This window comes from Triticum urartu, chromosome 2 (assembly GCF_003073215.2).
Source record: "Triticum urartu cultivar G1812 chromosome 2, Tu2.1, whole genome shotgun sequence".
NCBI lineage: Eukaryota > Viridiplantae > Streptophyta > Magnoliopsida > Poales > Poaceae > Triticum > Triticum urartu.
In genome coordinates, this window is record NC_053023.1 from 455,387,510 (window position 1) to 455,459,598 (window position 72,089).

General features: G+C 49.7%; 1 protein-coding gene across 4 annotated transcripts; it reads right to left on the bottom strand.

Moving 5' to 3' along the window:
• Positions 1–34,849: 34,849 nt before the first annotated feature.
• On the bottom strand, positions 34,850–47,425 carry LOC125537852 (myosin-binding protein 7-like). Of its 4 annotated transcripts, none has more exons than XR_007296127.1 (4): positions 45,911–47,424; positions 45,069–45,340; positions 43,011–43,099; positions 34,850–35,238 (listed from the first exon to the last, which is right to left on the bottom strand). XR_007296127.1 is itself a non-coding variant. In XM_048701171.1 (3 exons), exons 1-2 carry the CDS (start codon positions 47,094–47,096, stop codon positions 45,069–45,071), a joined length of 1,458 nt encoding a protein of 485 aa, XP_048557128.1. In that variant the 5' UTR covers positions 47,097–47,425; the 3' UTR covers positions 42,913–43,094. The 4 variants fall into 4 exon arrangements, 2 of the variants coding, with proteins under 2 accessions (XP_048557128.1, XP_048557127.1); XR_007296128.1 differs by lacking the exon at positions 34,850–35,238 and adding an exon at positions 42,906–42,924; XM_048701171.1 differs by lacking the exon at positions 34,850–35,238 and having other exon boundaries at positions 42,913–43,094; positions 45,911–47,425.
• Positions 47,426–72,089: the final 24,664 nt, after the last annotated feature.

Here is a 72,089-nt window from a genome sequence, read left to right on the forward strand (position 1 = left end):
CTTATAGTCCAAAGCCAGGCCAAGTAATTAAACATTGGATATTTTCTTATCATATACTGATGACTTATAGTCGAAAGCCAGGCCGGGTTATTAGACACCAGATATTTTCTTATCATATACTGGAGACTTATAGTCGAAAGCCAGGCCGGGTTATTAAACACCGATGAATTGTAATTAGAAAGTATTATAAGCCTCATTGGATAAACCTCAAAAAATATGTTGAAGAAAAACAAACGAAAAAACAAGGCTTTTCATAGGCTGCCAGGCCTAAAAAAATCAAGGGCCGCACAACCACTGAGTTAAACCTTCATGCAAACCTTATAAGCCGGACCTCACATAACCAATTGTCGTTTTAACTTTGACAAGTTCAGGGTCTGCATAAGATAGACTTGTCAAAAGTACGGCGGGTCATTCCAGGATTACCTGGGCGGAGTGGCAGACTTAAAATGGCAGGATAACCCGGGTTTTTAGGTGAATACACCTGGCTTCCAAGCCTGGCTTTTAAGCCTATTACAAGGGTCATAAAAACTCTTGTCCTTTAGAACAAAGAGCCCCCAAGCAATATTTTTGAGTTGTGCTCAATGGGTACCTATGTTTGAGTTGTGCTTTTGCAATAGACTCTCTTTGGTCCCTTTAACCTGGGTAGCAAGCCCCCAAGTCTTTTTTTATTGGTGTTTAAGCCAGTTCAAAGGATAATCATAGCTTCGCCCACAAGTCGGAAGCCCCCAAGTAACAAAAGACTCATTATTTAAAAAGAAAATGACAGGGGCCCTGCTTTAGCAGGGATGCTAGCTTTATTACTTTTATCATAATATATACATTGTCAAAATATGTACATCAGAAGAGCCAGTGGCTCAGGTGTAGTAAGGCCGAAGATGAGCGATATTCCACGGCCGGCGGGTCTCTTCCTTCGACGTGCGTGAATCCTTGTGGTCTCAAACATCGATAAGGTAGTATGACCCATCGTTCAGATTCTTGCTAACCACAAAGGGTCCCTCCCAAGGTGGGGATAGCTTGTGCATATCAGTCTGATCCTGGATAAGTCGTAGCACTAGGTTGCCTTCTTGAAAAGTTCTAGTTTTAACCCGGCGGCTGTGGTTACGATGCAGATCTTGATGGTAAATTGCCGAATGAGCCGCCGCGATGTCACGCTCCTCATCTAACAGGTCATGTGCTTCCTGATGTGCTCTTTCGTTGTCAGCTTCAACATAAGCCGCCACACGAGGTGAGTCATGACGGATGTCACTAGGAAGAACCGCCTCTGCTCCGTAAACCATGAACAAAGGTGTGTAACCAGTAGATCTGTTGGGGTGGTATTAATGCTCCATAAAAAGGAAGTTAACTCCTCCACCCAACAACCCGGCGTCCTCTGTAGGGGAACCATAAGCCGGGGCTTGATGCCTCTCAGGATCTCTTGATTGGCCCTCTCGGCTTGACCATTGGACTGGGGATGAGCCACTGATGATACATCAAGCCGGATATGCTCATGTTGACAAAATTCTTTCATAGCACCCTTGGATAGATTAGTGCCATTATCAGTTATGATACTGTGGGGAAAACCAAAATGGAAAATCATCTTTTTAATGAATTGAACCGCCGTCGCCGCCTCGCATTTACTGACCGGCTCTACCTCAACCACTTTGTAAATTTGCCAACTGCCACCAGGAGGTGTGTTTTCTTATCCTTGGACCTTTTGAAAGGTCCAACCATATCAAGCCCCCATACCGCAAACGGCCAGGTAATTGGAACCATCCTCAATTCTTGAGCCGGCACATGGGTTCATCATGAAAATTTCTGACATCCGTCACATTTACTGAACAGATCCTCAGCATCAGCGTGAGCCGTCAGCCAATAAAATCCATGACGAAAAGCTTTGGCCATAAGAGACTTAGAGCCAACATGATGTCCACAATCTCCTTCATGAATTTCGTGCAGAATCTCACAACCTTCTTCGGGTGAAACACAATGTTGAAATGCCCATGTGACACTGCGATGATGTAGCTCTCCATTGACAATAGTCATTGACTTGGACCGCCGGGTTATTTGCCTGGCCAAAGTTTCATCCTCGGGTAACTCGCCCCGGGTCATATAAGCCAAATATGGAACTGTACAATCAGGAATTACATGAAGAGCTGCCACCAACTATGCTTCCGGGTCAGGAATAACCAAATCCTCCTCTGTAGGTAATTTGACCGACGGGTTATGCAAGACGTCAAGAAAGACATTAGGCAGCACCGGTTTACGTTGAGAACCCAACCGGCTTAAGGCATCAGCCACTTCATTTTCTCTCCGATCAACATGCTCAAGTTGATAACCCTTGAAGTGGCCAGCAATAATATCCACCTCTCGTCGATAAGCCACCATGAGTGGATCCTTAGAATCCCAAGTACCAGAGACTTGTTGAGCTACCAAATCTGAGTCACCAAAGCACCTTACCCGGCTTAAGTTCATCTCCTTAGCCATCCAAAGACCATGGAGCAAGGCCTCATATTCAGCTGCATTGTTAGTGCAAGGGAACATCAAACGGAGAACATAACAAAATTATCACCTCGAGGGGAAGATAGCACAACTCCAGCACCCGAGCCCTCCAATTGCCTGGACCCATCAAAGTGAATAGTCCAATACGTGTTATCTGGCTTTTCCTCAGGCATCTGCAGCTCTATCCAGTCATTGATGAAATCCACCAGTGCTTGAGACTTGATGGCCGTGTGAGGCATATATTTCAAACCATGAGGTCCAAGTTCAATGGCCCACTTGGCTATTCGACCTGTGGCTTCTCTGTTCTGGATAATATCCCCTAACAGAGCAGAACTAACCACAGTGATGGGATGACCCAAAAAATATTGCTTAAGCTTTCGACTGGCCATGAACACCCCATACACAAGTTTCTGCCAGTGCGGATACCTCTGCTTAGACTCAATAAGCACATCACTGATGTAGTAAACCGGCCTTTGAACCGGATATTCCTTGCCTGCCTCTTTCCGTTCCACCATGATAGCTACACTGACAGTCCGGGCATTAGCAGCCACATATAACAACAATGGCTCCTTATCAATAGGAGCGGCAAGAACAGGCGGCTCAGCCAGCTGCTTCTTCAAGTCCTCAAGTGCTGCATTAGCGGCATCACTCCAAACAAAATTAATTGTCTTTTTCATCATCTGATACATAGGGATAGCCTTCTCTCCCAACCGGCTTATGAACCTACTTAAGGCCGCAATGTGACCCGCCAAATGCTGAACGTCATTGACACACACCAACTTAGCCAGGGAAGTGATAGCTTTGATCTTCTCCGGGTTAGCTTCAATGCCTCTGTTGGAAACCAGAAAACCCAAGAGCTTGCCTGTTGGCACACCAAAAACACACTTGGCCGGATTAAGCATCATCTTGTAGCCGCAGAGATTATCAAAGGTCTCCCTTAAGTCGTCTATCAAGGTCTCTTTCTTTCTGGAATTCACCATAATATCATCCACATAAGCATGAACATTGTGCCCAATCTGATTATGAAGGCAATTCTGCACACATCGCTGGTAAGTCGCCTGAGCACTCTTAAGCCCAAAAGGCATAGATACATAGCAGAAGGCTCCAAAGGGAGTAATGAAAGATGTCTTCTCCTGGTCCTTAACTGCCATCTTGATCTGATGATAACTAGAATAGGCATCCAAAAAACTCAAACACTCACAACCCGTCGTAGCATCAATAATTTCATCAATACGAGGGAGAGCAAAAGGATCAGCCGGACAAGCCTTGTTTAAATCCGTGTAATCCACACACATGCGCCAAGTGTCGTTCTTCTTAAGTACCAGCACTGGGTTAGCCAACCACTCAGGGTGAAAACTTCAACAATAAAACCAGCCGCCAAGAGCCGGGCCACCTCTTCACCAATGGCCTTGCGCCTTTCTTCATTAAAACGACGAAGAAACTGCTTGACCGGTTTAAACTTGGGATCAATATTAAGAGTGTGCTCAACGAGTTCCCTCGGTACACCTGGCATGTCAGAAGGTTTCCATGCAAAGATGTCCTGGTTCTCACGGAAGAACTCGATGAGCGCGCCTTCCTATTTTGGGTCCAGATTAGCACTAATACTAAACTGCTTGGATGAATCGCCAGGAACGAAATCAACTAGCTTGGTATCATCTGCCGACTTAAACTTCAAGATCGGATCATGCTCTGTAGTTGGCTTCTTCAAAGATGTCATATCCGCCGGATCAACATTGTCCTTATAAAATTTTAACTCCTCCATTGCACAAACCGACTCAGCATAAGCTGCATCACCTTCTTCGCACTCCAAAGCTATCTTTCGGCTCCCATGCACTAGGATGGTCCTCTTGTAACCCGGCATCTTGAGCAGGCACCACGCCGTGAGAAACAGTGTTCGATGGTTTAACATTTTTATCTGTCAACCCCATGTGACAGAAGGTTTCATAATAAAGGATATTGATGTTGCTCCCTCCGTCCATGAGTACCTTGGTAAACTTATATCCTCCGACCTGAGGCGCGACCACCAAAGCCAAGTGACCCGGATTATCAACCCGAGGCGGGTGATCTTCCCGACTCCACACAATGGGCTTCTCAGACCAGCGCAAGTAATGGGGAACTGCCGGCTCAATGGCGTTCACCGCCCTTTTATGGAGCTTCTGATCCCGTTTCCATAACTTTTGGTGAAGACGTGGTATTGCCCGATGTTCAACTACTTTGGGTTACTCTGATACCCAGATTGTTGTTGTTGATTCCCCTGACCTGACTGCTGATGATAACTACCCTGGTTGCCTTGATTGCCTTGATTACCTTGGAATCCAGAGCTAGAACCGCCAACGCCACAACCCGGTCCATGAGAGCCAGATCCTGAGCCACCACCCGGCCCATGATTGTCTTGAAAAAGACTAGAATTTTTGTACTCCTTCATAATGAAGCAATCCTTCCAGAGGTGGCCAGACGGTCTTTCTCGTGTACCATGCCTTGGGCAGGGCTGATTTAGCAGCTGCTCAAGATTGAATCCTGACCCTCCAACCCATGGGGGCGGTTTACCCTTACGACGCTGACCATTATTATGTGCACAAAGTCCAAACTTTCTCAGCTTTGCGCTTACCGTTGCTTCCATGGCATGCCGGGTTATGTTGTTGCCCTCTGGTGCTGCTACTCTTCTTTCCCTTTCCCGGCTTTTCATCATCAGACTCGGGGTCCTTGGTACCATCATAGTCAGCATACTTAACCAGAGCCGCCATCAGTTCCCCCATGTCACTTCAGTGGCGCTTGAGCCGTCCTAACTTCTGCTTAAGAGGCATAAAACGATAATTCTTCTCCAACATTATGACTTCTGAACCGGCATTGATGCGATCCGATGAATGTAAGATGGTCGAGACACGGCGCACCCAATGGGTTGTTGACTCACGCTCTTCTTGGACACGGGCATCCAGATCCACAATTGACATAAGCTGCTTACACGTATCTTTGAAATTCTAGATAAGCCGGGCCTTTAACTCGGCCCATGACCCAATGGAGTTGGCAGGGAGCCCCTTCCACCAAGTGCGGGCCGTTCCATCTAACATCAGGGGGGAATATTTAGCACACGCAGCATCGCTAACATCTAGCAATTCCATGGCCATCTCATAACTCTTGACCCATGCTTCAGGGGGTAAGTCGGTTGTATAGTTAGGCACCTTGCGAGGACCCTTGATATCCTTGGGCAGACGCTCATTACGTAAAGCCGGCACTAAACACGGCACACCCAAATTCCTAAAGGTTGCACCTGGCTCCATCGAAGTTGTCAGGCGAACTGGAGAAGGTTGACGGGCCGCATACTGAGTCACCAGCTCGGCCTCCCGACGTGCCCTACCTTGATCCACTACATTCTGTGCATCAGCTCCATCACCCGCCAGGTTATGTCCATGGGGCAGATTGCGGTGTCGCCCGCTGCTTGACACAGCCGGCTCATCGATATGCATGTTGTAACTCCGGCTCGGGCAAGGGGTGGAATGAATCCTGTCACGACTGTAAGAATAAGCCTGCTGCTGAACCAATGCTGTCTGAAGGAGCTCTCTAGCCCTCCGTGTTTCAACCGTCGTCGGAGACTCCCCTTCGACTGGGAGAGCTGCCAATCGTGACGCTGCAGCAATCATGTTATCAAAAGGGTTAGAGTAATGACCCGGTGGTGTCGGTATATGCTACGGCGGGATATTGTTCTGATGAGGCGGGTCCGTTGTGCACGGCTAAACCGGTGTTCCCGTCCCAGGCGCTTCAACCCGGTCTACCACTGGCGGGTTACTGGATCCCGCTCCTGGCGTGTTAAAAAGATTTCTTGCCTCGTAGACCGAAGGCAGACGAGTTTGATGCCTCCTCCTCATGACTTCGTTTGAAGCGCTGATCTAGCATGAGCCGGTAAGCCTCCGACTGAATCCGATGCGCCTGAGCATCCAATGTAACCCGCTCCGCATCCATCCTGGCGTCTTCAGCCGCCAGGTCTTCCTTAGCTTGGGCTATTTGATCTCGCAATTTTGCGACCTCCGCGTTATGCTGATCTCGGTTATCCGGGTTAACCTCCATCGTCAGTGGTGTTGCCAAGGTGTCTAGTAAGTCGGACAAGACTTGAGCCGGCGGGCGCGCAGGGCCTCCTGCCCCGGCTGCCGTCGCCGCTGCTGACCCGGAGATTAGTGCCGCTGCAGTTGAAGAATGTTGTACCGGCTGCGTACCGGCCATGAAGATTGCGACCCGGTTCGGCGGCTCCTAGGGGTCCGGAATACTGTCGCCATCGGAACAACCCCCAAGCCAGCCGTCCTATAGTTGATACAATGACTCGGTCTCACCGGTGGATGACTCACCATCAGAGTAAACAACTGTCTCACAACCACATACTGATCTATCCTCAGATTCCGCTCCATGGATGAATCCCACGAAGGCACGATTCATGGCGGGCTGAACTCGGGCGGATCTCGCACGTTGAGCCTTCTCGATGATGTCGGTGCAGATGTCCGGCTCAGGGCCCGGTTCGTCGATCTTGCCGATGAAGACGTGAATTCCATCGAAGGGGACCCGGTACTCGTACTCAGTTGAGCCGGCCTCGGGGCCCCATCCTGCATCGTCGATGTAGAGCTTGCCGCGACGACTCTTGGTCATCCGACCCACGGCATATCCCTTGATCCCTTCGAAGTTGCCCTTCAAGAACTCAAAACCACCGTGCGCTGGCCCCACGGTGGGCGCCAACTGTCGTAGGTTAGTCACGGCAGATGTCCTAGTGTGAGGACTTAGTCGTGGAGCCATCGCACTAGGTTAGCTTAAAGGGGTTAAACGGGACAAAGGAGACGGAGGTTTTATACTGGTTCGGCCCCTCGCGGTGAAGGTAAAGGCCTAATCCAGTTGGAAGTGGTATTGCTAGATCTCGATTACCAGGGAGCAAATACGCTTGACCTAGTTCTCGGCTTGTTGTCTGTTGTCCTTAACTTGCCGCCGGGTCGTCCCTTTATATAAACAGGTTGACGCCCGGTGGCCTACAGAGTCACGGCCGGCTTACAAACGTATCTGGCTCGGTGACCTAATTACAGCTACCTTATAGCACAAGTCACATACATATGGCGGTTTACACCTACGAGCCTTAAGCCGCATGTGGGTCTTTGGGCTCTTCATAAGTCATCATCATGAACCGCCATCTTCAACTCCTTCCTGGGCCTTGTCCTATGAATCTCCAGGTGTATAACCCGGCCCCTCCTGGGCGGGTTAACTCAGTAGCTATATCCCCAACAAGGTCCGAGTAGGACAGACCCAACTATGAGACGCAGCGATATGTCATCTGTGAGCCTCTAGTACAACATACATACTATGTCCTAGGACCTGAGTTGGCGCATGAACTCAGGATGGTAACATACCTGCTTTGGGCTGACGAAACGCTACTTCATAACTGGGTGGTTATAAATGTAGGTTTCGGGCTTGTCCGGGCCCATGCCATGAGACATGGTCGAGCAAGATGGTATTTGCCCCTCCGATCAAGAGAGATATAATCTGGGCCCCTCGTGTGATTTGACCAAGATAAGCATGGCCATGCGACAAGGATTATGAGATAATCTGGTTTGTGGTCGGCATCACTGAAATGGGAAAGAGGCCGGGCTAGCATAAGGATGACATACTCACCTTGAGCCCAACAACATATATCGTGTGGAAAGGGGAACAGAAGTGTGGCATGTTGTACAAGTTCGCCAACCGGTTTCATTGTCTACTTGGTGGTTGGCACGCCTTGCTAGTGGCCACTACCAGCCCAGTAGGTCGGAGGTGATCTGACGTGCGACCAAGACGACTTGAACCTAAGGGGTCGTGCACTTAAGGGAAGGAACCTGTGAGGTTGGATACGACTCCACAAGTTAGATTTGATCCTACTCGGAGTTGGATCCAGGTCAAACGGACTTTGGGCTTTAGGGTCCATTCGGGGCCCAAGTGTTGAGCCTGTGATGGATGCCTATAAATAGTGGAGGTGCGGCACACTAATTCAGTTGATCGCTTGGGCGCCCTCACTAGGGTTTTGCATTGCAACTAGCCACCTCCACTCGCCGTTGGTTGTGTGATCGGACCTAACAGTCCGCTGCACGATGTTCCTCCTGCACGCGTGGATACAGTTAGAAGCGGTGCACTTGCGCCGCTCCGCCGAACCTGTTCATGGGATCCGACTACTGGCTATTTGAGGGAGATCGAGCGAGGAGGAGACGAACCCCACGGACGCGCTGCCCTAACTCTACTTCCGCTGCACGGCACTGCGCGTCTACTAGTAATGATCTATGATCCATCTCTGCTAGCATGTTCCTAGATGTTCTACGGGGAGGAAAATTTTAATTTGCAATCGACGCACCCAACTGTAGAGCCGAAGAGCGGTATCAGAGCATGTGCTATAGGATTTGGATTTAGATTGGATGCATATTGGATATGTGGAGGTAGTAGATGAAATCTATTGTCGATTATGAGATTGGCTATGTGCATGGTTGATGAGATCAATTGGACATGGGGATCGTTGTAGCTATGTTTTCTGTCAATCAGAGTCGATGACGTCCTGACACAACCTCCCCTACCGGTCGGTTTCCACCACCAAGGTTAACAATGAAACGTAAATCCAAATTGGATTCACGGTGATCGATGAGATCGGTCAGATCAGGAAATTCGGCGTGATTGGAGTACAGATTCCATCTGTGATTTCTAAAAACATCGGGTGTTGCCCTCACCCATGAGGGCCTTCGAACCCCGCCTGCTAACCAGCTAGCGGTACCGCCGTGTGAGTAGCATCGTATATTTGGTACATGATCATTCAATCCAGTAGAATGCGATTATATGCATAACTTTGTTTTGCAGGTTTGATGTGAATAGTATGGTTCATATGTATGTGATGCATGTGTGTAAATTATAAATGGCCAACGGGTCATGATTTGTCAGCCGACAAGAGCCAAAGTGTTGTCATTATAATGTATAATGACATGCGTGTTGACTTGTTATTCTCTGTAAAATTCATTGCTAGTTGTAGTACTTCGAGGACAGATATCAAGTTCGAGGCTTTGGCATCCCGGCGTGACAAACAATATGGAGTGCCGACCTGGTCATCAGAGCTGGAGCCGCCATGGAAGGACGTCCATGAAGGAGCCATACTATTTCACAATATATGTTTATTTGTGATTGTTGCCCTTCTTGGTTTCTATGCATGTTAAAATGGTAGAAAGATACCTCGTTAATATCAAACAAATTAACATCCCAGATGTTGCACCTTCACACATCAAGTACGCCTAGTAGTGGGCTCATAAAATTGGGGTGTTACTAGGTGTCCTTAAACCGAAGGGTTCGTGTCGGACACGGACATGCACTACATCAGGTTGAGTTGACAAGGCTATCAAAACAGTTTTGGGCCTTGTGGCAAAGAAGGTTGGGAGCCAGAGTATGAGATACCTACCCAGCCGCTAGGAGTCATATAGAGATACGATTAGAAATGAGTTGCTTACCGGATAGGCATGTTGGCTAGCAGTGAAGCTAAAGCTCACTAGTCGCATGTGCTAGTCGGATCCTGAATCACTGAGAGTCTAGGGAGGGATGCCGACTTTAGTGGGAGTATTTCTGTTTAAGGCTTGAATTACTCTACATAAACACATTGCTTAGAGATTGCATATTTTTCTGTTGTAGATCAATGGCACCACCTGCTCAAACCAACATTGCATTGAAAACAATTCTGGAAAAAGGATAAAATGAATGGAACAAACTTTACCACCTAGCATAGAAATTTGAGAATTGTCCTCAAGCACGATAAAAAGGAACATGTTCTAGAGGATCCACTTCCAGAGGAACCAGCCGATAATGCTAATGCCACAGCCAAGAATGCCTACCAGAAACTCGTTGATGAATCAAACGAGATCAGTTGCCTCATGTTGGCTTGTATGGAGCCCGCTTTGCGGCAGCATTTCAAAGATATTGGGGCTTTTGATATGATTGAGAGTCTCAAGAACATGTTTCAGGTATAGTCTAGGACCAAAAGGGTCAACGTCTAGCGATCCTTGATGGATTGCAAGCTGAAGGAAGGTGATCCACTAAGCGTGCATGTGATCAAGATGATCAGATATGTGCAAGCTTTGGATCGTCTAGGCTTCCCACTCTTGGATGAGCTGGCTACTGATGCAGTTCTGGGTTCTCTTCCAGCTAGCTATGTGACATTCATCTCGAACTATCATATGCACAACATGGATAACAAGCTCACTGAATTGCATGGGATTCTCAAGGTGGCAAATTAGGATATTAAGAAAGGAACGCAACAAGTGTTGATGGTGCAGAAATCGACTAAGTTCAAAAAGAGTTGGTCCAAGAAAAAGGCAAAGGGCACAGAGAAGCTTGATACGTCTCCAATGTATCTATAATTTATTATTGTTCCATGTTATTATAGTATCAATATTGGATGTTTTATATGCATACATATGTCATTATATATATATATATATAATTTTTTGGGACTAACCTATTAACTTAGTGCCAAGTGCCAGTTGTTGTTTTTTGCTTGCTTTTGGTTTTCCAGAATATCAGTACCAAACGAAGTCCAAATGCCACGAAACTTTTTGGATATTTTTTCTAGACATAAGAGACCCTGGAAGGTTCGGGAGAGGGCCGGAAGATGAAGGAGTGGCCCATGAGGCACCAGGGCACGCCCAGGGGGTAGGCGCCCTGGTGGCTTGTGGGGCCCATGAGCATGCGTCTGACCTAATTCTTCCTCTATAAATTCTCTAAAATTGGAAAACCAACAGAGAATCACCCAAAACACTTTTTCCGCCACCGCAAGCTTCTGTTCTCGCGAGATCCCATTTAGAGGCCTTTTCCGGTACTCTGTCGGAGGGGGAACCAACCACGAAGGAGCTCTACATCAACCTTGCTACCCTTCTGCTGATGTGTGAGTAGTTTACCACAGACCTACGGGTCCATATCTAGTAGCTAGATGACTTCTTCTTTCTCTTTGATCTTCAATACAATGTTCTCCACGATGTTCTTGGAGTTCTATTCGATGTAATCACTTTTTGCGGTGTGTTTGTTGGGATCCGATGAATTGTGAGTTTATGATCAGATTATCCATGAATATTATTTGAGTCTTCTATGAACTCTTTTATGAATGATCATTATAGCTTTGTATTTTTTTTCTCCAATCTATTAATTTGGTTTGACCAACTAGATTGATTTTTCTTGCAATGGGAGAGGTGCTTTGTAATGGGTTCAATCTTGCGGTGATCTATATCCCAGTGCCAGAAGGGGACAAGACAGGTATTTGTATTGTTGCCATTAAGGATAAAAAGATGGGGTTTATTCGTGTGTGAGTTTACTTTGTCTACATCATGTCATCTTGCTTAAGGTGTTGCTCCATTCTTTATGAACTTAATACTCTAGCTGCATGCTCGATAGCGGTCGATGTGTGGAGTAATAGTAGTAGGTGCAGGTAGGAGTTGGTCTACTTGTCTCAGACGTCATGCCTATATACATGATAATTGTCTTGGGTATCATCATGATTATTTTCTTTCTATCAATTTGTCGGAGTAAATAGCCATGGGTAGCCTAGCCGGCTTCCCCTGGCCCTTCTGAAAAAGTTACGAGCCCGCCCGGCTCTCAAGAATCCAAGACATGGGGCCGCCTTCCCCTAGCTGGCTGCAACCCAGGCCGGCTTTCGGAAGGCGGTCCGACTTTAGCCCTCATGAGAAGGCCGACTCCAAGAAGCCGGCCATGAGAAGGCCGACTCCAAGAAGCTGGCTCCCCATAAAGCGGTCAAGACCGTACCCACAAAGTTTGCACCCACCTAACGGCGGTGCGACGGGGCGTGGCTACAGTAAAGCCTGCCACCCCCGAATCCCGGAGCACGCCTGGCATGGTGCGCCGTACGGGCTAGGCACGACCCGTCCGGTGTGGCACTGTTGCCACGTTGACCCTAGCATCACCCACGACGGGCCGCCAGCGTGGCCCACAGACGGTGGGCCCCTTTGAGCAGAGAGACGCCCGAAGGCGGCCACGCCTCCAACTAGTCGGCCCAAGACAGAGCCGGCTCCCTGCAGCCGGCTTGTCGCCCTCCTCGAAGAGGACGCCCCATTAAGGAGACAAGACGCGGTAAGGCTACAGCGATCACTTGACAGGCGGCGGTACTGTAGCCGTGCTTACCACGATGAAGCTCACGTCAACAAGATGGAGCCACAGTAACCAGCCGCCGACTAGGCCCTAGACGGTGGGGCCTGCCTGTCGACCAAGGGGCCGGCAGCCGGTGGGACCCACCAGTCGGCGGGCCCCAGCAGCCGGTGCAGAAGCCGGCGAGCGCAGTCACAGACGGCTGGGCCCCGTGCCCAGTCGGATTACCATTGTACCCCCAGGGGGTAGGCCTATATAAACCCCCCAGAGCACCCATGCAAAGGGTTCGACCCCCCGCTAGTCCTAGACACCACACAGGGAGTAGGAGCAGGCTAGCCGTGCCCTTCTTCCTCCTCCCCCCAAACAGCTCAAGGAGCGTTGTGTAGCCACTTGATTCATCTAGTGAGCATGCGGAGACCCCGCAGAGCAGCAGTAGGGGTGTTATCTCCACGGAGAGCCCCGAAGCTGGGTAAGATCCGCCGGCGTGCATGTCTTCGCCTTATCCCGCTTCCAGGCACCGGCGATGTTTTACTGGTTCCCACAATGATAAGCCACCCGTTGGCATATGTCGCACCTACCACCAGACATTTGGCGCCCACCGTGGGGCCAGGTGCACCGTCGTCCGGAGACCTGTTCTGGACGGGAACCCTCTTCCTCCCCAGCGAGCGTAGCCAGCCCGGCACACCCGATGGCGCTTGCCACGATGCGCTGCAAGGCGTCACCAGCGTCTGCGCGGCGAGCAGCCTCGCCGATCTCCCCGACGAGACCTTCATGTCCGACGAGCTCGCCTCCGATGCGGGCACCGACCACCTCGCCAACCTTCTCGGCCAGCTCCATGTCTCGAGCGAGCCCGCTGCGGACCTGGAGTCGGTTGGCTCCACCGACCCGATGCCTGTCGACTCCGACACGGCCTCCTACGACACCTTCCCCACCAACGTCGCGATCTACAACGACCCGCTTCCTCGAGCCGACGGCTGCGATGCTGTCACCGCCGAAGTGATGGTTGTCGGCCACGGCGGCCTGGCCGACGAGAGCGCCCACGGCGCCTCGCGCGCGGCGGCCCACGACTTGTCCGCTCCCCTCCCGGCTAATGCCGACGATGAAGCACTGGAAGCACGCCGCCTCGCCCTCCTCGCAGAGGGCCGGAGGCTGGCCTCCGTAAGACGCCTCACTGAGGCCTTCCAGCACGAAGCTGACCGCGTCGCCTTCGGCACGCCGGCCCCGGGCGGGCCTAGCCAGGCCGGCCTTGTCAAGCAACGCGGCGCCGTCATCGCCGACACACTGGGAGTCGACCGCCCGGTCTATGCCACGCCGCTCGAGAACTTGCGTGCCGCCCAGGCGGCCGTAGACGAGTTGAACGGCTTGGAGGCCGAAGACCTCCCCCACATGACCCGGCGCATCCAGCAATTGATTGACGCAGCCACGCAGCGACACGAGGCCGACGCCCGCGCGGAAAGCCCTCCCCCGCGCCAAGAGCACGGCGCGACGTCCCGGACGCCGACTACGAGCAACACCCGCGCACGACGCGAGAAGGAGCCGGCTGACAGCCGCAGCCGGACCCGGATCTCCATCGAGCGAGACGCGGACGGTCATCCCCGAGCCATGGAATGGCGGGGCGACCCGCCTCCGCCTCCGCCCCATGGAGGGAGATATCCCGCCTCGCCACCAGTGGCGCACCTGACTCTCAGCGGCCGGCTAGGCCGCCGCGAAGGAATCGGCGAGAACGACGCCCGCCATCGGATCGACCGCCTGGCGCGATCCCTGGCATTAGAAGAAGAAGACGATGTCGGCCCGCCTTGTTTCGGCCCCCGCATCCGCGACGAGCCCTTTACCAAAGGGTTCTCACTCCCAAGAGACACTCCCAAGTACAACGGCTCCGTGAAGCCAGAAGATTGGTTGATCGACTACTCCACGGCGGTTAGCATAGCCAATGGCAACCGGCGCGTTGCCGTGAAGTACGTACCCCTCATGCTGCAAGGCACGGCGCGGACCTGGCTCAACAGCCTCAAGCCGCGTAGCATCAACAGTTGGCTAGATTTCACAGAAGCTTTCATCCGCAACTTCACCAGCACCTACAAGCGGGCTCCCAAGCCCAGACAGCTCTCCTTGTGCGTACAAGGCCCTGCCGAGTCCACTCGCGATTACCTCACGCGGTGGGCCGAGCTCCGCAATTCCTGTGAAGGGGTGCACGAGGTGCAAGCCATAGAATACTTCACGGCCGGATGCCGAGAAGGCACCCTCCTCAAGCACAAGCTCCTCTGCGACGAGCCGGCTACCCTCGACGAGCTTCTGGACATAGCGGACAAGTACGCCACCGCTGACTCCTCGATGAAGACCGAGCTTCGGGTAGACGCGTCCGGAAAGGTACTCAACCCGGCGCCCAAGACGCCGGCTGGGGACTCCGGCCGACTCCCTCACTCGAACGACCACAAGCGCAAGGGCCCCGCGCCGCCTCCCGCCAGTCGGCAGGTGGCAACAGTCGAAGACGCGCCGCCTGAAGAGCGACCGGCGCCCAAGAAGACCAAGGGCGGCAGGCCGGCTTGGCAGCCCGCTTTCTCCTACGAGCAAACTCTCGACGCCCCTTGCAAGTTCCACAGTAGCGCGAAGCCGTCCAACCACACGACCCAGAAGTGCCATTGTCTCACCCGAATCTCGAAGGGCGAGGGTCTCTTGCCGCCTCCGCCTACCGGCCCGCCGCCTCCGGCCGCTCGGCCCGCAGTCGGAGCCGTGCATGACGAGTTCCCTGACAAGCAAGCCACCTACATCGTCTTTACAAGCCAGCCCGAAGACCGGCGCAGCAAGCGCCAAGAGCGCCAGGAAGTTAGCGTGGTCGCTGCCAACCCCGCTGGACACATGCATTGGTCAGAAAAGCCCGTCAGCTGGAGCCGGGCCGACCATCCGGAGGTGATGCCGTCTCCCGGCTCTTATGCTTTGGTCCTGGAAGCCACCCTTGCAACGGACAGACGCGCCGCCCGCTTCTCCCGTGTGTTGATAGACGGCGGGACCAGCATCAACATCCTGTACCGTGACACCCTGGAAAAGCTGAACGTCAAGACGAAGCAGCTCACGCCTACTCGGACAGTGTTTCATGGCATCGTACCGGGCTTATCCTGCGCCCCCATTGGCAAAATCAAGATCGATGTGCTTTTTGGGGACAAGGAGCATTTCCGCCGAGAAGCGATCTGGTTTGAAGTGGTGGACCTGGAGAGCCCTTACCATGCATTGCTTGGCCGACCTGCCTTGGCCAAATTCATGGCAGTTCCCCACTATGCATACCTCAAGATGAAGATACCAAGCACCAAAGGTGTCATCACCATAGTCGGCGATTACAAGAAGTCCTCTGAGTGCGCAGCAGCCAGCAGCCGGCTAGCCGAGTCCCTTGTAATAGCCGAAGAGAAGAAGATGTTGGACCGAGTCGTGGCCATAGCCGGCAAACAGTCAGCCGTGTCCCCCGACCCCCAAGGAGCATGACGCTCAAGGATCTTTCCAGCCGGCCAAGGAGACGAAGAAGATACCTCTTGACCCCGAGCATCCAGAGAGGTTTGCCGTCATCGGGGCAAACCTGAACAGCAAATAGGAAGGCGAGCTCGCCGATTTCCTCCGTGAGAATCGGGACATCTTTGCATGGTCCCCCAAGGACATGCCGGGTGTTCCGAGGAAATTCGCCGAGCACAAACTACACGTTCGAGAAGACGCAAAGCCAGTCAGACAACCCCTTCGCCGATTGTCGGAGGAGAAGCGCAGGATTGTAGGGGAGGAGATAGCCCGGCTCTTGGCGGCCGGCTTCATCATGGAAGTTTTCTTTCCAGAGTGGCTTGCCAACCCGGTCCTTGTGCTAAAGAAGAACAACAAGTGGCGCATGTGTATAGACTACACGAGCCTCAACAAGGCCTGCCTCAAAGATCCTTTTGCCCTGCCAAGGATTGACCAAGTGATAGACTCCACAGCCGGATGCGAGCTGTTGAGTTTTTTGGATGCTTACTCCGGATATCATCAGATAAAGCTAGACCCAGACGACCGCCTGAAGACCGCCTTCATCATGCCATTTGGAGCCTTCTGCTACCTGACTATGACATTCGGCTTGAGAAATGCCGGTGCCACTTTTCAGCGTTGCATGCAGAAGTGCCTCCTCAAGCAACTCGGCAGAAACGCTCACGTATACGTGGACGACATCGTGGTGAAGACGGAGAAGCGCGGCACCTTGCTGGGAGACCTCAAGGAAACGTTTGAGAACTTACGCCGGTTCCAAATCAAGCTCAACCCCGAGAAATGCGTGTTCGGAGTGCCAGCCGGCCAGCTCCTAGGCTTCCTGGTCTCCGAACGCGGCATCGAATGCAACCCGGTGAAGATCAAGGCCATCGAGAGAATGGCAATCCCCACCAAGCTTCGAGACATTCAGAAGTTCACCGGGTGCTTAGCCTCCTTGAACCGCTTCATCAGCCGGCTCGAAGAGAAAGCTCTCCCTCTCTACCGCCTCATGAAGAAGAGCACTCACTTCGAGTGGAATGACCAGGCCGACCAAGCTTTTCACGAGCTGAAGAAAATGCTGGCCACGCCGCCTGTCCTCGCGGCGCCGACTGAGAAAGAGCCCATGCTCCTCTACATCGCTGCAACCAGCCGGGTGGTCAGCACCGTCATCGTAGTCCAGCGCCCAGAAGAAGGCCGAGCCCAGCCGGTCCAGAGGACGGTGTATTATTTGAGCGAGGTGCGGTCTGCTTCAAAGCAGAACTACCCGCACTACCAAAAGATGTGTTATGGCGTGTACTTCACCACCAAGAAGCTGAAGCCCTACTTTCAAGAGCATCCCGTCACGGTCGTATGCACTGCCCCGCTAGCCGAGATCATAGGCAGCCGGGACGCATCCGGCCGGGTGGCGAAATGGGCCATCGAGCTGGCCCCGTACACGATCTTCTACCAGCCCCGCACTTCCATCAAGTCCCAAGCACTGGCCGACTTCCTCGTCGACTGGGCCGAGGCCCAGTACCTGCCGCCGGCTCCCGACTCCACCCATTGGCGCATGCACTTCGACGGGTCCAAGATGCGCACTGGCTTGGGAGCCGGCGTCGTCCTTACCTCTCCGAAAGGCGACAAGCTCAGATACATGCTCCAGATCCACTTTGCCGCCTCCAACAATGTGGCCGAGTACGAGGCGCTCATACATGGGCTCCGGCTTGCCAAAGAACTTGGCATTCGTTGGATCCTATGTTATGGCGACTCGGACCTGGTAGTCCAGCAATCATCCGGCGACTGGGACACCAAGGACGCGAATATGGCGAGCTACCGCTTCCTGGTCCAACAACTCAGCGGATACTTTGAAGGATGCGAGTTCCTCCACGTACCGCGAGCCGACAACGAGCCAGCCGATGCCCTGGCTCGAATAGGCTCCACTCGGCAAGCAATTTCAGCCGGCGTCGCTCTCCAACGCCTCCTCAAGCCGTCTATCAAGCCGTCTCCAGAGTCCGGTTCCATCTTCGTGCCGCCTAACCCCGATGCGGCCGAGTCCGGCTCGAAGAACCGAGTAGGCGACCCCAAGACCCCCGTAGCCGGCCCGGCGACTTCGGCAGCCGGCTCGGGGACTTCGGCAGCCGGCTCGGGGACTTTGGCGGCCGGCTCGTGGACTTCCATGACCGGCTCGGGGACTGCGGTAGCCGGCCCGGGGACTGCACCAGCACTGCAGCCGGAGGCCGACTCCAACACCTCACCGCCCAGCCCGCCCACCCTGGTGGCAGTAGCCACTTTGGCAGTAGAAGAAGTCGCGGCTCCATCATGGGCTCAGTCCATCCTCAACTTCCTAGTAAACCAAGACCTGCCGGCTGATGAAACAGAAGCAAGACAAGTCCAACGTCAAGCCGGAGCATACACGATCGTCAACAGAGAGCTCGTCAAGCGCAGTGTCACTGGAGTCCTCCAATGGTGCGTCGAGCAAGAGAAAGGCATTGCAATCCTCAAAGACATTCACCAAGGAGAATGCGGCCACCATGTGGCCTCAAGATCACTTGTCGCCAAAGCCTTCCGCCATGGTTTCTTCTGGCCGACTGCTTTGGATGATGCAAAAAGAATTAGTTAAACATTGCAAGGGGTGCCAACTCTTCAGCTCCAAGCAACACATGCCGGCTTCGGCACTCAAAACCATTCCACTCACTTGGCCCTTCGCCGTTTGGGGACTGGACATGGTGGGCCCATTCAAGACGGCGCGCGGCGGCATGACGCATTTGCTCATCGCCGTGGACAAATTCACCAAGTGGATTGAGGCAAAGCCGATCAAGAAGCTGAATGGGCCGACTGCCGTGACGTTCATCGCAGACATAACAACTCGGTACGGCGTGCCGCACAGCATCATCACCGACAATGGCACGAATTTTGCCAAAGGAGCCTTGGCACGTTTTTGCGCAGCCCAAGGTATCCGGCTGGACTTAGCATCCGTCGCCCACCCGCAGTCAAACGGCCAGGTCGAGCGAGCCAATGGCCTCATCCTCTCCGGTATCAAGCCTCGACTGGTCGTACCTCTGGAGCGCTCAGCCGGCTGTTGGCTCGATGAGCTGCCGGCTGTCCTCTGGAGTCTGCGCACTACACCAAACAAGTCAACCGGCTTCACCCCTTTCTTCCTTGTGTATGGTGCTGAGGCGGTCATCCCAACTGACATCGAATTCGACTCGCCTCTAGTAACCATGTACACGGAAGCGGAGGCCAAGGAAGCACAAGAAGACGGCGTCGACCTGCTGGAAGAAAGTCGGCTGTTAGCCCTCAGCCGGTCTGCAATCTACCAGCAGGGTTTGCGCCGCTACCACAGCCGGAAGGTCAGGCCAAGATCTTTCCAAGAGGGCGACCTTGTGCTCCGGCTGATCCAGCGAATAGCCAGCCAGCACAAGCTCTCAGCCCCTTGGGAAGGCCCCTTCGTCATCAGCAGAGCTCTAGGCAACGACTCCTACTACCTGATCGATGCACAGAAGCCGAAGGCGCGCAAGAGAGACGACTCCGGCAAGGAGTCGGAATGACCATGGAACGCCAACCTCCTCCGAAGATTTTACAGTTGAAATGCAGTATGTACCGCGCTAACTTTTGTATTAAGTACAAAACAATAGGCTCCCCGAGGAGGGCTCGGGGACTGCCATGCCTTATCTATGAATGAAAAGTATCATGTTTATGACCTTGTCGTATCATTTACTTATTCCGTCCGGCACCGAGTTCGACTAGTCGGCTCGGGGACTGGCCGACTGGAGTTATGTTAGAAGTCCTACCCGCAGTCAGACAAGTAGTGTGCCGGCTCTCAAGCCTTCTCTTGCCAAAAGTCGCAGTTCGAAGAATCGGCTGTCTGGCTGGCAAGAGTTAAAGGTAGGAACGGGCGCCCACACGAAAAACGGCTAGGGACTAATGGACTAATGTAACAAAAGCCGGTTTTTCTCACACCGCCGACTGGCTACCAGAGTAGCCGGCCGGCCGGTTTCCATTCACTTCACTTTAATCCAAGAAAGCTCAAGTACTTGCCTCCCCAAAGAGGGAAGGCGGCAAAGGAAAAAGCCTAAGGATAAAAAAGCATACGCGAATGGAAACCAAACATGCACATGATAATATTTACATAAAAAGACCTCCAAGAGGCCAGCATTCAACATAGTTTGGATACACCCCCAGTGGGTGGAACTGCGAAAACTTAACAAAGATTGTTCAAAGACAACAAAGCAGGAAAGATAAAGACAGCAGGTCAAGATGGCGGAGCGGTCGACGAGCCAGACTGGTTGGCGGAGACGGTCGTGCCGGCTGAAGGAGCGGCCGGCTGACGAACTTCGGCTTGGTCGCCGCCTCCCGCAGAGGGTGCGCTTCCACGCGCCTCGTTGCTGGAGGCACGGTCGGCCTGAGGTCGGCTGGTTGTTCCACCAGCCGGCTCGGCGTCTTCGCCGTCCTCGTCTTCGTCTTCTTCGCCCTCGTCGCTGGAGGCAATCTCCTTCGCCGAGTCCTCGCCCACCGCCGGGTTCAGCCCGAACCACTCCTCCGGCTGAGCAACACCGTCATCATCGATTTCGGGTGCGAAAACGCTGATGTCGGTGCACTCGGCGATCGTCGAAGCTCGCTGGGCGATAGCCGGCCTCACCTCCTCCAGCTCCGTGTCGGCCCCCATCCGCCAAGTGCGCAGCTGGTCCAGGCTCAGCCCTGGGTACCAAGCCCGAATGAACTCCAACGCCCGCCCGGCTCCGAGGCGGGCCGCCGACGCCTTCCAAGCCTCAAAGCGACCAACCGCGACCTCCAGCCAGTCGGCAGTTCGGCTTGGGGTGCGGGGGATCGTCTCGCCGGGCCAGAGGGCGGCCAACACTTGCGCCCCGGCACGTTGGAGCCGGCGAAGCATCCGATGAGCCGGCTGCAACCGCGCCTGGATAGCCAGGAGCTGCTCCTCAAGTGTCCGGTTCGCGTTGGGCGCGATGTTGGCCCCCGCCTGACGACGCGCCTCGCGATGGGCCTCAATGCTTTGGGCGGCGAAGGCGGAGTAGCCGGGGAAGTAGTCTGCACCAAAAACAAGCAGCAGCTCAAGATAAGTCAAAAAACCCAAGCGGCAAGGGGCAGGGGAGGGCCGAGGAAGGCAACTTACCGTCGATCAAGTCCTCGATCCGGCCGAAGCCTTCGTCCAGGGCTCGCCGGGTCTCAGACCAGCTCGCCGCCTCCATCTCATACTCCGCCATCAAGGCGGCTTCACTTTCCTGCGCCGCCTGCAGGGCCGCTTTGTGGCTCTCCTCTTGGTCGGCCAGCTTCTTGGCTAGGCGATCCCGTTCCTGGACCAAGGAAGCGCACTCGGCCTCCTTGGTGTGAAGGGCGGCCTTCGCTTCGCCGAGCTCCTTCCTCAAGTCGGCGTTGGCCCCTGAAGACAAGGAAAAAGAAAAACCAATAAGAAAAGAGTCGTCAAGAAAGATCCGACCCGACTGCGCAGCAGTCGGCCCGAATCTCGGGGACTACACCTAGTGGGTGCGCTGACGCGCCCCCACAGGAGACAGACAAGTTTGAGTACTTACTTCGGCTGTCGGCCAGGTCGTCGGTCCTCCGGCTCAGCTCCCGAGCCTGGGAGTTGAAGGCGGCAGCACGAAGGTTGTGGTATTCCTGAAAGTTCAGAAAAAAGCAAAGTAAGATAGCCGTCGAGAAAGATCCGACCCGACTGCGCAGCAGTCGGCCCGAATCTCGGGGACTACACCCAGTGGGTGCACTGACGCGCCCCCACGGAAGAAATTAAGAAAGCAAAGCAGCCAAGAACAAAGGACTCACCCGGATAGTGGCTCGCGTTGACAAGAACTCTTGGTTGAGCTGTTGCAGCAGGGCGGCCTGAGCTTGTAGCCGGCTCCGGACCCCTTGAGCCGCCGCATCCAGCTCGCCAGTCCCCCCGCTGGGAGTCCACTCGGACATGGCAGTGCTGGCTGCCTCCAGATCTTCCGCCGGCTGGCCTGCGCCCGCAACTCGGCGCAACTCCGGCGGAGCGGCGCCTCCCCCTACGCACCGGCTCGCCGCCTGCTGCACCTCAAGGTCGGCTCTGTTCTCCGGCTCACCTCCGGCCGGCCCCTCTGGCGTCGCTGACGGTTGGCCGCCTTGGCCCGCTCTGGTTGGCGCCGCTGGCGGCGCTCTCCCCGCAAAGGCCACGGGGTCCTCCCCCCTCTCCAACAGCGGCGGGTCTTGGACGATCTCCTCCGCCAAGGGCGATGGGGTGTCGGGGGCTACAGCTCGGAGAGGAATGGCGAGCAGCGGAGGCTGGTTGCGCGAGCTTTCCGCCTCCGTCTCCGCGGTAGCCGCCTCCGTCTGGGCCTTGGCCGCCGCGTCGGCCTACTCCCTCGCCGCCTGGGCGGCCGCCTTCTCCGCCGCCTCGCGCTCCTCTCGCGCTTTGCGGGCATTCCGCTCTGTGATCTCCCTGAGATCGGCGCGGGGGTCCACGCGGCGGGAGCTCGAAGACCCTCCAGCCGGCCCCACGACGGAGCCGCCCGGACCCCGCTCAAGGGAAAGCGGCGCCCTGTCCGGCAAGCGAGAAAAAGCTAAGAAGAATATTTGAAGAGAAAGAGAACGATGACAAGCATGCGTCAAGGCAATCGAAGACTTACGCTGAGACCGCCGTAGGCTGCTTCACCTCCTTGCGGAAGCGGGCCGCTTTCGCAGCCGCCTCGTCTCGCTTGGTCGCCGCGGCGGAGGCTTTGGACTTCTTCGGCCGACTGCCGAAGAGGCCTGAAGCGGCCCGGCGCTTCTGTGCGCCGCCGCCGGCAGTCGGCACGGTAGACGAGCCCGCGCCCTGATGGTCGGCCGCCGGCTGGCGACGCGGAGCAACTTTGGCTTCGAAATCGTCCGGCCAGTCCTCGAAGCTCGCGGTGAACCTTGAGCCTCTGGGCTCGGCGCTGTCCCCCACCACGGGGTCTTCCATGGCGGCCGCCCCCAAGTCCGGGTCGTCAACGTCGTCCACCATGCGGTCGGGGGCATACTGGCGTTCGATTCCCGCCGCCCCAGCCGGCGGCGCAAGAAGAGGGTTCTGCTCAAAAGAACCGACTAGTCAGAAGCCGGCCGTCATGAAGCCGGCCGACGACAAAAAGAAGATAGAGAGAGAAGCTTACCACGGGCGGAGGATTGGCGCGAGAATACGGCACCTTGCCGTATTGCCAGTCCCCGGCGAGCTTGCAGTTGGCGATGTAGTTAACCATGAGCGCCACCTCCGCGTGGGGCATTTGCCATGTGCTCAGCTGGCTTGGGTCGAAGCGGCCGCTCATCTGACACATCATATGGGGCCGGCTTTGGAGAGGAAGGATCCGGCGCTCCACGAAGGCGGCCACCAAGTCGGCCCCGCGCAAGCCTTCCGACTGAATCATCACCCGAAGCCGGGAGATGGCGGCGTTCCCGGCCGGAGACAATGACCGGGACCGGAAGCTCCACGAGGGCTGCCTCCCAGCCGGCGGGCCGGCTACGTAAGCCGGCAGGTTGATGTAGTCTCCTTGCTCGGCGATGTTCTTCACATAGAAATAAGATCTCTGCCAGACCTTCACCGACTGGATCAGGGGGATGGGCGGGAATGGGTTGTTCTCGCTCGCCCTCCTCATGGCGATGAAGGCTCCGCAGGGGGCGGGCACGCCGGCGACGACTGTGCCGAGCTTGCTCTGGAAGAACTCTCCCCAGAGCTCCAGCGTGGGGAGCAGCCCCAAGAAGCCTTCGCAGAGGGAGACGAAGGCCGACAGCAGCATCACCGCATTGGGCGTAAGGTGATGCGGCTGGAGGTTGTAGAACTCCAGGAAAGAGCGCAGAAACCCGCTCGCCGGAAGGCCGAAGCCGCGCAGGCAGTGCGAGCGGAAGACGACCCGCTCGCCCTCCTCCGGCGCTGGCGAGATCTCCTTCGCGGGCGCCAGGCGGACCTGTACGCGGTCGGCGCCGGGCAGGCGCCGGGTCCGGCGAAGGAACTCCACGTGGTCTTCATGGACGTTGGAGCCGTCCCACGAGCTTGACAACGCCATGGGAGCGAGGCGGTGTAGAGACGCGACGGCGCTGAGACGGGAAGCTGCGACGGCAGCGAGAGGAAGAAGACGAGGGTTAGGAGGGGCGGAGCGGGAGGGAGCGTGCGAACCTCTGTCGCTCTCCCTCCTCCCCCTACTTATAGGCTCACATGGCGGAGCCGAGGAGGCGCGGCGTGGGGAAGCGTGGGGATCGATCGTGCCCACTCCCCACGTCCCGCGATTATCGAGCCTTAACGGCGAAACAAAACTGCCTCGAGAAGGCGAGCGGCCCCTGTGGGCCACGGAAGATCCGCGCCCGGACCAAGGCTCGCGAGTGGCGGGCCCGGGCCTGCGGCGGCGTCCCGTCGCGCGCGTGCGCTCGCAGGATCTCGCCGCCACGTGGCCACGGGAGGGCCCGTAGTCGGCACGCGGGTTGCCCCCCCCCCTCCTCTCGCCTACAAAACGCGGGGCTCTCTGAAGTCGGCGTACACCCGCTAAGCCGGCTCTTCAGGATGGGAAGCTGACCAAGCTTCTCGTCCCCCTGCTCACCTCGGAGCTCGATCAGCTTCGGGGACTACTGTCGGAGTAAATAGCCATGGGTAGCCTAGCCGGCTTCCCCTGGCCCTTCTGAAAAAGTTACGAGCCTGCCCGGCTCTCAAGAATCCAAGACATGGGGCCGCCTTCCCCTAGCTGGCTGCAACCCAGGCCGGCTTTCGGAAGGCGGTCCGACTTTAGCCCTCATGAGAAGGCCGACTCCAAGAAGCCGGCCATGAGAAGGCCGACTCCAAGAAGCCGGCTCCCCATAAAGCGGTCAAGACCGTACCCACAAAGTTTGCACCCACCTAACGGCAGTGCGACGGGGCGTGGCTACAGTAAAGCCTGCCACCCCCGAATCCCGGAGCATGCCTGGCATGGTGCGCCGTACGGGCTAGGCACGACCCGTCCGGCGCGGCACTGTTGCCACGTTGACCCTGGCATCACCCACGACGGGCCGCCAGCGTGGCCCACAGACGGTGGGCCCCTTTGAGCAAAGAGACGCCCGAAGGCGGCCACGCCTCCAACTAGTCGGCCCAAGACAGAGCCGGCTCCCCGCAGCCGGCTTGCCGCCCTCCTCAAAGAGGACACCCCATTAAGGAGACAAGACGCGGTAAGGCTACAGCGATCGCCTGACAGACGACGGTACTGTAGCCGCGCTTACCACGATGAAGCTCACGTCAACAAGATGGAGCCGCAGTAACCAGCCGCCGACCAGGCCCTGGACAGTGGGGCCTGCCTGCCGACCAAGGGGCCGGCAGCCGGCGGGACCCACCAGTCGGCGGGCCCCAGCAGCCGGCGCAGAAGCCGGCGAGCGCAGTCACAGACGGCTGGGCCCCGTGCCCAGTCGGATTACCATTGTACCCCCGGGGGGTAGGCCTATATAAACCCCCTGGAGCACCCATGCAAAGGGTTCGACCCCCCGCTAGTCCTAGACACCACACAGGGAGTAGGAGCAGGCTAGCCGTGCCCTTCTTCCTCCTCCCCCCAAACAGCTCAAGGAGCGTTGTGTAGCCACTTGATTCATCTAGTGAGCATGCGGAGACCCCGTAGAGCAGCAGTAGGGGTGTTATCTCCACGGAGAGCCCCGAAGCTGGGTAAGATCCGCCGGCGTGCATGTCTTCGCCTTATCCCGCTTCCAGGCACCGGCGATGTTTTACTGGTTCCCACAATGATAAGCCACCCGTTGGCATATGTCGCACCTACCACCCGACACAATTGCCCAATTGTAATTCATTTACCCATCGTATGCTATTTGCAAGAAAGAAGCCTCTAGTGAAAACTATGACCCCGGGTCTTATTTTTATCATATATTAAAATCCCAAAAATAATTTGCTGCAATTTTATTTACTTTACTTTATTTTGTGTTTTTATCTATCTATCTATTACTACGAGATTTTATCCTTCTTATTACTACAAGATTTTACCCTTGCAATTAACTGTCGAGGGATTGACAACCCCTTGTTCACATTGGATGCAAATATTTGTTATTTTGTTTGGAGATATTGCTAACGAAGTGTGCTTGGTTCGCCTACTGGATTGATAACCTTGGTTATTAACTGAGGGAAATACTTATCTCTACTCTAGTGCATAATCCTCTTCTCTTCGGGGAAATCCCAACGCAGCTCACAAGTAGCAAGAAGAATTTCTGACGTCGTTGTCGGGGAGACATCATCAACATCTATCAAGTACCATCGCATAAACATTCATCTCCTTGCATTTACATTATTTCTCATTTGCCTCTCGTTTTCATATCCGCCACTTTTAAAACATTTTCACAAAAATACAAAAAAATCCGTTCGCCTTTTTGCTTGTCTGCTTGTTCGCCTTTGTCGCGATGACCAATATCACTATCCCTCATTTGTCTCCAGACTTTGAAGTTCTTTACTTCAAACAAAAGCAAGGAGAAAATTTGAAAGATGCTTGGTATGGAATGATGGAATCTTATCACATTTTCACTATAAAAGGGGGTATGAAAATTTTGCTTCGAAATTTTTACGTAGGGATCACCATGTCTAATAGACAACTTTTGGATTTTGCTACAAAAGGGAATTTTATTGAATGTGATTCCATCATTGCTTATGAAATAGTGGAAGGAATAGTGGAAACCCCTACCCCACAAAAGGGATTTAACTACACTCAAGAGGGAATTCAAATCTTGGAAAAATTAGGTGATATGCAGAAAAATATGGTTGAATTGCAAAAATCTAGTGAACCTCTCAAAAATATTAGTGGGAATCTCAAATGCAGAAATAAATTGATTACTCTTTGCAATAAGTGCCTAGATGCTTTAGATATACAAATTGCTTCATGTTCTTAAAATAATGAGAAGCATAAGGAACCTCCGGGGTTTGAGAAAAGCCCCATCAAGAGTGCAAAAACTAAAGACGACAACACTTGAAACTATGCATTACGCCTAGCTAGGGGCGTAAAACAATAGCACTGGTTGAGAGGCAACCCAATAGTTATCTTAATTTTCTCGTTTCTTTTTCTGGTTTTTTGTGTCCACACTATTATGCTACTGTTATGGTTGTGTTTTTGTGTTTAAATTAGTGTTTGTGCCAAGTAAAGCTTTTGGGCGGATTTGGATGATAATTGCTTTGATTCTATGCAAAAACACAAACTTTTGCGTCTAGTAGTAGAATGTTGAGATTTGTTGGAGTGTGATAAAATTCTAAATTTTTTACATATGATATACAAATTGCCCATGTTGTCCTAATTTTTGAAAACAAATTGGAGTTACAGAAGTATGGTCATTGTTTGAATTATTACAAATTATTATGTTTTTGACAGATTCTGTTTTCGTTGCGTTGTTTGCTTGTTTTGATTAATCAATGGATTGTATCGGGGTATAAGCCATGGTGAGGTTATAATACAATAGGTGTAATGCAACGATAAAATATGAATGGGTTTACAACAGTACCTAAAGTAGTGATTTGCTTTGTTATACTAATGGATCTCAAGAAGGTTTTTGTTGAGTTTTGTGTGCTAAAGTTTTCAAGTTTTGGGTGAGATCACGATGGATGAAGGAATAAGGAGTGGCAAGAGCCTGAGCAAGATACAGTGGCCGATTCAACCACAGAAGTCGAATACATTGTGGCTTGTGAAGCTGCAAAGGAAGGTGTTTGGATCCATAACTTTCTGAATGATCTTGGTATTTTTCCCAACCTCGGTAAAACCGTTGGACATTTATTGTGATAATTCTGGTGCCATCGCACAAGACAAGGAGCCGAGGAACCACCATAATACTAGACATATGGATCAGAAATAGCACCCGATATGAAAGATTGTAAAGAGTGGTGATGTAGAGTTATGCAAAAATCACACGGATGCAAATTTTACAGATCCGTTGACTAAGTCGCTTCCACAACCCAAGCATGAGGGGAACGTTAGATTTATGGGCATTCGATGTCTATTTGATTGACTATAATGCAAGTGGGAGACTGTTCGAGATATGCCCTAGAGGCAATCATGTATGATGATATTTCCTATGTGTTTATGAATAAAGATAATCCTTAGACATTGTCAATGATGTGTATCAGGAAGTACTGACTTGTTTGTGGGACTATGCATTGTATGATGACTATCCTAAAAGGTCCTTAGTCGAAAGGGTTGTGTGGACGCGCAGCCGACTAGACTAGCATATGACACGGTGGATGGCTCGGTCTCACTGGCCATGAAGCATGGGATGCTAACCGGATAATATAGACTCGAAAGGATCTGGTCGGATTCGACATAGTTGGATCCGAGTCGAGAAAAGGTCCGAGTAGGACAGACCTAACTATGAGACGCAGCGATAGGTCATATGTGAGTTTCTAGTACAATATATGTTATATGTCCTACGACATGAGGTGGCGCATGTAATCAAGATGGTGACAGACCTGCTTTAGGCCAACCAAACGTTATTCCATAACTGGGTGGTTATAAAGGTAGGTTTTAGGCTTGTCCAAACTCATGCCATGAGACATGGTCGAGCAAGATGGCATTTGCCCCTCTGATCAGGAGAGATATACTATGGGCCCCTCATGTGATCTGACCAAGATAAGCATGGCCATGCGACAAGGATCATGCGATAATCCGGTTTGTGGTCGGCATCACTGGAACGAGAAAGAGGTCGGGCTAGCGCAAGGATGATAGACTCGCCTTGAGCCCGACAACATATATCGTGTGGCAAAGGGAATATAAGTGTGATATGTTGTATAGGTTCGCCAACCGGATGCATTATCTACTTGGTGGTTGGCATGCCTTGCTAGAGGCCGCTACCAGCCGAGCAGGTCGGAGGTGATCCGACGTGCGACCAAGACGACTTGAACCTAAGGGGTCGCGCGCTTAAGGGAAGGAACATGTGAGGTTGGATACAACTCCATGAGTCTGATGTGATCCTACTTGGACTCGGATCCAGACCGGACATACTTTGGGCTTTAGGGTCCATTCGGGGCAAGTGTTGAGCCCGCAATGGATGCCTATAAATAGTGGAGGTGCAGCACACTCATTCAGATGATCGCTTCGGCGCCATCACTAGGGCTTTGCATGTGTTGCAACTAGCCACCTCCACTCGCTGCTGGTTGTGTGATCGGACCTAGCAGTCTGCCGCACGATATTCCTCATGCACGTGTGGATACCGTTAGAGGCAGTGCACTTGTGCCACTCCAGCGAACCTGTTCGCGGGATCCGATGACCGACTCTTCGAGGGACATCAGGCGAGGAGGAGACGAACCCCGCAGATGCGCTGCCCCAACTCTACTTCCGTTGCACATCACTGCACGTCTAGTGGTAACGATCTATGATCCATCTCTGTTAGCATGTTCCTGGATGTTCTGTGGGTAGGCAAATTTTAATTTGCAGTCAACGCACCCTACCATAGAACCCAACAGACGTGATCTCTCGATGGTGTCCACACATGTTCAATTCCGTAGAGGCGTTTACTAGATTGGGAGGGATGGATATCTACCACGCTCGTTCAATGCTCATGCCTCCATCTGCCGCTATTAACCAGGCTCGCCACCTAAGAAACCAACTCCGGCGCTCGCACATTGACACACCCAGACACTTGGCTTCACCGACATCCACTATTTAAAAGCGGCCACACCCGGCGAGGAGCACACCACAACCCATCTGCTCCACATTTTTCTCTTGTGCACCACATCTTCCACGACCGCGAGCGGGAATGCTATGTGAGATAGCCCGTCGACGGAGATGGAACATGAGGTAGCCGCCTAGTAGAGCCGTCGTGCCAGGAGGATAGAGGCAGGCGAGACGTCCAGCTCTCCTGAGGTCTCCGACGATGACGACACCACAATGGAGACTGGCTCGGACGATGACTTGGCACCGGCGCCCACACCATTCTATGCTGATTTGACCATGGAGCAGGCGCAGGCACACTTCAACGCCGTCATGGTGGAGCAGGAGCCTACACTCACATCTATGTCGGTGTTCCGGCAGGCGCAGGAGGAGGAGGGGTACAACGTCTTTCTCCTCGAGAAGCACCGACTGGTGGAGGGTCATATCTACGGTGAGCCACGAGCGAGGAAGCCGCGGCGGCCATGGCCGCGGTGAACCCCAGCTTCATCGCCAAGCAGCGGACGCTCTACAAGGCCACCCATGCTGAAACTGCCGCTCGCAACGCACAAGCGGCACAACCAGACACAGAGGCAGCGCTAGCTACACATGCAATCATGGACGAGAATGCTGCGAGCTGCACATCCTAAGCGCGGCCAAACTCTGTTTGGTCGTGCCAATGGGACGAGGAGTGCCAACCCCTCACATCCACCGGCGATAGATAGGTGCGGAGGTAGCGCCAGCTGCATAGGCGATCACGGACGAGAATGTTGCGAGCTACACATCCTAAGCGTCGCCAAACATTGTTTGGTTGTGCCAGTGGGACGAGGAGTGCCAACCCCTCACGTCCACCGGCGACAGATAGGTTGCAGACTCCGACGAGGATGAGTAGGACATGGGAGGCGGTAGTGCGTTGTGTCCCAAGTGGACCGGTCCGTCTTCCATGTTCTACTCTTCCACGCCGGCGATCCTACCTTCACTTCGCGTGTCTTATCACCACCACTCATGGGGCGAGATGAGCCTGGTGATCGCCGGACGGAAACAACAACTTGGACGACGGTCGCCGCCATAGAAGCGAGGTTAGGTCCAGTCCATTTTTTAAATGAAATTTGTTTGAATTGTAATGAATTTCATTCGTTTTGTATGAAAAACATCTGGTTTCCATGTAATCCGTCGGGTTTGTTCAAATCCAGCTTGAAATGTATGCGGCTAGTTTTGGATGACCACTGGCTGCCCGGTCCGCGGACGGATGGAGTGTCCGGTTTGCGGGTCGGCAACGGAGATGTCCTGAGAGCATCTCCAGTCGCCCCCCCCCCACCCCACGGGCTAGAAAAAGCGTCGCTTGGGGGCGAACCGACGATATTTTCACCGTGGGGGCGATCGGGTTCCCAGTCGCCGCCTAGGTCGCCCCCAGACGCCCTTTGTGTAAACACTTTAAAAAACATTCAGCCAAAATTCGGCAAATACGACATATATTCGGCAAACATGACATAAATTCGGTAAACACGACATAGATTAGGCGTTCCACGGTTCTTTTACATATAGAAAACATAAAATCTACTAAAAAACAAAGGGACGCACCTACAGGCCGAAGAACTGGCTGAACGCGGCGTAGTCACCATCGTCGTCCTCCTTCTCCTTCACACGGCCATCCTTGCTGGACCCTGCCCGGGGTCGCCCTGGCGGTCAGGTTTGGTCGGCGGCGGCGCGTCGTCCTCGTCGCTGTCCTCTGATACGTCTCCAATGTGTCTATAATTTATGAAGTATTCATGCCATGTTTACAACAGTTTTATATGGTTTTGGTATGATTTGCATGGAACTAAACCGGAGTGACGTTGTTTTCAGCAGAACTACCGTGGTGTTGTTTTTTGTGCAGAAATGAAAGTTCTCCAAATGAGCTGAAACTTTTTGATAATTTTTTTGGAACAAAAGAGACCCCCGAAGCTTCATGGAAGGACCAGGAGGTGAAGGAGTAGTGCACAAGACATCGGGGCGCACCTGGGCTCTTGTTCGTGCCCCGGTGGGTTGTGCTCACCTCGAGGCCCATCTTCGCGTGAAACCAACGTCAAAAAATCCTATAAATAGAGAAACCATCAGAAATAACCCTAGATCAGAACGCGGCCACGAGAAACCAATCAAGACCCCATTCTGGCACCCTGCCGGAGGGGGAAATCATCACCCTAGGGCATCTTCATCATCCCGGCGGCCACCATGATGAGGAGGGAGTAGTCCACCGTCGGGGCTGAGGGTTTGTACCAGTAGCTATGTGTTTAATCTCTCTCTCTCTCTCGTGTTCTTGAGATGTCACGATCTTGATGTATCGCAGGTTTTGTTAATATAGTCGGATCATATGGTGTTTCCCCCTCTCTATCTTGTGATGAATTGAGTTTTCCCTTTGAGATTCCGTTCTTATCGGATTGAATACTTTTACGGATTTGAGAAACACTTTATGTATGTCTTGCTATGAATACCCGTGGTGACAATGGAGTATCATATTGATTCACTTGATATATGTTTTGGCACTCAACTCGCGGATTCCCGAGGTGACATTGGGGTAATCTATGCATAGGGGTTGATGCACGTTCTTGTCTTTGTTTCTCCGGTAGAAATCTTGAGGCACTCTTTGAAGTTCTTTGTGTGGATCGAGTATTATGAATCTGAAATTGTTTGATGCATATCGTATAATTAACTCACGGATACTCGCGGTGACATTGGAGTATCTAGGTGACATTAGAGTTGGTTGATATGTATCATATGGTGTTATTTTAGTACGAACTCTTGATAGATCAGTCGCAAAGAATAACCTGGTGTTATTTTAGTACGAACTCTTGGATAGATCGATCGGAAAGAATAGCTACAAACAATTTATTCTTATGTTCTACGCTAGATAGGAACTTTGGAGTGATTCTTCATTGCATGTTGAGGGATGGTTATGTGATCCAATTAGATTAGCATTGTTGAGAGATTGCACTAGCGAAAGTACGGACCCTATGCCTCATTTTTAAGCATTGCAATACCATTTGTGCTCCATTTTATCAATTGCTACCTTGTTGTTTTTATTGTTCTTATTACAAAAACCAATATCTACTATCCATATTAGACTTGTATCACCATCTCTTCACCGAACTAGTGCACCTATACAAATTATCATTGTATTTGGTGTGTTGGGGACACAAGAGACTTTTTATTATTTGGTTGCAGGGTTGTTTGAGAGAGACTATCTTCATCCTACGCCTCCCACGGATTGATAAACCTTAGGTCATCCACTTGAGAGAAAATTGTTACTATCCTACAAAACTCTGCGCTTGGAGGCCCAACACGTGTCTAAAAGAATAAAGTTGCGTAGTAGACATCATCCTCGAGCACGATCACGCCTCCTTCCTTGCGTCCACGGCGGTGCGCGGGGATCTCCTCCAGGGCGCGGCGCTGGCGCTCCATATCCAGCCTGGCCCAATTCTCCCGCACCCACTTCATGGCGGCCTCATTGTCGAGCGTGTCATCGGGCTCGCTGTTCACGACGGCGAGCCCCGGCTCCGTCTTCGGCTTAATGAGGCGAGGGGGCGAGGAGGAGGCACGACCGCCCTTGTTGATGACGATGCCGGCGCTACGGGTGCGCCGGACGAGCGGCGTTTCCACGGGCTCGGCCTTGACGCTGACGATCGCCGGCGCCCCGGATGAGTGGGAGGAGGAGGGGGACCCGCACAGCATTCTCCTCGGAATCCATGCGTCGTCACTCCGGCGGGGCGGCGGGGCAGCCGAGTACTCGAGGACGGCGTGGAGCGTGCGGTCGGGGACGCACCACCACAGGCGGCGGCCATCGCTGTTGTTGCGCCCCCGCACCACCGGCGCGTTGTTGATGGAGGCGAGTCGCTCCGCCTGCCGGCATTCGAAGTACGCCGCCCACGCCTCATGGTTGCCGGCGTCGTACTCCGGGAGGGCCCGGTCCTCCTCTGGCAGGGAGGCCCGCACACGCTCGATCTCGGTGTGGAAGTGGGCGGGGTGTTCGACTTCAGGGAGATGGGCGCCGAGTAGTTCGCCCCGTGGAGGAGGTGGGCTTCCCACTCGTGCAGGAGCGGCGGCTGAAGCCGTTGGCCGCCGCCGCGTCGCCGGGGGACGTTCACCCACCTGTTGTGCGTGCACGCGCTGGCTAGAGGAGGAGGGAGGGAAAGAGAGGGCGTCGGTGGCGAGAGAGGGGGGCTGCGGACGAGTGCTTCCACTGGCGAGGGAGGGGCGGCTTTTATAGCGGCCGGGGGGCGGCAACGTGTGTACGCGTGGCAAGAGGAGGCGCGTCGCCGCACTACGCCGCCCGTGAGGAATCAATGAAAGACTGACCAGCGCAAGCCTTAGTATTGATTCCTCGCGGGAAACCGAGGCGATGAGGACGACGAGGCGTGGCGGTCGCTGACTCAGCAGGCCCGTTGTCCTTTCGCGCCAAAAACGATTGCCACGGCGCCCCCAGTGCGTCAGGTTCGGCCTGGGTCCACCGGCACCAGTTTCAGGCTTAACCGGTGAAAATGGACCTCCAGGGGACGCGACTGGGCCGAGACGCAAGAAAATGGCCCGGGGGGGGAGGGGGGGGGGGCTGTTGAGGCGCGACTGCAGATGCTCTAATGCCGCTTTCACCGGGTGGAGATGCTCTAATGCCGCTTTCACCGTCATACTTTATTCGTGAACATTTTCATTATCAATGTCGTGGTATAAACTTTTGTAGAGTTGCTACTCCAATGTACACCTCCCACAAGTAATGATGGACGTTCGGTTCATGTGTGATGCTAGCGGCAGCGGGTGCAGGAAGCAGCAACATGAAAGATGGGCGCCAAGGGCCACCGTTCACTCCCTCGTGCGAGCAAGATGAACGTCGCGTCGCAGCCATGTCCTTTTGTATATTACTAGGCAGGTGAAGCATTACTCTTAACGTACACTACGTACATAAATTTGACGCATGTTTCCTGGTACACAATCCATGTTATGAGCAACTACCACCACAAGCACGCATACTGCAGAACATACTTGCATACTACGTTTGATGCTGACAGAACTACAGACAGGAAATCATCGCAAGAAAAAACTACAGATAATAAATTAATCTGCAAAAGATACTTGGCATACTACGTTTAATGCTGATCAAACTACAAATAAGAAATTAATCTGCACACAAAGTACACAATCAGTTTAAGACAAACATATGGTTACAAGCACTCAGTAAACCTCTATGTACATTTTTTTTTGAACGGTCACCGAGGGGGAGAGCTTCCCCACCTGAATATATTACCACTCAAAAGGAGGAGTCGAGAATTACAATAGTAGTTTGGTTACAACATGATCATTAGGGTACAGCTGAAGAGAGGAAGTGAAGCCATTGTCTAGCGGAGATATTGTCTTCTTTCTTTTTGAACCGAAAAACCCATAGAGAGAAGTCAGCAACAATGTTCCGTATGGTGGTTCTGTGTGTATGATCGTCATTCCTGAAGACGAGCGTGTTTCTAGAATCCCATAGCTTCCAAGAGATAGTCAGAACCACCGAAGGCCAGATATTGGGGTTGAGGCCATGAAGCGTTGGGTGTTGGAGCAGAGCAGCAAGGGAGGTCGGGGCCGGCAGGCCCAGGGAGGACCAGACCTGTGTAGCATAAGAACAGTTGGAGATGAGGTGGAGTGCATCTTCATGAGGGTCTTTTACAGCGCGGACATGCGGCGGATTGGGCAATGTGTTTGTGGAACATGTTTGCCTTCGTGTTGAGCCGGTCACGGAGGAGGAGCCATGCGAAGATCTTGACTTTGATCGGGACTTTGGAAGACCAGACAAAGTCGTGGTGAGGGTATGTATCATCTTCAGCAGTAATGGAGGAGTAGGCGTTCTTGGCAGAGAACAGTAGTCCGTGGGTGAGGGATCTTTCGTCAGGTTGGTCCGTTTGCTGGAAATCCTGCAACAACAACAGCACGCAATCCAACTCGCGAGCAGCAGCATTAGACAGACGGTTCCGTAGGTTCGCCAACAAGCTGGTTTGCCAAACAGTAGCCACTAACACCTTGTCATCAATGGAGTGTGAGAAGAGGTTTGGGAAGACGTTTTGGAGGGGAGACTGCAGTAACCATTTATCAAGCCAAAAGAAAGTGGATAGGCCATTGTATGTGAGCACAAATGAGTGCTGAATTAGCAGTGGCAAGTTGTTGTTAATGATCTTCCAGAGGAAGGAGGGTTTTGAGGTTTTTGCTGCAATGCCAAGAGGGTATTGGTGGTGGTACCATTGGGTCCAGGGGATGTTTGGGTGTTGTAGAATTTTGGAGGAGAATTTCATAAGCAAGCAGCGGTTTTGAACTTCCAGATTTTTCATGCCTAGACCACCAGTATCTTTAGGTTTGCAAACGTTTTTCCACGCGACCAAGCAGCTCGCCCCAGTGCAGGTTGGCTCGTTAGACCAGAAGAACGCCCTCCGGATGGCGTCTAGTTTGGCTATGATCGATTTTGGTAGGCGAAAGACGGACATAAAATAAACTGTTAAGGAGTCAAGAACCGCAGTTAGCAGGGTGAGACGTACCCCCCGAGAGAGCAGGCGGGCCACCCAACCGAAGAGGAATTTTCGGAAGCTGTCTATGATTGGGTCGAAAGCTGTGAGAGGCAGTTTGGTGGGGGAGAGTGGTAGACCTAGATACACTAGCGGGAAGGAGGATAAGGAACAACCAATCGTTGTGGCAATGCTGTTTTGCGTGGAAGAGTCGGTGGCTATGGTGAGAAGAGCCGTTTTTTGGAAGTTGATGACTAGCCCCGTTGCAAGGGCGAAGTCATGAAGGGTGTTTTTGAGGATGATGGTGGCGGCGTCGCTAGCCGCAGCAATTATCAGTGTATCGTCAGCGTATTGAAGTGTCACAGGTGGTTCGTTAGGCCGTAACGGGTGACAAAGAACGTTGGTTTGGAACGCTTTTGCGATTAGACGTTGAAGGACGTCGGCAACGATGATGAATAAGTATGGCGAGAATGGATCACCTTGGCGGAGGCCACATCTACATTGAATCCAGGATCCTGGAACGCCATTTAAAAGGATAGATGTTTTCCCAGTGAGAAGGATATTTTGTACCCAAGAACAGAAGTCAGAGGGAAAACCGCGGGCTTGTAAGATTTGTATGAGGGAGGACCAGCATATGGAGTCAAAAGCTTTCCTGAAATCGAGCTTGAAGATCATGGTTGGGGCTTTACGGGAGTGGCATGCACTAAGGATATCGGCAGCGTATATAAAGTTTTCAGCAATGTTACGTCCATGAAGGAAGCCAGTCTGGTCATAATGTATGAGCAGTGGGATGAGAGGTTTAACTCTGTTGGTGAGGACTTTGGCAACTGCTTTTGGCGTGCAGTTTTGAAGAGATATGGGTCTAAACGCGTCTGGGGTTGTTTGTGCCTGAGATTTTGGAAGAAGGACCATGTAGGCCCAGTTGAATCGTTCTAAAGAAGCAGTTTGATCATGGAAGGTAGCGAAGAAGGTTAGGATGGGTTTTTTGATATCATTCCAATATTTTCTGAAGAAGATGGGTCCAAAGCCATCTGGTCCAGGGCTAGCATTGGTGTTCATAGAGAGGAAGGCTTGGTATATTTCGTCATAAGAGAAAGGTTGTGCAAGATCACTGAGCTGGGGGAGGGGTGAGGGGTACAGTTGTTGCAAGCTGAAGTTCCATGTTGCATTTTTTGAGGTCTCGATGAGCTGTTGGAAGAAGTCCTTTAAGATGTCAGCTTTTTGTTCGTGCAGAAAAACTTCGGAAGTGTTGTGTAAAAGAATGGGAATCTTGTTTGATCGAGAGCGCTGCGTAGCCGAGGCATGGAAGAATCGAGTGTTTTCGTCACCGTCAATGGCGACCCTGATCTTTCCCCTCTGTTTCCAGAAGGCGATTTTTTGTTTGATGGTATGTTGTAGCAAGTTGCAGAGCGTAAGCCTCAGTTTTTGTTCGATCGGGAAGAGAGGAGCGAATTCCTCGTTTAGGTCAAGGGCCTGGAGAGCGAGTTTGCAATTTGTTTCCCGTTGATAGATGGGCCGCAGCGACTTGGCCCAAGACTTTAGGGCCGATCTTGTACCTTTAATTTTTTGAGCGAGCGAAGCTGCCGGATCAATGAAACGCCCACCGTGGCGCTGTGGGCCGGGCTGCCAGCAGCCGCGCACAATGTTAGAACAGGCTGGGAAGGAGGTCCAAAATTGTTCAAATCGAAAAAGGCAGGAAGATGGGACGGATGTGGATACGGTGACGAGGAGTGGAACATGATCAGAGACAAATCGAGTGAGGGAGGTGAGGTGTGAGTTAGGGAAAAGAGCATCCCAAGATAGATTGACCAGTACCCTATCTAGGCGAATCAGCATGGGGGATAGTCTTTTATTTGACCAGGTAAATTCTCTATCAAGGAGCGGGAGCTCTAAGAGAGCAAGTTGGTCGATGGTGTCGTTAAAGGCATCAGCCTCCGATCGTCTAAAGTTGTCGTTGTTGCGTTCATTGGGGAATCGAGTTAGGTTGAAATCACCTATTAGGAGCCAAGGAGATTGAGGTGGTGGTTCGATCTGTTTCAGTTTGTCAAGGAAGACTAGTTTTAGCTCTCGTTGCGAGGGGGCGTAGACATTAGTGATGAAGATATTATGTGGCGATGCAAGACATGATAGCGTTAATGTGGATGTGAAACGCCTGTGTTGGCAGTTGAGAAGCGAGAAGCAACGTGAGTTAGAAGCCGAGAGAATGCCGCCCGCCGTTCCGATTGCGTCGAGGTGGTTATTAGAGTCTAGGAAGCGCGGCAAGATCGATCGTAGTTTGATTGTGTCTGGTTTTTGTAATTTGGTTTCTTGAAGAAGGGCAATGGATGGGGGTAGGAGATTGATTTCAGAGAACACATTGGAGCACTTATCATTATCTCCTAGACCGCGAATGTTCCAGGACACGATAGAGTAGGTAGCGTTTTTCATAATGGAAACTTAAGTTGACACCTTACATAGGGGTATTGACCCAACAAGCAACCATTTCGGGTCAAGGTACAGTACGGCAAACTGACAGAAGCAGGCATGAGCACCATTACAAGTAGATTAAACCTAACACAGCGACTACAGGTCGGAGCGAGGCCCCGGATACATGGCCAGACATGGCCGCCACACACGTGGCCGCGGAGAAGAGAGCACATCATGGCGATCCCAGGCCACCAGAACCGGAAGCGAGGTCCGCCAGCATCTCCGGCGTGGCGCCGCAGACAGCAGCGACGGCGGCCAGGTCCTCAGGCGAGGCAGGACCGTGCGCAGAGCCGTCGATGAGCCCAGAGTCGTCGCAGAGCCGAGCGTGGATCAGGGCGTCGAAGAGGTCCTTGGAAGCAGCAGATAGGTCGAGCTTCTTTGCCTTGGAGCGCATGGCCTTGGAGGTCATGGAGTAGATAGGCGGCTCTATTTCAGCCAGCCTAGCGCTGCGTCTAGCCTTGATGCCGGAGTCAGCAGCCATCTTGGCGCGCCTGCTGATGCGCCTGGCAAGGCACTCATGCGTAGGCTCTAGGGGCAGGTCCAGTGGCTGGGCGGAGAGATCCACAGGAAGGGGGAGCGGCTGAAGGGCAGGTGGGGATGGTGGAGGAGGCGGTGTAGGTGGCAGAGGAAGTGGAGATGGTGGGGCTGGCAGTGCAAGCAGGGGACGTGCATGGCGCGAGCGAGCATGCAGCTTCTGTGGAGAGGGGGAGCGAGCGGGAGGGGTCCATGGGGCATGAACAAGCATGGCAACGGGCATGCCGTCAGCCATGACTGCGAGGATTGGGATGCCGTCGAGCGGCCTGTCAGCAGTGGGAGATGGGGGAGGGCCCAAGGGCGACTCCGGGGTGCATGCAAATGTGACATGGCCATGGCAGTGTTCCTGATTTGAGTAACAGTGGAGGGAGAGAGGCGAGGGTTTGATGAGAGGGAGGATAGGGAGCCGTCGTCCCCGTCCTCAGAGCTGAAGGGCGATGCCCCGGAGCCGTGACGGAAGAGCGCGCGGCTCTCCAGCTTGACAACGACGATGTCGTTGTCGGGGAGACGCACCGTGAGGCATGGAGGGAGGACAAAATCGCGGGCAACCATGACGAGCGCGCGAACGCTAGAGTGGTCACCCTGGAAGCAGTGTTGGTCGGCAGAGACAAAGTCACCAAGGTGGGAGAAGAAGTAGTCTGCCCCCTCCGGGTGCCAGAGCTCATCGGGATAACCGAAAGCCTCGATCTCAGCCATGTGAACGAAGATGGCCGTAGATCTATTGTCAGCGTGTTCAGGCTTCGAAGAACAGGGTATTGCCCTGGTGGTGGATCGGCCCATGGCCAGTGGCTGCGAGGCGCTCGTCTACGTTGGCAAAGGAGAGACGGTCGGCGCCACGTGCGGAGGAAGTGAGGCCGAACGTGGGATTGTTGCGGTGTTGAGCGAGGGCGTGGCGGATGAACCTAAATGGGTTAGGCATAGGAGTGGCAAGGTGTACGTAGGCAAGGTTGTCCACCTGGCGGACTAGGCAGCTTGGAGGGACAAGGAGAGGGATGTGTGGTGCCGGTGGAGGGAAGCATGATGTTGCGGTGGGAATGGTGACTGGGGAGGGGGTGGGGTGGAGCGAAGGACGGCGACGGGGGGAGGATGAGGAGGTGCGCGGTCCGAAGATGAGCGGGAGACGGAATGGCGGCAGATCGTTGGTGAGGACGCAGTGGGAGCCGAACCAGATTGGTGCGCCATCGGAGCGCGTGGAGCCGGCCGACGAGCCGGAGGCGGTGTGGGTGCCCGTCGTGTGTGCCATAGAGCTGCATGGCGGTCGCACAAAAGCAGGGTTAATACGCGGTGAAGGGGGCATAGGAGGGAAGAACGGGAGGAAGCGGATGGCCTTGCACCTGTAGCTCCGGTGGCCGGAGCACCAGCAACGAGAGCACCGGACGGGGTCGCGACAGTCTGCGATGGTGTGGTCGCTAGCAAGGCACCGAAAACACCTAGTCTTCTTCTTGCGGCTATAGTGGTGGTGGAAGTGTTTGAGGCTAACCATCTGAGAAGGAGGCGATTTATAGGCTGGAGAGGGCGATGGATGGGGGAGAGGGGATGCAGGGGCCCGAGGCGGGGAGCAGAGCAAAACCTCCCGGTAGCTGCGCGGGTCTTGCAACGGCGTGGAGATCGAAGAGCTTAGCAGACTGGCAGCGGTGGCAGGGGCGTGGCACTGGGTAATGGCGATCTCGGGATGGAGCTGAGGGGACTGGGCGGAGAGTAGGCTGACGGAGGTAGGGGAGGCAGGTGGTGGAGTAGACGTGATGATGGTCGCATGCGTGCGCATGCATGCGTTGGTTTTGTCGCGCGGTGAGGACGAGCGGGGGTGCGATTGTGGGACCCGTGGATCAGTGGCTGTTAGGTAAGATATGGGGTGCGCGTTGGAACCTGGGGGGTCGAGCAGGCCGAGCGGCCGACCGGGGGGCGGCTGTGGTGACGCAGGTGGGCCGGATGCGTCAGTGTCATGTGATGGGTGGCGTGAGGTCGGGTGGTCTAAGGTTGGATTGTTTAACGAACTAGGCTGGTCGAGGGGGTGTACGGTGCGGTCGTCTACACCGTCTCGTTTTCTCTCTGAAGAAAGGATGCAGGGAGACTTGGCGGGGGAGGCCGAACCAGATGAGCGGCACACGTGTCCCAGGCCATCGATTGCGTTCCGGTCAACCGAGGCAGCAGCAGTGGAATCCACGCATGGAACAGTGTGTTGTATCTTGGTATGCAGGTGAGAGAGATCTTGCGGTAGTTTTTTAGTTGACGGGTGCGGTCCAAGCAAGGACGTGCGGTGAGTGGGCAGGATGGGTGCGAATGGGTCGATTGAGTCCGGTTCAAACACTACAGGCAATGGTACCGATCGCACTATTTGAGATGCTTGGTCAAACGAGTCAAATAGTTGAAGTTCAAAATTTGAAAAAAAGGATGGGCGCGCAACGGAGGACCTCAGATCTGACCTTGACCGAGTACACATGCACTAAAAACAAGTTCGGAGCGAGCGTGATCGCATGGAAAACCCGTTGGAACGAAAACTGGTGGTCTAGAGCATTATTAATCAGAGTTTCATTAGCGCAAACTGACTTAGAAGAGAACACGATCCAGATAGGAGTATTTGGTTGGTGTGTTAGGCATGTGGTAGGAGTGGTGACAAGGCAGTGGTACTTAGAAAAAATCAGCTTATTGAACGAAATGCCAGGCCGGAACGGTCGTACCTTTGTATGCGATCGCAGAGTGGAGCTAGTTGCGGGAGTTGCAGTAGGTCCAACAGGCAGCCGACCGTTGGCGAGAGAATGGCCCACCTGCATGGAGGCCATGCACGGAGAGGAGCGTGCTGAGTCGTCGACGACTACGCGAGGAGGCGCCAGCGCATCATGTAGCGGCGGGGATGGCCGCGCCGCTAGCATGGCCGGCGAGGCATGAGGCGCCACGGTGATGGTGGCGAACATGCGAGGCGCCACAATCGAGGAGCAGGCCGCCATGAGCGTGGCAACATGGTGGGAGGCGACCGGTACATTGAACGCAGCGTTGGAGAGGCGTTGAACTTCGATAGAACACGCAGGTCCACCAAAGCGGAAGGAGAGAAGCGAGGCGACGAGAGTTTCATCGACCATAAAATCCGCTTTATGGACGAAGAAGATGATTGAGGTGGGCAAGGCCGAGGCAATTGGCGCTGCAAAAACTTTGGACGAGCAGAGATCATGAATGTTGCGCGCGAAGTCGACGCCGGGAGAGGGGAAGAACCCGAGCTGAGAGCGCAGGAATGCGTCGGCATGGCCGAAGCGGTCGCCGATGTCAAGGGGCTTTGTTTGGTGGATGGGTGGACGGTGTGTGGAGGTGGGTGGCGGTGGAAAAGGGGGAAACTGGATGGAGTGGCTTGTGGCGACGAGGATGGGCTCGGCAATGAGAGCTTGAACGATGCGCATATCGGATACAGAGATGCGAAAGAGTTGATCATGGAGGCGAGTCACCTGGAAAGGGGGGGCGTTGCCGCCCAGGCAGGCTTGCATGAGGACGGCCACCAGTTCTTCGTCAAGGACGAGCGAAGAATGATGGACATGCACGGAGAGGAAGCATGGAGGTTCATGGCGACGCGGGTTGATATGCTTGGAAAGGCACCGCCAAACTTGCGCCTGGAAGTCGTCACCCATAGCGTCGCCGACGTCGAGCGCGGCCCGCAAGGCTTTGGCGGTGGGGGAGTCATGCCGTCGGAGAGGGTCATGGAAGGTGGCCGTCGTAGGAGGCGGGGGAGGGGTGGAGGCGGTGGGTGGGGCTGGGACGCCGGAGGGGAGAGGGGAGCGAGGGGGGACGGGAGCCATTTCGTATGTGTCATCCATCTGCACTAGTAGTCCGGGAACACCTTAAGAATCCTCTATGTACATTTGCATCATTAGGTACTATTAATTTGAAAGAACAAACAAACCTTAAGGATGTAATGCCGAGAGGAGAGACTACAAACGAAAACAAATATCTACAACATCAACCGTGCCGCCGTGACAAAATATGCCTGTCCTGCAAGAATATAGTGGCAAAAATAAAACTTCAAGTAGATATGTCCGAAAAGGAAAAAGAAACAGTTCCGCTTCCAGTGGTTCTACACAACACAGGTGTAAGAAGTCGCTTTATTGTGCAACATATATTTATGACTAAAGCCAAACTATTGTCCTACTAGTAAATGCACACGTGCTTTGGATGTTCAACTAATATAACTAAAACATGATAAATCATTTCTCTCAATGTTCACAAGTGTATATACTTGCATATTCTACATGATTTCATACCTTGCAATATTATTGCTGAGGTGGAAGAAAACTGTAAAAAAAATGTTACTATGCACGCCACACTTTTTAAGAAAGGCAAGTACATATGAAATTAAACATTTATTACAAGCACAAGAAAATATTAAGCCTACGTATGCTCTAAAATTTAAATGGCATGCATTTCCTTAGTGGCAAGGATGATTTGCTCCAACATACTTGACCAAAGGGCTGTTATATAACTCAATGTTTCTATAAATGTTTTGTAAGTAATTCAACAGCCGATTTGCATCCAATGATGGCAAGCATTAGTTGTTTTGGTTGAATGAAATGAAATGCTATTGATGGTGGCCGAGTTTTCTTTCGCATCAGGTGTTCCTGAATAACTAAGAATGTAATAACTGTTCCAGGCTGAATGTGTAAAGAAAAAGGTTAATTGATGTGTCGTAGAAGATTTATGGCATCTCCAGGTCATTAGCATTTTGGACAATTAGCAACGCAACAAACAAGTATACAAAGCAATCTGCCAGGGAATTAGGGCAGTAGAGTTGCAGTTTAATAGTTATTTCAATTGTGGCTATTAGTTTTGAAGGGCAGAGATGCAAAACTTTACAACTTTCATCAGATATTGCTATTCATGGGTTTGTTGCAAGAATTTTGTAATGGTGATTTACAACTCACAAAAGAGGGACCAGCAATTTATTTGTTTGGACAGTGACCAAAATAGCCCTAAGATACTTTGCCAAGAGAACGACATTTACCAATTTGGTCATTACATGCCCATGAATTGACATAAATTTCTGCTAAAAGAACTAAAGAATGACAATGGAACCTTACGGAAGTTTGGCAATATGCCAAAGGCCAAATCTAATCAAAGATACCAAATTTCTGAAAGGCAAACTTGGGCATCCATGTAATCCAAACCAAACACCACGCGAGGATAGCCAACCAGTGACACACAATGCTAAGGTCATGAAACAAACATACACGACTTATTGTTTTGTTTCAAGAACTATGGCATAGGCCCTGCAAGGAGTGCATAACACTGATCTCCAGATAGACCAATCAGAAATGCAATCTCTCATGCAACAAGCACTTCTTACAGATTCAGCAACTATGTGCCTATCAACCTAAGTAGTAAGTAGACCATAGAAACATGGTTTATTACTAGTGTACAATAAATATAAGTTATATTTACTCGTTATCCTAGTTAGTTTAAAAGTTGTAGTCCATTGTGCAAAGTGTGGTCGTGAACCCAACTAGTTAAAGTAAGTTCTGCAAAATGACACTGCAACAGCCTGGTATCAATTGCAACACGGTATCATAATCAAGCTCTGGCATATTCTTGATACCTATCTATCATACTATAAGTACCAGGACATGCGAAAATGCATATAAACAATATTATCTGTAGTGCGCTACAATCAATAAAAACACAATGAAATGTCTTAATTTACTACCATCTCCCCAAAAGAAACAAACAGGGTTAGAGAAAAAAGAAGTCCCAAAAACTTATGCCTTCTTATCATGCATGAAGTACGGAGCCTGATGATATACATCAGCATATGTGGGCTTAATGAGGCTCCATAGTGGAATTAGTCATATATTGGAAAACTTAGGATCCGATAATAGTTTGTATATATTGCCTAGGTATGTTGTGATCCTGCGGCACCATCAGAAATGCTGTATTTAAAGAAAACAACTAGAGGAACTTCCATTCATACCTAGCTTTTCTTTGAAATTTTAGGAGAAATACAGTGTAAGTGTCGCCCTGCATCTGCAACATCTTTGATTTCTTGAAGTTGGTCAGCTATATCCTCTAAGAGTTGCAACTGTAATGATTGCCTCCTTCCACTTGCTGCAAGCCTCATCTTGTTTTGTGCACCTTTGATCGCATTCAGACTTTTCCCCAGGAGATCATCTGCGGCAGCTCGATTCTGCAACTTGTCTGCTTGCATTGTTGCATCAGAGAAGCTTCGACCAATCAGGCCTTTAACTGCATAGGAACATCTCAGTTTCAGTACCAGTTTCAAATGATTCTGCAACTATAATAGTTTCTTAAAATGTGTTGACTTGGGTATTCAACATGTCATGCTGGTGAAATAACTAAAGTACAGCCAAAATACAATAGGGGTTAAGCATGTCATGCCAGCACACATGGAAAAATATTCGAAAGTAGTTAACAAAATTCAAGAGGATGCAGGTACACATGTATATATCAATATGAGAAATAAGTTGCAACACTTTTTGTTTGGTAAATCTGATAAATAATATCCAGTTGACAAAACGAAATTATGCAAGGTAGCATGTGAACTCAAAGCAAAATATCCAATAACCAACATGGTTTTAATAAACTAGCATAGCAGCATTTAGGCAAACCAATAAATGAATTGATTGAACCTAGATCAATAAAGATCCAACAATAATTATCAGCAATCAGGAGAAGTGCGAACAGATTTGCAGCATTATGTTTATCGCAATAGAAAAGAACTTAATCCTGTCACATGCTAGATAGTATAGCAAATATCAACCGAGTTTTATTTCTCCATCTGCAGTCTGCACATACCTTCAGTGGAGAAGCAAATATCATCAACAACATGCACATCAAATATATTTGCATCATTGTCGCTTGCCATAAAATCATGGCAAGTCTTGTCTAGCCGCCCACTGTCCTCCTCCTGAAATTCATCAGCAGTCAGCTCTTCCATACCTTTCATACCAGCTGCAGCATTAACTTCAACATCACCACCTTGATCCAGACATCGTGCAGATTGGGGCAAGCACAAACTCCGGGCAGATAGGGGGAGAATTACCACCGTCTCCGTGCCATCATCTTCGCATCTATCTGCCCCCAATTTCGATCCGGCCACAGGAACTTCTCCAAGTGCCTGAAAAGGCAGACTGTCCTCATTCCCATCCTTAACATGACCCACACGAATGGGCGACACTTGTTGGCGCGCGAACTGCTTCTGGAAGCTGAAGACAGAATTATTCCCAGGCTGAACCCCCGCATTCTTATCAAGCGATCTGGAAGAGCTTGGCTCGCCCTCTAGAAAGTAACTGTGCGGCGTCATCATCTCCACCTCCTCGTCATCATCATTCCCGGTGAGACCAAGCATCCGCCGGTAGGACTCCACCTCTTTCTGTAAAGACCTGGTCTCACGCTCCCTCATGAGCAAGATGTCCTTGAGCTCCTCCACCTCATTCTCGTAGAAGGCGCAGCGCTCATCAGAGGTGCGGCGCTGCTGCCGCACCTCCATCTCCAAGGACGATTTCTCCTTCTGCAGACGCAGGATCATCGCCATGGCCTCCTCGGCCGCGGATGCTGCGGCGCTGCGTTCCTTGTCCAGCTCCTGCTGCAGCGCCGAGACGTCATTCCCCTCGTCCACCTCCCGCTTCAGATTCACCTCCTCCTCTTCCTCATCGACGGACTCGGCTTTGCCCTCCCCCTCGTCCTGGCTGTCGTCGTCGGAGTTGAAGACGAAGGGGAAGCGGGAGCGAAGGGAGAGGAGGAGGGACTCGAGGACGCGGGAGGGGTAGCGGAAGAGGAAGGCGAAGAGGCAGGGGAGGTGCGGGCGGGAGCAGGTGCAGGGGAGGCGGAGGCGGAAGAGCGCGAGGAGGGCGGAGGCCGCGGACGCGGCGGCCGCGGCGCAGAGGAAGGCGTAGACGATGGCGAGGTCGAGGAAGGCGCCGGCCAGCGCCCGCGCCGTCCAGCGCGCGTGCACGCCCGCGACGCCAGGGCAGGGCGCCATCAGCGCATAACGATCGCCCGCCGAATCTGAGAGGATTCCCCCGCCGATTCCTCCACCGGATTCCGGGTGGTTGTTGCTGTTCGGTGGGGAAAGGAGTCCTGCCGTGCCGGGATTTGGCTCCCTTGGCCTCGTCGTTTCCAAGGCGGCTGCGCTGCGCGGGCGGTTGCCGGGCGGGCGGCGGGGAAACGGTGGGGGCAGTCGGTGGAATCGCCCGCGCCGACGTGCGGGGTCCACGTCGTGCACCTCGTGCGGCAGGGCTATTTGTTTGGTATCCCGGCGGCCCGGCGCTTCGCTTCGCTTGGCGTCGTTGTTCGGTTGGGCGTTGTCCGGCAGGCCAATTCTGTCAAGCTATACGCGAGCCGCTTCATTTGGCAAAACCAGGCAGGCAGGGCAAGATTACTGACCTGTACCAAACGTCCAAACTCCAAACCACGGGCCACGGTGTTTACTTGTTTAGAATTAGATAGACTTCGGGGATGGGAAATGATCGCGTAGAACAGTCCACCGCGACGTCAGTAATGCTAACTGGCAAACATTTGTTGGAAAGGAACTCCCAGCGAACGCTCTCATAGCCGTTTGATCGCGATCAAACAATGATTTTTTCTTTTTCGAAAAATTGCCTTCTATAAGGAACCCATGCTAGTCTGAACATTATCACCCACTATAAGTAAAATTGTAATAAAAATTGTTCGCAAATGTCATCCTCCACAATGAACGTTTAGCGGCTAAGAGGGTCCCAGTTTTCTTATTTGAGAAGCACAGAAGAACATATGTAGTAACACATCGCCTACACAGGGTTGCTCGTTGGTCTTGGAAGGTCATCGGAGGTGGTAGGGTTCGTTTTCCCTCTGTTAGGGCTAGGCTTTTTGGTGCAAGAGTCTGACGGCGAATCAGGATTAATCGGGAGGGTCTGGCCAAGTGAAGAAAAATGTGGAAGATTTGGTGAGTCGCCTGGATCTTCATGAGGATGGAAAGCAAAAGTTCATTTGGGCGAATGAGTTTAAGGACGGGGAGATAGAAGTAAAGTGGTTGCCGATTGCGAATGTTCGTACAAATAAGGGGTTTAGCCCAACAACCTTGTAGTCTGATGTGAGGTTTGCATGGAATCTGGCCAAGGAGGTCCATTGGTGCAATAATGAAGACAATATTTTCATGGTTCAATTCGGGTGCTTGGGAGATTGAAATACTTCTATGAATATGCGACCCTAGTTATTTCATAATCAAGATTTACTCATTGTGGAATATGGTGGGTTCACGAATCTGAGGTATGTGGTATTGCATAAGATTACAGTCTAGGCAAGAGTGCTTAGGTTGCCGGATAACTTTGTGATCACAGCGGCTATCAAAGGAATTTGTCGTAAGATGAGTAAGGTGTTGGAGGTCCAATCTACCTTAGCACGGATTTTGCTGGGAAGTTTGTTTGAGTTAGAGTGGTGCTAGACGTGACCAAGAAGCTCATCAAGTTTGTGTCCGTAACAAATAATGATGTGACTGAATTCTATCAAGTGCAATATAAAAAAACCCCACTTTGGGTATTGTGGTATGGTAGTCCACTAGTACTAGGAATGCGACACCGTCGAGCATGATGTGTCAAAACTCGAGTGCGGTGATTTCATGTTAGCTGGGTAGAGGTCATGGTACTAGTCAATGTTTTGCTTGTGGACGAGGTGATCTGGATGGCCATGGTAGCGCCCCTCCTTTTGGTAATGGTCGAGGGAGAGGAGACATTCCTTTCGATTATGGTCGTGGATATATGACAGCTGGTGCCATAATGCCTTATTCAATCGGGATGGAGCAGCCGATATGGATGATACGTGTCTCCAGCGTATATATATTTTTTTATTGTTCCATGCTATTATGTTATCCATATTGGATGTTTTATATGCATTATTATGCTATTTTATATCAATTTTCGAGATTAATCTATTAACCTAGTGCCTAGTGTCAGTTGTTGTTTTTTTCTTGTTTTATCTTTTACAAAAAAATCAATACCAGACGGGGTCCAAATAGAACGAAACATTTTGATGTTTTTTCTTGGACAAGAAGACACCCACGAAGCTTTGGGAGGAGGCCAGAAGGCCCACGATTGAGCCACAAAGCTCACCAGGCGCGCCCTAGGGGGCGCCCTATGAGCTTGTGGGCCCCCCGTGGCTCTTCTAACCCTAATATTCGCTCTATAAATAACCAAATATTCCCCGAAGACCAGAGGGCAGACCAAAAAAAACTTTTTCGCTGCCGCAAGTTTCTGTCCTCGTGAGATCCCATCTTGGGGCTTTTTCCGGTACTCTGTCGGAGGGGGATTCGATCACGGAGGACCTCTACACCAACCTTGCTGCCCTGCCGATGATGTGTGAGTAGTTTACCACAGACCTACGGGTCCATGGCTAGTAGCTTGATGGCTTCTTCTCTCTCTTTGATCTTCAATACAATGTTCTCCTTGATGTTCTTGGGATCTATTCGATGTAATCTTCTTTTGCGGTGTGTTTGTTGAGATCCAATGAATTGTGAGTTTATGATAAGATTATCTATGAATATTATTTGAGTCTTTTTTGAACTCTTTTATGCATGATTAAGATAGCTTTGTATTTCTCTCTGACCTATTGATTTGGTTTGGCCAACTAGATTGATTTTTCGTGCAATGGGAGAGGTGCTTTGCGATTGGTTCAATCTTGCGGGTGTCCTCGCCCAGTGACAGAAGGGGTAGCGAGACACGTATTTGTATTGCTGCCATTAAGGATAAAAAGATGGGTTTTTTACCATGTTGATTGGATCCATTCCTCTACATCATGTCATCTTGCTTAAGGCGTTACTCCGTTCTTCTTAACTTAATACCCTAGATGCATGTTGGATAGCGGTCGATGTGTGAAGTAATAGTATTAGATGCAGGAGTCAGTCTACTTGTCACGAACGTGATGCCTATATTCATGATCATTGCCTTAGATATCGTCATGATTATTCGCTTTTCTATCGATTGCTCAACAGTAATTTGTTCACCCACTCTATGCTTTCTTTCAAGGGAGAAGCCTCTAGTGAAAACTATGCCCCCCAGGTCTACTTTTACCATATTATTTTCAGATCTATAAAACCAAAAATACCCAAAAATACCTTGCTGCAATTTATTTACCTTTACCTTATTTTGCACTTTTATTTAGCTTTTATACCTATCACTATTAGATCTCATCCTTGCAAATAACCGTGAAGAGATTGACAACCCCTTTGTCGCGTTGGGTGCAAGTATTTGTTTGTTTGTGCAGGTGCTATCATTAGAGATTGTGTGTTTCTCCTACTGGATTGATACCTTGGTTCTTAACTGAGGTAAATACTTATCTCTACTTTGCGGCATCACCCTTTCCTCTTCAAGGAAAAAACCAACACAAGCTTAAGAAGTAGCAGGAAGAATTTCTGGCGCCGTTGCCGGGGAGGTTCTACATCAAGCCTGAAGGCAATATGCCCTAGAGGCAATAATAATGTTATTATTTTATTTCCTTATATCATGATAAATGTTTATTATTCATGCTAGAATTGTAATATCCGGAAACATAATACTTGTGTGAATACATAGACAAACCAAACGTCACTAGTATGCCTCTACTTGACTAGCTCGTTAATCGAAGATGGTTATGTTTCCTAACCATAGACATGTGTTGTCATTTGATTAATGGGATCACATCATTAGGAGAATGATGTGATTGACATGACCCATTCCATTAGCTTAGCACCCGATCGTATAGTATGTTGCTATTGCTTTCTTCATGACTTATACATGTTCCTATGACTATGAGATTATGCAACTCCCGTTTACCGGAGGAACACTTTGTGTGCTACCAAACGTCACAACGTAACTGGGTGATTATAAAGGAGCTCTACAGGTGTCTCCAAAGGTGAATGTTGGGTTGGCGTATTTTGAGATTAGGATTTGTCACTCCGATTGTCGGAGAGGTATCTCTGGGCCCTCTCGGTAATGCACATCACATAAGCCTTGCAAGCATTACAACTAATGAGTTAGTTGCAAGATGATGTATTGCAAAACGAGTAAAGAGACTTGCCGATAACGAGATTGAACTAGGTATTGAGATACCGACGATCGAATCTCGGGCAAGTAACATACCGATGACAAAGGGAACAACGTATGTTGTTATGCGGTCTGACCAATAAAGATCTTCGTAGAATATGTAGGAGCCAATATGAGCATCCAGGTTCCGCTATTGGTTATTCACCGGAGACGTGTCTCGATCATGTCTACATTGTTCTCGAACCCGTAGGGTCCGCACGCTTAAGGTTTCGATGACAGTTATATTATGAGTTTATGAGTTTTGATGTACCGAAGTTAGTTCGGAGTCCCGGATGTGATCACGGACATGACGAGGAGTCTCGAAATGGTCGAGACATAAAGATTGATATATTGGACGGCTATATTCGGACACCTGAAGTGTTCCGGGTGATTTCGGAGAAAACCGGAGAGCCGGAGGGTTACCGGAACCCCCCCCCCCCACGGGAGAAGTAATGGGCCATATGGGCCTTAGTGGAGATCACAAGCACAAGATGATGATGGCCATATCATATCACTTATATTGATTGCATGTGATGTTTATCTTTTATGCATCTTATCTTACTTTGATTGACGGTAGCATTTTAAGATGATCTCTCACTAATTATCAATAAGTGCTCTCCCTGAGTATGCACCGTTGCGAAAGTTCTTCGTGCTGAGACACCACGTGATGATCGGGTGTGATAGGCTCTACATTCAAATACAACGGGTGCAAAACAGTTGCACACGCAGAATACTCAGGTTATACTTGACGAGCCAAGCATATACAGATATGGCCTCGGAACACAGAGACCGAAAGGTCGAGCGTGAATCATATAGTAGATATGATCAACATAGCGATGTTCACCAATGAAATTGCTCCATCTCACGTGATGATCGGACATGGTTTAGTTGATTTGGATCACGTAATCACTTAGAGGATTGGAGGGATGTCTGTCTAAGTGGGAGTTCTTTAGTAATATGATTAATTGAACCTAAATTTATCATGAACTTAGTACGTGATAGTATCTTGCTTGTTTATGTTTGATTGTAGATAGATGGCCCGTGTTGTTGTTCCGTTGAATTTTAATGCGTTCCTTGAGAAAGCAAAGTTGAAAGATGATGGTAGCAATTACACGGACTGGGTCCGTAACTTGAGGATTATCCTCATTGCTGCACAGAAGAATTACGTCCTAGAAGCACAGCTGGGTGCCAGGCCTGCTGCTGGAGCAACACCAGATGTTATGAACGTCTGGCAGAGCAAAGCTGATGACTACTCGATAGTTCAATGTGCCATGCTTTACGGCTTAGAATCGGGACTTCAACGACGTTTTGAACGTCATGGAGCATATGAGATGTTCCAGGAGTTGAAGTTAATATTTCAAGCAAATGCCCGGATTGAGAGATGTGAAGTCTCCAATAAGTTCTATAGCTGCAAGATGGAGGAGAACAGTTCTGTCAGTGAGCATATACTCAAAATGTCTGGGTATAATAATCACTTGATTCAATTGGGAGTTAATCTTCCAGATGATTGCGTCATTGACAGAATTCTCCAATCACTACCACCAAGCTACAAGAGCTTCGTGATGAACTATAATATGCAAGGGATGAATAAGACTATTCCCGAGCTCTTCGCAATGCTGAAAGCTGCGGAGGTAGAAATCAAGAAGGAGCATCAAGTGTTGATGGTCAACAAGACCACTAGTTTCAAGAAAAAGGGCAAAGGGAAGAAGAAGGGGAACTTTAAAAAGAACAGCAAGCAAGTTGCTACTCAAGAGAAGAAACCCAAACCTGGACCTAAGCCTGAAACAGAGTGCTTCTATTGCAAGCAGACTGGTCACTGGAAGCGGAACTGCCCCCAAGTATTTGGCGGATAAGAAGGATGGCAAGGTGAACAAAGGTATATGTGATATAAATGTTATTGATGCGTACCTTACTAATGCTCGCAGTAGCACCTGGGTATTTGATACTGGTTCTGTTGCTAATATTTGCAACTCGAAACAGGGACTATGGATTAAGCGAAGATTGGCTAAGGACAAGGTGACGATGCGCGTGGGAAATGGTTCCAAAGTCGATGTGATCGCAGTCGGCACGCTACCTCTACATCTACCTTCGGGATTAGTATTAGACCTAAATAATTGTTATTTGGTGCCAGCGTTAAGCATGAACATTATATCTGGATCTTGTTTGATGTGAGACGGTTATTCATTTAAATCAGAGAATAATGGTTGTTCTATTTATATGAGTAATATCTTTTATGGTCATGCACCCTTAAAGAGTGGTCTATTCTTATTAAATCTCGATAGTAGTGACACACATATTCATAGTGTTGAAGCCAAAAGATGCAGAGTTGATAATGATAGTGCAACTTATTTGTGGCACTGCCGTTTGGGTCATATCGGTGTAAAGCGCATGAAGAAACTCCATACTGATGGGATTTTGGAACCACTTGATTATGAATCACTTGGTACTTGCGAACCGTGCCTTATGGGTAAGATGATAAAAACACCGTTCTCCGGTACTATGGAGAGAGCAACAGATTTGTTGGAAATCATACATACAAATGTATGTGGTCCGATGAATGTTGAGGCTCGTGGTGGATATCGTTATTTTCTCACCTTAACAGATGACTTAAGCAGATATGGGTATATCTACTTAATGAAACATAAGTCTAAAACGTTTGAAAAGTTCAAAGAATTTCAGAGTGAAGTTGAAAATCATCGTAAGAAGAAAATAAAATTCCTACGATCTGATCGTGGAGGAGAATATTTGAGTTACGAGTTTGGTGTACATTTGAAACAATGTGGAATAGTTTCGCAACTCACGCCACCCGGAACACCACAGCGTAATGGTGTGTCCGAACGTCGTAATCGTACTTTACTAGATATGCTGCGATCTATGATGTCTCTTACTGATTTACCGCTATCGTTTTGGGGATATGCTCTAGAGACGGCCGCATTCACGTTAAATAGGGCACCATCAAAATCCGTTGAGACGACGCCTTATGAACTGTGGTTTGGCAAGAAACCAAAGTTGTCGTTTCTGAAAGTTTGGGGCTGCGATGCTTATGTGAAAAAGCTTCAACCTGATAAGCTCGAACCTAAATCGGAGAAATGTGTCTTCATAGGATATCCAAAGGAAACTATTGGATACACCTTCTATCACAGATCCGAATGCAAGACTTTTGTTGCTAAATTCGGAAACTTTTTGGAGAAGGAGTTTCTCTCGAAAGAAGTGAGTGGGAGGAAAGTAGAACTTGACGAGGTAACTGTACCTGCTCCCTTATTGGAAAGTAGTACATCACAGAAACCTGTTTCTGCTCCAGCGATCCATTTATGGACTGGTGCAAGCCTCTCGGAGTTGGAATAAACACTTTGATAGTGTGATCAAAGCATTTGGTTTTATACAGACTTTTGGAGAAGCCTGTATTTACAAGAAAGTGAGTGGGAGCTCTGTAGCATTTCTGATATTATATGTAGATGACATTATTACTAATCGGAAATGATATAGAATTTCTGGATAGCATAAAAGGATACTTGAATAAAAGTTTTTCAATGAAAGACCTCGGTGAAGCTGCCTACATATTGGGCATCAAGATCTATAAAGACAGATCGAGACGCTTAATTGGACTTTCACAAAGCACATACCTTGACAAAGTTTTGAAAAAGTTCAAAATGGATCAAGCAAAGAAAGGATTCTTGCCTGTGTTACAAGGTGTGAAATTGAGTAAGACTCAAAGTCCGACCAATGCAGAAGATAGAGAGAAAATGAAAGATGTTCCCTATGCTTCAGCCATAGGCTCTATCATGTATGCAATGCTGTGTACCAGACCTGATGTGTGTCTTGCTATAAGTCTAGCAGGGAGGTTCCAAAGTAATCCAGGAGTGGATCACTGGACAGCGGTCAAGAACATCCTGAAATACCTGAAAAGGACTAAGGATATGTTTCTCATATATGGAGGTGACAAAGAGCTCATCGTAAATGGTTACTTTGATGCAAGCTTTGACACTGATCCGGACGATTCTAAATCGCAAACCGGATACGTGTTTACATTAAACAGTGGAGCTGTTAGTTGGTGCAGTTCTAAACAAAGCATTGTGGCGGGATCTACATGTGAAGCGGAGTACATAGCTGCTTCGGAAGCAGCAAACGAAGGAGTCTGGATGAAGGAGTTCATATCCGATCTAGGTGTCATACCTAGTGCATCGGGTCCAATGAAAATCTTTTGTGACAATACTGGTGCAATTGCCTTGGCAAAGGAATCCAGATTTCACAAGAGAACCAAGCACATCAAGAGACGCTTCAATTTCATCCGGGATCTAGTCCAGATGGGAGACATAGAGATTTGCAAGATACATACGGATCTGAATGTAGCAGACCCGTTGACTAAGCCTCTTCCACGAGCAAAACATGATCAGCACCAAAGCTCCATGGGTGTTAGAATCATTACTGTGTAATCTAGATTATTGACTCTAGTGCAAGTGGGAGACTGAAGGAAATATGCCCTAGAGGCAATAATAATGTTATTATTTTATTTCCTTATATCATGATAAATGTTTATTATTCATGCTAGAATTGTATTATCCGGAAACATAATACTTGTGTGAATACATAGACAAACCAAATGTCACTAGTATGCCTCTACTTGACTAGCTCGTTAATCAAAGATGGTTATGTTTCCTAACCATAGACATGTGTTGTCATTTGATTAATGGGATCACATCATTAGGAGAATGATGTGATTGACATGACCCATTCCATTAGCTTAGCACCCGATCATATAGTATGTTGTATTGCTTTCTTCATGACTTATACATGTTCCTATGACTATGAGATTATGCAACTCCCGTTTACCGGAGGAACACCTTTGTGTGCTACCAAACGTCACAACGTAAATGGGTGATTATAAAGGAGCTCTACAAGTGTCTCCAAAGGTGAATGTTGGGTTGGCCTATTTCGAGATTAGGATTTGTCACTCCGATTGTCGGAGAGGTATCTCTGGGCCCTCTCGGTAATGCACATCACATAAGCCTTGCAAGCATTAAAACTAATGAGTTAGTTGCAAGATGATGTATTACGAAACGAGTAAAGAGACTTGCCGATAACGAGATTGAACTAGGTATTGAGATACCGACGATCGAATCTCGGGCAAGTAACATACCGATGACAAAGGGAACAACATATGTTGTTATGCGGTCTGACCGATAAAGATCTTCGTAGAATATGTAGGAGCCAATATGAGCATTCAGGTTCCGCTATTGGTTATTGACCGGAGACGTGTCTCGGTCATGTCTACATTGTTCTCGAACCCGTAGGGTCCGCACGCTTAAGGTTTCGATGACAGTTATATTATGAGTTTATGAGTTTTGATGTACCGAAGTTAGTTCGGAGTCCCGGATGTGATCACGGACATGACGAGGAGTCTCGAAATGGTCGAGACATAAATATTGATATATTGGACAGCTATATTCGGACACCGGAAGTGTTCCGGGTGATTTCGGAGAAAACCGGAGAGCCAGAGGGTTACCGGAACCCCCCCGGGAGAAGTAATGGGCCATATGGGCCTTAGTGGAGAGAGAGGGGGGCAGCCAAAGGTGGGCCGCACGCCTCCTCCCCCTGGTCCGAATTGGACTAGGAGAGAGGGGGCGGCGCCCCCCTTTCCTTCTCCCTCCCCACTTCTTTCCCCCTCCTAGTAGGAGTCGTACTCCTACTAGGAGGAGGACTCCTCCTTGGCGCGCCATAGGGGCCGGCCGCCCTCCTCCCCTTGATCCTTTATATACGGGGGCAGGGGGCACCCCTAGATACACAAGTTGATCCACGTGATCATATTCTTAGCCGTGTGCGGTGCCCCCTTCCACCATAATCCTCGATAATATTGTAGCGGTGCTTAGGCGAAGCCCTGCGACGGTAGTACATCAAGATCGTCACCACCCCGTCGTGCTGACGAAACTCTTCCCCGACACTTTGCTGGATCGGAGTCCGGGGATCGTCATCGAGCTGAACGTGTGCTAGAACTCGGAGGTGCCGTAGTTTCGGTGCTTGATCGGTCGGGCCGTGAAGACGTACGACTACATCAACCGCGTTGTGCTAACGCTTCCGCTGTCGGTCTACAAGGGTACGTAGATCACACTCTTCCCTCGTTGCTATGCATCACCATGATCTTGCGTGTGCGTAGGAATTTTTTTGAAATTACTACGTTCCCCAACAAAGCCTACCAAGTACTTATCATAAACTCTCATATCTTGCATTTACATTATTCGCCATTTGGTTCTCCTTTTCCTCTCCCCACCTTCTAAAAAGTTTCCAGAAAAACTCAAAAATATTTTCCTTTTTATTTGCCCTTTTTTGTTTGTCTTTTTGTTTGCTTCTTGTTTAATTGTGTGCTAGATTGCTTGCTTTGTCACGATGTCTCAAGAAAATATTAAGTTGTGTGACTTTTCCAACACTAATAATAATTATTTTATTAGTACTCCAATTGCTCCCGCCACTAGTGTGGAGTCTTGTGAATTAATGTTGCTTTGTTGAATATTGTTATGAAAGAACAATTTTCTGGTAGTCCTAATGAAGATGTTGCATCCCATCTAAATACTTTCGTTGAATTGTGTGATATGCAAAAGAAAAAAATGTGGATAATGATATTATTAAATTGAAGCTATTTTCGTTCTCACTATGAGATCATGCTAAAACTTGGTTTTCTTCCTTGCCTAAAAATAGTATTGATTAATGGAATGAAAATAGTATTGGTTAATGGAATAAGTGTAAGGGTCGCTCAATCACTCTTACGAGGGAGCAAGCATGTGGTTTGTTGGAGGAGGAGATCAACGTTTGTAGTAACATGACCGATGCGATGAAGGGGGTGGCATCTGGCATCAAGGAGAGCAAGCATGTAAATGTCATGGACCAGGGTGGCTTCAGCCAGGAGGCTTTGACGGTGGCTCTTAGCCTCCTGCTGGATACATGGTACATGGTGTTAGGTTCGTTGGGATGGATGTGTAGAATAGGGTCATTTGGGTGGACAAGCACTAATTTTAGTGTTAAGGTCCGATGGTGGTGACGACGTGCATGGTGATCGATGATTGATGATTTACATTTTGTTGCAACTGGGACTTTAAAATACTTCATAGCCTATACATTTTGATAAGATGGTATATACTAACCCCTTCAACTGATGTTGAATTTGCAGTGGTGTGATTACACCCTCTTTTGAATGTGGTGGTAGGATGACACCATAATAGCTAGAACAAACTTGTGTTGCCTTTTGGGTATATGCCCATGCATGCCTATGTTGCTTTTTGTTTCCTATGTGTGTGTTACTTTGCCTACTTACCGCTTTTCTATCTTGATAGGTGAAGTGGTATGTAGTTTATTTAGAGGGTTACATGAGTCTACGATCACGATATACATGCCAATGGTTTAGGTAGGCAGGAGACATAGGATGATTACTCTAAGTTTGTGCTCAATGAGAAGAGGCATCTTGAAGTGGCAAGGGTGCATATCAAATTGGATTGTGTGGGGGTGAAAACCTTGATCACAATCATCGAATTCGTCGTCATTGTGGTATTGCTTTCATTTTATGATCGTATGTAATGTACAATGAGCACTGGGTTAGGGCGGTGATAGCCACAACACAGATGTACAAGACTTTTTTTCTTCAAAAAATAGGATTACCCCGCCCTTGCATCGAGCGATGCACACAACAACCTTTATTAATAGAGTCTAACAAAATAGATACACGGATCAACCCAAAGCCACCTTCATGGCGACCTCAATCGCTATACCTACAAGTCTCTGGAGTGCCCTGGCGCATCCACTCACACCATCTAATCCAGTGGCCACCCCAGGCTGCCACGAGCCAAGATCATCAACCGATGTAGCAGACCCTCAGCACACACCGCATGCGCACACTGAAGCATCCTCCACCGCCATCTTCCACCATCCCATATTCAAGAGAGATCAATGCATATGCCTTGCCAGGCTCAACTGCCATCGACGCCAGGCAGCGCCACCATCCTACGAACGTCCATCAACACATGACCACTGCCGAGATCCCGTTGCCCCATGCCGCTGAGACCCGCCGTTGTCGACGTGTCAAATGCCATGCCGCTCCACCGCTGTAGTCGTCTACTGGCCCTCTAGCCGATGAACCCCTCCAAGAATGATGCCCCCAATGGAGGAACGACACGTGACCGCCGCCATCATCCGATCGACTGATCAAGGGTTTCCCTTGGAGGTAGCGGAAGGAGGTGGGAGCTTCACCTCGATGATGCCTTCAAGAAGAAAACGACGCCTGGGGCATCACTATCACTGGCTCCAGCCACCGGCCGAAGACAAAGTTTTCACCCGGATCTTGTCCCACGAGAATCCATCCGACATCTTGTGCATCGGCCGAAGACAAGGAGTATAAGATTATTACATCGAACCGAACATGTGCAACTAAACGTCATGTAGCGCATGAGTCAAATAAAAAACACAAAACATGGAGAACCAAACGCTTGAAAAGTTGCTACCAGGCAGTTTGCAGGCAACATACTATAAAATATGGCCCGGCTTATGAGTGAGGAACAAAACGATGTAGGTGACCAAACGATACTTCTAAACAATTCCGAATTCAAAAATATCTCTGTTCCAGCTATGAATCCAAACATCTTTCTTAACCGATAAAATCCTACTCCCTTCGTAAACTAATATAAAGGCATTTAGATACAGATGGAGTAATTCGGAGGGCTCAACTCAGTCACAGAACCGGACTGGTTTAGAGTCCGTCCGTTCGTGACGGCTCGGTGCGTTTCTCATGACTTCTGTGGCGACTCCACAACGACCAGTGTCGGCAGCTCTTGTCATCAATCTTTAGACTCAAATCCACCAAATCTCTGAGATTCAAACGCATTCTGCTGGTCCGGCAAAGCATCAACGAGATCTAAGCAAGTTCTTCACGCCCCTGACTATCTCTCTCCATCCCAAGCCAACTCCCTCCCATCCCAAGCCCTTGATTCAAGGCACCGCAGGAGCCACTCTAGGTTCTTGCGGCAGTGGCAGCGACAGAGGGGCGATTAGCGGTGTTTGGTGTGGTGACACAAGCCCAAAATCTCCAGCTAGGCGGGGTTTCCATGGGCGACAGGAAGGCCCCTATTTTGGACGGGGTAGAGGAGAAACTGCAGAGTTTGAAGCTGTCGGATGCAGAAAAGAGAAGCATAAAGATTGGAAGGAAACACACTTGCTCATCGATGGTGGGCAAGCTCCAGGTTGTGGGTAAGCTCTTCTATGAAAGACTAACTAAAGCAGAATATTTAGGAAGAACGCTAGGCAGCATCTGGAGCCCTTTCACTGGAGTGGATTGTAAGGATTTGAATAGAAATCAATTCCTTTTCTCGTTCCATGAAGAAGATAGTAAAAGGAAGTCTCTAAATAACGGACCGTGGTCGTTTAATAAGGAGTTACTAGTGATGGAAGATTTTATGCCAAGCAAAAAAATTGATGAGTATGAATTTAAGACTATCCCCATATGGGTTAGAGCATATGGTATTCCTTTGGGAATGATGAACACAGAGGTAGGGAGTCTGGTGGGAGAACAAATTGGAGAGGTCTTGGATATAGACATGGATGATAATGGAAATGCAATGGGTGAATTCATGAGAATCAAACTATGGATGGATATAACAGTCCCTTGAAAACAGACAAGAAAACAAAATTGGGTCTGTTGAAGTAAGGAAGCTGGCGTTTGAGGATAAAGCACATGTACCAGGGACAAAGTGTAAACAGGTAGAATCTGGCACTGAGTCTAAAAATACAACTACCGCAGAAACGCATCTGATGCTACAAGCTAAAGAGACTGCTAATAATAAGTATTTGGTAGTGGATAATTTACATGAAGACAAGGGGGGCAACAGAAGGAAGATGAAGGCTCGAAGAAGGGAAGGAGTGCAAAACAAGGAACCTTCAAATGCATTGTGAGAACAAACAACAAGCAGCAACAAGGACAAATATTTGAATCTGAACCAAAGAAAAGGAATGCTTTAGTGATGGAGGTGGACACAGAAGGAGAGCCTATGAAGAGAGCCAGAATGGAGATTGATGGTGAGGTCCTAGAAGGTGAAAATACAGAAAACAACAATTCTGATATTGTGAAAGCTGGGCTACAAGGACAGCCCGACGAATCAAAATGAAAACTATGGTTTGGAACTATCAGGGTTTGGGGAATGGCCCGACAGTTCGGGGGCTTCTAGACCTCCAGAAGTGTGAGGATCCTGACATCCTCTTCTTATCTGAAACAAGGATGGATGAGAGAAGGATGATGTGGTTTAAGTACTTGTTAGGGATGACAAGCATAGTGGTGAGGGATTGTGAAGGTGAAGTGCAACTATCCCCAGGTGGTTTTGGTAATTCATAACAACATATAGCTCATTGAGCTAATGCTATTCCAAGATGATTATTTCAGGAAAGCTCAATGATTGGCATGGCATGGATGTGAAAGTGGAACCCTCAAAATGCTAAGGACAAAGGATTGGCTCAAGCTCAAAAGCTCAAGACTCTTCATTTTATATTTTAGTGATCCAAGATCACATTGAGTCTTTAGGAAAAGCCAATACTATTAAGGAGGGATGAGGTGTTGCTTAATGAGCCTCTTGCTTCATGTGCTTAGTGATATGCTCCAAAACCCTCAACTACTTTCCCATATCCACATATGACCTAAACCCTAAGACAAACTTGGTCCTACCGATTCTTCCTATCCGGCGCCACCGAGTTTCACTTGTCATTAGCCACTGCCAAACCCTAGCAATTCGGTTCTACCGATAAGGATCTCAGCCTCACCGAGATGGGGTTGCAAACTCTCTGTTTCCCTTTCATACCTTTTCGGTCGCACCAAAAGAGCGAATCGGCCCCACCGAGATTGCAATGTAAACTCAGTGTTTCCCTTTTGTAACTTTTCGGTCTCACCGAGTTCCACTCGGTCTCACCGAAAGAGCAAATCGGTCCCACCGAGTTTGCCTGACCAACTCTCTGGTTAGCTAATTACCAAATTCGGTCTCACTGAGTTTGTGTAATCGGTCTCAACGAGATTACGTTATGCCCAAACCCTAACCATATCGGTCCTACCGAGTTGCATGTCAGTCCCACCGAAGATCACTAACGGTCACTAGGTTTACATTTTTGGTCCGACCGAGCTTATTGATTCGGTCCCACCGAGATTGGAAAACTGTGTAACGGTTGGATTTTGTGTGGAGGCTATATATACCCCTCCACCTCCTCCTCATTCAATGAGAGAGCCATCAGAACACACACACCATTCCAACTCATATGTTCTGAGAGAGAACCACCTACTCATGTGTTGAGACCAAGATATTCCATTCCTACCATATGAATCTTGATCTCTAGCCTTCCCAAGTTGCTTTCCACTCAAACCTTCTTTCCACCAAATCCAAATCCTATGAGAGAGAGTTGAGTGTTGGGGAGACTATCATTTGAAGCACAAGAGCAAGGAGTTCATTACCTACACACCATTTGTTACTTCTTGGAGAGTGGTGTCTCCTAGATTGGCTAGGTGTCACTTGGGAGCCTCCGACAAGATTGTGGAGTTGAACCAAGGAGTTTGTAAGGGCAAGGAGATCGCCTACTTCGTGAAGATCTACCGCTAGTGAGGCAAGTCCTGTGTGGGCGATGGCCATGGTGGGATAGACAAGGTTGCTTCTTCGTGGACCCATGGTGGGATAGACAAGGTTGCTTCTTCGTGGACCCTTTGTGGGTGGTTGCTTCTTCGTGGACCCTTCGTGGGTGGAGCCCTGTGTGGACTCGCGCAACCGTTACCCTTCGTGGGTTGAAGTCTCCATCAACGTGGATGTAGGATAGCACCACCTATCCGAACCACGGGAAAAACATCCGTGTCTCCAATAGCGTTTGAATTCTCCAAACCCTTCCCTTTACATTCTTGCAAGTTGCATGCTTTACTTTCCGCTGCCAATATACTCTTTGCATGCTTGCTTGAATTGTGTGATGATTGCTTGACTTGTCCCAAAATAGATAAAATCTGCCAAGAACTAAAATTGGGAAAAGGTTAAGTTTTTATTTGGTCAAGTAGTCTAATCACCCCCCTCTAGACATACTTTCGATCCTACAAGTGGTATCAGAGCTTTGGTCTCCATTTGCTTGATCTCCATAGCTTTTGGTGGTCATAGCCTTGGTTTCACAACCTAGGAGAGTATGGCGTCTAGCGAGGGAAATTATCACCGTAGAGGTCCTTACTTTGATGGTACTAACTTTGCTAGTTGGAAGCATAAAATGAAAATGCATATTCTTGGACATAACCCCGCCGTTTGGGCTATTGTATGTGTTGGCTTGCAAGGTGACTTCTTTGATGGGAGAGAACCAAACCGTGAAGCTACCGCGGATGAGTTGAAGATGTTGCAATACAATGCTCAAGCTTGTGATATTCTCTTCAACGGATTGTGCCCCGAAGAATTCAACAAAATCAGCCGTCTTGAGAATGCAAAGGAAATTTGGGACACTTTGATTGATATGCACGAAGGTACCGACTCTGTCAAGGAATCCAAGTTGGATGTGCTTCAAAGCCAACTTGACAAGTTCAAGATGAAGGATGGTGAAGGTGTCGCTGAAATGTACTCTAGGCTTGCTCTCATCACAAATGAGATTGCCGGCTTAGGAAGTGAAGAGATGACCGATAGATTCATCATCAAGAAGATTCTAAGAGCCTTGGATGGAAAATATGATACCGTGTGCACATTGATCCAAATGATGCCAAATTACAAAGATCTCAAGCCAACGGAGGTGATTGGAAGAATTGTTGCTCATGAGATGTCACTTAAGGATAAAGAGGCACTTCACAACAAATCAAGTGGCGCCTATAAAGCCTCATGTGAAGCCCCTACATCATCAAGTGAGAAACAAGACTTCAATGAAGAATTGAGCTTAATGGTGAAGAACTTCAACAAGTTCTACAAGAGTAGAAGCAAAGATAGAAGCTTCAAGTCAAGGTCCTACAATGACAAAAGATCTTCTAGTCGAGAGCGAAACTGCTACAATTGTGGAAGACCCGGACACTATTCCAATGAGTGTACGGCTCCCTACAAGAGAAGAGAAGATTCTCCAAGAAGAAGAAGCAAAGAATCACCACCAAGAGAGAGAAGGAGTAGAGATGATCGTTATGAACAAAGATACTCACGGAGAAGCAAGGATTCGGAAAGGAAGGAAAAATCATCAAGGAGCTACACAAGACGAAGACATCAAGCTCATGTTGGTGAATGGGTATCCGGCTCCGACTCCGACAGCCACTCCGAGAGAAGTTATCACTCCGACTCCGAAGATACTCAAGATGAAGGTGTTGCCGGTCTAGCACTTGTGTCAACCAACTCCTACGACATATTTGACTCACCAAATGAAGGAATTGGAAGATGCTTCATGGCCAAAGGTCCTAAGGTAACACACCCCGAGTATGTTGATTTCAATAGTGATGAAGATGACTTGTTAGGTGATGATTTGCTTGTTGACAACTCTAGTGAAGAATACTATGATGAAAGACCAATTAATCATGCTAATCAAGATAAAACGAATGACAATGATAAGGAGAAGATTGAGGCTCTAACTAAAGAACCAAAAACTCTTAAGTTAGCTCATGACACTATCTTCGAAGATCATCGAGAACTTTTAAGAGCTCATGAGAAATTATGCTTTGAAAAGCTCAATCTTAAGCAAGATCATGAGTTCTTAAAAGCAATCAATGATGATCTCCGCAAGAAAAGTTCTTCTTACATTGCCAAGCGTTTACTCTTATCTACTTACATGCCTCAAGTCAAGTCTAGTAACAAGAAAGATTCTTCCTCTAGCAGTAACAATGATCATGTTAAATCCAATATTGTTGCTTCTAGTAGTTCTCTTGATTCCACTAATGATTCTCTTAGCCAAGTTACACTTGAGCAAGAAAATAGTTTATTGAAGGGAATTATAGAGAAAGGAGTGTACAAAAGCCTCGCCGGGAGTAAGCAATTCGAGGAAATTGTGCGCAAGCAAGGAATGCACCGGAAGAATCAAGGTGTTGGTTTTGAACGAAAGTTCAATGCCAATGGAGTTGAGTGGGAAGAAGATCAATACCCCAAGACAAAGTTTGTCCCTCAACAAGAGAAGTATGATGCTTCTTTCAAGGGGACACAAGCTCAAGATGATCTTCCACCACAAGACTACGAGCAAAAAGGCAAGAGGAAATTGATGCATTTGAAGAAGCTCCTAAGACCTTAGTCAAGTGGATTCCCAAGACTACTTCAAGTTCCACTTCATCAAGTACGACTACAACTCCAAGGATTCCCATCAAGATGATGTGGATCCAAAAGAAGAAGAACTAGAGAGTTCTTGAGGGTGACTCCGCCAACATACTTCACTCTTATCATTTTGGCAAGAACAAGTGCAATCAACTTCCACATCTTGCACTAGTTCAAGGAGTCACAAACCCTCTTGTTGGTAAGACAAGGGACAAGGTAACCTAAAAGTTTTCATGGACATCATCTTTTGTGTGCATCACTCTATGTCTATGGATATCCTTGTTTGTTCCTTGTGGGACTAACCCATGTAGGTATTGAAAGTGCAATTCACTCAAATGGATAGCTCCAAGAGATCAACATCAACATTGAGCATCCACATCTTCAATATCTACATGAAGTCATCATCGACAAAACCCAAGGTTAGTTCATCCCTCTTAGGGGGGATATCACATCTAGGGGGAGCTTTACTCTAAGACTTGAGCTAAAGCAACTCTAAAGATGTGAACACAACAATGCTTTATGTAAAAGTGGTAACCCCACTTGAGCTTAAACGATGAGTATGACCTATGATCAAGTGTTCTCACTTGGCTCCTAAGTCAATATACTCATATATAGATGACCTAGTCATCGCAAATTGCTTGATAGATGCTAGAATTGGTTGTGCATGCCTTGTCACATATTTCATTTGCCATCTTATTGTGTGAGCATGCTGGTTGCATATTTTACTCATTCGAGGACATCCACTTGTTGTTTTGAGTGTTTGGTTTTATCTTCTTTTGCCAAGTGGATGGACAAGAATGCCTAAGAACCTCCTCTAGCTATCTATGCTTTTCTCGTCTCAAACTCTATTCATGCTGCATCACAAAATTTGATCAAGTCAGATTCGAACCACTCTGTGTGAGGAGCGCTCGGAGTCCCCGATTCGTCATAGACTTAAACTTCCAAAACCTCTTTATGATTCTCGGTCTGACCGATACTCCACTTACGGTCCTACCGAGCTCATTAAGTTGATCTAGGTTTTCGATCTCGGTGCAACCGATTTGAACCTTTCAGTCACACTGAGTTTCAGTAACTACACGCAGTTATGAATCTCGGTGCCACCGAGTCGTTCCACTCAGTCACACCGACAGGGTCGGGCTATATATAGTCACGGGCAAAATTTGGAAATTTCTCCGAACCCCTTCGCCCGCACGATAGCCTGCTCTGCCCTCGTGGTCTCCGGATCGTCTTCTCACCGCCAGCCGCCTCCAGTCGCTGGTCTCCGTCGCCATCAACAGGAATTCTGCCCCGCCGTTGCCGCCGTAGCAAGTCCGCGCCAAACTAGGGTATGGACTTGATCTTTGTGCTATTCTCCAATCTGATTCCTAGCACATTGTGTTCTTCATGATTCTTGCCATGATTGAAACACTCCTATCCAGTCAAAACGCTCATAGATTAGGTTTGATTCGAAAATTCTAGGTTTAGGTTTCCGCCGAAACCATCTCGGACCCACCGAGTTGAAAAACTCGGTCCCACCGATTTGCCTTATGCCATTGCACAAGTGAGACTCGGTCTGACCGAGAATTACTTATCGGTGTGACCGATTTTGGAACTCTGTGAAACCCTAGCAGTCTCGGTGCCACCGAACTGTGACTCGGTCCTACCGAGTTCACTAGTTTAGGTTCCAAAACTGCTTCGGTATCACCGAGTTTGAAAATCGGTAGATCCGAGATGATTTCAGTAGGAAACTAAAACTAAGTTTTTGGATCATTCTTTTTGCAAAAATCTCTGCATTTTGTGATGCTCATCCTTTCTACCTCATCTATAATCTGTTCATAGGGTCAGCAGTCAGTTTGCAGCATGTCTGATCAAAGTGATAGCCAAAACATGTCAAAGCAGCAGGTGCACATGAGTGAGGGCACTAGTCCCTCAAGTTCTTCAGATGAGGGCAGCAGGAGCACCCCTAGCAACTTGCCAAAGGCTGCCATGAGACAGAGGAAGAAGAGGACTTCTGATTCCGAAGATGAAGACTATGTGGCAGAGGAAGAGGCCACTTCCAAGAGAGTTGAGCCAGCTCAAGGCACTAAGCCAGGCCTGAAAATCAAAAGGCCAGCAGGCAGGCAGCCCATGTCAAAAGCAAGAGCCTCAACTGAGAAGCCCACTCCTCAAGAGCCAGTTGCTGCAGAAGGCAAGAAAAGAAAGGAAAGGGTGAAGAAGACTGTGGCTAGAGTGCTTGGCAAAGCTTCCATCATGGAAGAGGAAGAAGAAGAAGAGGTAGCTGCACCAGCACCCAAGGCACCCAAACTAATGGGAGATGCCATAAAATCAGGGGGAGCTGCTTCCAAGGCCAAGCCAGCTCCAAAACCAAAGCCCAAGAGGAACACACGGAGCATTCCTGCAGCTGAGAAGAACAAGGCCCCAGTGCCTGAGACTGTTGCTGAAGAAGAGGAAGAGAATGTCCTAAGGAAGCTAAAGCCCAAGATCCCAGACCACAACGATGCTCATCCTGTGGCTGAGGACATGAAGCTCAGGAGAGATTCAGGGCTGAGGAAGTGGAGAGAAGCAGACCCATATGCTTCAAGGAGAAGGACTGCCGTGGACTACAGGTTTCATACCAAGGAGCAGCAGGATTTTTATGAGACAGTGCTGCTAGATAAGAAGCCCATTGTCTGTGATATGCGATGGGTTGATTGGACATACATCAAGGACAATGAGGAGCACTATCCTGGAGTGCAAGACAGCTTCATAGCTTGTGGAGTAGCTGACTTTGTTGGGCAGAAGCTCACAAAGTGGAACGAGGAACTTATCATGCAGTTCTACTCCACAACTCACTTTTATCCAGATGGGAGGATCACATGGATGTCTGAGGGTACAAGGTACCAATCCACAGTTGCTGAGTGGGCACAGGTCATTAATGCCCCAGAGGAGCAAGATGATGACTTGGATATCTATGCCAAGAAGAAAATGGACCACAACTCAATGTCAAATATGTACAAGGAGATCCCAAATGAAGCACTTGATACCTTCAAGTTTGGCTCAGTACATTACCTTCTGTCAGGGCTCCCGACGATCAATTGGATACTAAGGCACACCTTACTGCCCAAGTCTGGAGATCACAAGATGATCAGAGGCCATGCTATCAACTTGCTACATGTGTTTGATGTGCCCCAGAAGTTCAAGGTGATGAGCCTCATAGTGGAAACAATCAAGAGGACTGCAGCAGACCAGAAGAGGAGCTGCGGATATGCCCCTCAGATTCAGGAGCTCATCAACTCCAAGATGGGCACGGGCATATATTTATTGGACAAGGAACATTTGCCCATCCGTCCAGATTTTGAGAACAATGAAGTTGTGATGACTGAGAACGAGCCATCGTCTGCACAAGCTTACGCAAAGAAGGAGAAGGCAAGGAAGGAGAAAGCTGCCAAGATGCCAACTCAAGAGGAGGCACCTGAATACTTCTTGAAGACCAAACAAGAGTAGCTTGGTTACTTGATTGCATCCATGCTGAGGATTGAGCAAAGTCTGGCCACCCTCACTCAAAATCAGTAGAGCCTAGAGAGAATCATGGAACAGAAGTTCTATGACTTGGATGTCAAAGTAATGGAAGTTCAGTCTGCAGTGGAGCAGCTCCAGGAGGACATGCAGGAGAGGAGAGGCAGGACTACTACTCATGCCTTTGCCAGAGTGCCAAGAGGTCCGAGGTCGTCTGCCGTGCCAGTTGCTGACACAAGAGCCACCACCTCAGCACCAGCCACAGCCTCAGTTCCACCAGCTCCAGCATCTACTTCAGCTCCAACTCCAGCGTCTACTTCAGCATCTACCAAAGCCTTCGTCCTTGGAGTGATCCGGACTCCACCACCACCTGAAGATCAAGCCTGAGCGTCGATCTAGTGCTATGCATTTTCTAGGAACTTTTTGGTAACTTGTTGCCAAAGGGGGAGAAGATGTATAGATCATAGGCTTCGAGAGAGAGAGAGTGTTGCTTTTCTCTCTTGCTTTATTTGGTGGTTTTTCGAACTTGTTTGCTTTTGAGTGCTTAAGATACTATGCTTGTGAGACATTGATGATCATGTGTTTGATCATAAGCTACACTTAATGCTTGCTTAATGCTATTATCTTATCTATCTTATGTGATCATTCATTATTCTTGGTGATGAGTGCATGTATTTCATTCTTATCATTTTAAGCGCTCCACCAAGATGTATGTGACATGGAAGAGTAACCCATAACTCTAACTCCTTGTGCATTTGCAGTCCAAAGCAAATTTTTAAATATGCACAAATTTAGGGGGAGCTCTTACTTATCACATACTTTTCAAAGCGACGATATATTTCATGCTTACTATCATTTGTCGAAGCTTTGATCTATATGTTGTCATCAATTACCAAAAAGGGGGAGATTGAAAGTGCAACTATCCCTAGGTGGTTTTGGTAATTCATAACAACATATAGCTCATTGAGCTAATGCTATTCCAAGATGATTATTTCAGGAAAGCTCAATGATTGGCATGGCATGGATGTGAAAGTGGAACCCTCAAAATGCTAAGGACAAAGGATTGGCTCAAGCTCAAAAGCTCAAGACTCTTCATTTTATATTTTAGTGATCCAAGATCACATTGAGTCTTTAGGAAAAGCCAATACTATTAAGGAGGGATGAGGTGTTGCTTAATGAGCCTCTTGCTTCATGTGCTTAGTGATATGCTCCAAAACCCTCAACTACTTTCCCATATCCACATATGACCTAAACCCTAAGACAAACTTGGTCCTACCGATTCTTCCTATCCGGCGCCACCGAGTTTCACTTGTCATTAGCCACTGCCAAACCCTAGCAATACGGTTCTACCGATAAGGATCTCGGCCTCACCGAGATGGGGTTGCAAACTCTCTGTTTCCCTTTCGTAACTTTTCGGTCGCACCGAAAGAGCGAATCGGTCCCACCGAGATTGCAATGTAAACTCAGTGTTTCCCTTTTGTAACTTTTCGGTCTCACCGAGTTCCACTCGGTCTCACCGAAAGAGCAAATCGGTCCCACCGAGTTTGCCTGACCAACTCTCTGGTTAGCTAATTACCAAATTCGGTCTCACTGAGTTTGTGTAATCGGTCTCAACGAGATTACGTTATGCCCAAACCCTAACCATATCGGTCCTACCGAGTTGCATGTCAGTCCCACCGAAGATCACTAACGGTCACTAGGTTTACATTTTTGGTCCGACCGAGCTTATTGATTCGGTCCCACCGAGATTGGAAAACTGTGTAACGGTTGGATTTTGTGTGGAGGCTATATATACCCCTCCACCTCCTCCTCATTCAATGAGAGAGCCATCAGAACACACACACCATTCCAACTCATATGTTCTGAGAGAGAACCACCTACTCATGTGTTGAGACCAAGATATTCCATTCCTACCATATGTATCTTGATCTCTAGCCTTCCCAAGTTGCTTTCCACTCAAACCTTCTTTCCACCAAATCCAAATCCTATGAGAGAGAGTTGAGTGTTGGGGAGACTATCATTTGAAGCACAAGAGCAAGGAGTTCATTACCTACACACCATTTGTTACTTCTTGGAGAGTGGTGTCTCCTAGATTGGCTAGGTGTCACTTGGGAGCCTCCGACAAGATTGTGGAGTTGAACCAAGGAGTTTGTAAGGGCAAGGAGATCGCCTACTTCGTGAAGATCTACCGCTAGTGAGGCAAGTCCTGTGTGGGCGATGGCCATGGTGGGATAGACAAGGTTGCTTCTTCGTGGACCCTTTGTGGGTGGTTGCTTCTTCGTGGACCCTTCGTGGGTGGAGCCCTGTGTGGACTCGCGCAACCGTTACCCTTCGTGGGTTGAAGTCTCCATCAACGTGGATGTAGGATAGCACCACCTATCCGAACCACGGGAAAAACATCCGTGTCTCCAATAGCGTTTGAATTCTCCAAACCCTTCCCTTTACATTCTTGCAAGTTGCATGCTTTACTTTCCGCTGCCAATATACTCTTTGCATGCTTGCTTGAATTGTGTGATGATTGCTTGACTTGTCCCAAAATAGATAAAATCTGCCAAGAACTAAAATTGGGAAAAGGTTAAGTTTTTATTTGGTCAAGTAGTCTAATCACCCCCCTCTAGACATACTTTCGATCCTACAAGTGGTATCAGAGCTTTGGTCTCCATTTGCTTGATCTCCATAGCTTTTGGTGGTCATAGCCTTGGTTTCACAACCTAGGAGAGTATGGCGTCTAGCGAGGGAAATTATCACCGTAGAGGTCCTTACTTTGATGGTACTAACTTTGCTAGTTGGAAGCATAAAATGAAAATGCATATTCTTGGACATAACCCCGCCGTTTGGGCTATTGTATGTGTTGGCTTGCAAGGTGACTTCTTTGATGGGAGAGAACCAAACCGTGAAGCTACCGCGGATGAGTTGAAGATGTTGCAATACAATGCTCAAGCTTGTGATATTCTCTTCAACGGATTGTGCCCCGAAGAATTCAACAAAATCAGCCGTCTTGAGAATGCAAAGGAAATTTGGGACACTTTGATTGATATGCACGAAGGTACCGACTCTGTCAAGGAATCCAAGTTGGATGTGCTTCAAAGCCAACTTGACAAGTTCAAGATGAAGGATGGTGAAGGTGTCGCTGAAATGTACTCTAGGCTTGCTCTCATCACAAATGAGATTGCCGGCTTAGGAAGTGAAGAGATGACCGATAGATTCATCATCAAGAAGATTCTAAGA

Bases quoted from the DNA above. Each gene is read 5' to 3' on its own strand.
- LOC125537852 (XM_048701171.1), bottom strand. From the start codon at position 47,096: ATGGCGCCCTGCCCTGGCGTCGCGGGCGTGCACGCGCGCTGGACGGCG. The intron at 45,341-45,910 runs GTATGTGCAGAC...GTTCCTATGCAG, and splicing joins TATTTGCTTCTCCACTGAAG to TTAAAGGCCTGATTGGTCGA.